General features: G+C 41.3%; 2 protein-coding genes, 1 long non-coding RNA gene and 2 pseudogenes across 7 annotated transcripts in view; 3 read left to right on the top strand and 2 right to left on the bottom strand.

Moving 5' to 3' along the window:
- KLHL3 (kelch like family member 3) overlaps positions 1-16,160 on the bottom strand; it is a 119,945-nt gene extending 103,785 nt beyond the window's left edge. For 4 of the 5 annotated variants that reach the window (XM_073887814.1, XM_073887815.1, XM_073887813.1 and 1 more), the window contains exon 1: positions 15,433-15,714. In XM_073887814.1, coding sequence (XP_073743915.1) covers positions 15,433-15,488 — 56 coding nt within the window. In that variant the 5' untranslated portion in view covers positions 15,489-15,714. Of the gene's footprint in view, positions 1-15,432; positions 15,715-16,022 lie in introns of those variants that run through there. The other variant, XM_073887812.1, reaches the window with a different exon arrangement.
- A 21,662-nt stretch (positions 16,161-37,822) lies between these two features.
- On the bottom strand, positions 37,823-39,097 carry HNRNPA0 (heterogeneous nuclear ribonucleoprotein A0). Its single transcript, XM_025852272.2, has one exon. The coding sequence runs from the start codon at positions 38,777-38,779 to the stop codon at positions 37,850-37,852; it is 930 nt and encodes a 309-aa protein (XP_025708057.1). The 5' UTR covers positions 38,780-39,097; the 3' UTR covers positions 37,823-37,849.
- Positions 39,098-39,681: 584 nt separating this feature from the next.
- On the top strand, positions 39,682-44,021 carry LOC141371648 (uncharacterized). Its single transcript, XR_012376743.1, has 3 exons — positions 39,682-40,223; positions 42,091-42,234; positions 42,601-44,021. It is a non-coding gene; the product is annotated as an uncharacterized lncRNA (long non-coding RNA).
- Positions 44,022-44,111: 90 nt separating this feature from the next.
- On the top strand, positions 44,112-45,724 carry LOC112808930 (serine/threonine/tyrosine-interacting protein-like; annotated as a pseudogene).
- A 20,428-nt stretch (positions 45,725-66,152) lies between these two features.
- Positions 66,153-68,412, top strand: LOC141371644 (folate receptor alpha pseudogene; annotated as a pseudogene).
- Positions 68,413-69,453: the final 1,041 nt, after the last annotated feature.

Here is a 69,453-nt window from a genome sequence, read left to right as displayed (position 1 = left end):
GAGCACTGTGAATTGTGTAAGACTGTTGAATCACAGACCTGTACCTCTGAAACAAATAATACATTATACGTTAAAAAAAAAGAAGAAGAAGAAGAAGATAGTAGGAAGGGAAAAAATGAAGCGGGGGAAATCGGAGGGGGAGATGAACCATGAGACACTATTATAGACTCTGAGAAACAAACTAAGGGTTCTAGAGGGGAGGGGGTGGGTTAGCCTGGTGATGGGTATCAAAGAGGGCACGTTCTGCATGGAGCACTGGGTGTTATATGCAAACAATGAATCATGGAACACTACATCAAAAAAAAAACTGCAAAACCATTATTACAAATAAAATGAACATTTCCTTAGGAAAAAAAAAAAGAAGAAGATAGTAGGAAGGGAAAAATGAAGGGGGGGAAATTGGAGGGGGAGACAACCATGAGAGACTTTGGACTGTTAGAAACAAGCTGAGGGTTTTGGGGGGGTGAGGGGATGGGTTAGACCGGTGATGGGTAGTAAGGAGGGCACGTACTGCATGGAGCACTGGGTGTCATACACAAACAATGAATCATAGAACACTACAGCAAAAAGTAATGATGTAATGTATGATGACTAACATAACATAATAAAATAAAATCAAAAAACAAAAAGCAAAGGCTAGAAGATGGAGCAGTCCTGTGAGTGTCATATTAGCAAAGCTAAGGAGTCTGGGTTTCTGAGCGGTTTCAGAGACAATGAGAAGCCATCAAAAGGAGAAAGAAGTGGGACAGGAAGCAGGTGAACACATTTGTGCTTGGGTATGGAGAACAAAGGCACAGAAGTGAAAGCTTCTGGGAAACCATAATCCCATAGAATGACAAGGGACTGTCACTGTTATGAAAAGAAGGGCTATCTGTGTGGGCTAAGTGAGCAGGTGGGGACTAGCAAGAGTCATTCATAACCTCAAAGTCTTCTGTATTGAAGACAAAACACTCAAATCCCTATGAGATGCCAATTAGATGCCCAACTACTTCTGAGCAATATGTCTCAGCTTTGGGGGGGGGTGGAAAAAATTAGCAAAAGAATGAACACCCAAAAAAGGACTTTTTTTTCCCAAACCGATGAAACTATTCAGCTCCAAGATCAAGTCCAGAACATTGGAGTTACCTCTGTTCTAAGAGGAAAACAGAACCTTCTCCACTTGTGTAGATTTGGGGACTCACAGTTCACTCAAACTCTAGCTTAAAGATAGTTTGCTTTGCCTTTGCCTGGTGTACCTCCTTCCAGGCGACCTCCTAGACTTGCAAACTGACTGGAGAAAGGGGCTTCTGTGGTTAAGAGAATGTTCCAGAGACCTGATAATCTCTACAGATTTTACAGTAAAATTTGGAACTACTGGAACATTCAAATACAACCAGCAGGGACACCTAGGTGGCTCAGTCGGTTAAGTGTCTGCCTTTGGCTCAGGTCATGATCCCAGGGTCCTGGGATCGAGTCCCACATCGGGCTCCCTGCTCTGTGGGGAGCCTACTTCTCCCTCTGCCTCTCTCTCTCTCTCTCTCTCTCTGACTCTCATGAATAAATAAAACATTTTTAAAAATTTTAAAAATAAAATAAAAACAAAAAAACAAATACAACCAGCATGCAAGACCTACAGTTTGTCTGACCATGACAGACTCCGTCGGCTTCCTTCCCCACCTTCAGTTCAGCATACAAATATAAGGTCACAGTCATCTGAACTTTGGGACTATTCGAATTCTGGGGGCAATGAGGTTACCTGAGCACAGGAAGATAAATATCAAGAGATGCACAAAAGCATATGATTAGAATGATATATTTAAGGAGGTAAAAAAAAATTCTCAAAAACAGAAGAAGATATGACCAAGGTGAAGGAATACCCAGTAAAGGTGAAAATTTTCCTATGAGAAATTCCACAAGTATTATTTCTTTTAAAGTCAGTGTATTTAAAAAAAATAAAATAAAATAAAAAATAAAAGTAAAGTCAGTGTCTTTCAAAGAGGAACATATGGGAAGGGAGGAAAGAAAAAAAGGAGAGAGGGAAACAAATCATAAGAGACTCTTAAAGACAGAGAACAAACTGAGGGTTGACAGAGGGAGGTGGGTGGGGGAATATGCTAGATGGGGGACGGGCATTAAGGAGGACACTTGGGATGATCACCGGTGTTGTATGTAAGTGATGAATCACTGATTTCTACTCCAGAAACCAGTATTGCACTATACGTCCACTACCTAAAATTTAAATTAAAAAGTGTCTTTCCCTACACCAAGGCTAGAAAGATATTAATTTCTATTTTCTACTAAAAGTTTAACAATTTTGCTTTTGACTAATGGCGGTTATTTTATCTGACGTTGATTTTTATGTCACAATGTGAAATATGGATCTAATTTTTTCCCATACATTCCCCTTACTGAATACTTATTTTTCCCACTTATCTGTCATGCCACCTTAGGTCACATGTCAAAGTTCCAAATACAGGGATCTATTTTCAGACTCTCTAAGCTATTCCACTGGTCAGTTTATCTGTCTCTATACCAGTACCACATTATTTCTGTAACTTCATTATAAGGCTTGATACTTGACAGGGCAAGTCTTCAATCCTACTATTATGCTTCAAATGTGTCTTCACTATTCCAGTTTCTTTACTCTTTCATGCAAATTTTAGTATCGGTTTGTTCAACTCCATGCAAGACTCATGGGATTTTGAAGGAAACCACATTGAATTTATAGATCAATTAGATTAGAAATGACATCTTTCTGATATTGTGTCTTCCGATCCATTAACATGGAATATCCCTCTCCATTTATTTCATCTTCTTCAATGTCAAACCTTTATATTTTTCTATATGATGACCTTACACATATTCGATTAAATTTATTAAGTACTTTAAGATTTTGTTGCTTTTTTACAATAGCAATGGTGTCTTCTTTGAATTGTACTTTCTGATTGCTACACAGTTTATAAAATGCCATTGATTTCTGCAGATTACTATCTAGCCACCTTACCAAATGTTCCTATTTCTTTGTCTGAAGAGTCAATAAGGTGTTCTATGTAAACAATCATATTAACCTGCATATACTGCCAGAGGGTTTTTTTCCTCTCCTTTCCAATGCTTAGGCCTCTAATTTTTTTTTTTTTAAGAAATTTTGCCCTGCTAGGATGGCCACACAATGTTGAACAGAAAGTGTGCTAACAAATATTCTTGTCATCTTCCTGATTTTAAAGATGATGTTTCTAATGTTTCCCCATTGTTCATGTTTATTGTAGGATTTTTACAGATGACCTTAATCAAATTAAGAAAATTCCCTTGTATTTTATTGTTTTTAATCATAAGGTTACACTGAATTTTATCAAATATTTTTGTGAATCTAATGAGCTGATCATATGGATTTTTCCCTTTAATCTTTTTTTTTAAGATTTTATTTATTTGTCAGAGAGAGAGAGAGAGAGCGCTCAAGCAGGGGGAGCAGCAGGCAAAGGGAGAAGCAGGCTCCCCACTGAGCAAGGAGCCTGATGTGGGACTCAATCCCAGGACCCTGGGATCATGACCTGAGCCGAAGGCAGACACTTAATCAACTGAGCCATCCAGGTATCCCTTCCCCTTTAATCTTTTAATGTGGTAAATGATACTAATATATTTTCTAAAACTAAACCATACTTGCATTCCTGGGATAAATCCAGAAACTATAAAAAGACTTCACAAATATTCATTATAAATGCTGTCTTCAAATTGTAAAGAGACTTAAAAGCCAAGGGGAAAAATACGTAATTTGGTATTGATCAGAGAACCACTGAAGGTTTTTGACAGGGAACTAATAAGATTAAAGCTTCTAAAAGCCCAGTGGACAGATATTATTAGTTCTGTTTCACATAGATGGAATAGGGCCATTTTGGAAGCACTGGCAACATTCTCCAGTGTGACTAGTGAACAGGAAGGCTTGCTCTTCCTTGTGTTGCTCTTTGCACTTTCTGGCCTGCCAAAATGGTCCAATAATGATGTAGCCCTGTTAATACAATGTTGTGTTTACCAAAAGGTTTCAAACACAGATTGTCTGTTCAAAGGATTAAAGTTCAGCAAAAAGCAATTCATACCAAAGCCAGCCTGACCATTGGGCTGGTTAGGGAATGGGCGTCTGATCTCCCCGCTCCATCCACAGCCCTTTCCACCCTTGATATAGGGGCAAGGGTTGACATCAGAAAGATCCTAAGGTCTCTTTCTTACCCTGCCGTGCGCCTCTGTGATAACATGGGAAGTCTGGAGTAGACTATGGATCCCCGGTTTCTGGAAGGTACAAGCTTCTTGGTAGCTCACTGACCTTCCAGGGAGCAGGAAAGTAAGGAAAGAGAGGGGTTGACTGCTCAGAGAAGTGAAGAATCTTGTACAAGATCACAGAGATAGAAAGTTGCAGGGATGGAAGCTGAGCTCAGGTGTCTGACTTGAATCAGTCCAAGCTATTCACCACAGCCTACACTCTCCAGCATGTGTATACACACACACACACACACACACACATATGCCTCAGTCTAGGGTCACATGCTCAGTAAGAGTTGTTAGATACCATCATTCCCTCCCCTAAATCTTTCTCCCTCCATCTGTACCAGATCTTCATTAGTTAGCCCCCATATAGATAGCCTACTCCCACTCTCTCAAGGCCCCAATATGCTCAGTTCATGATCCTAGACATGGCTGGTATAGATCTCCCTCCCCACCTGTGAAACACAGACCACACAGAGGCATATTCCCGCTCTCTTGTCCATGTTCAAGGTCTATAAGATCTTTCACTCCAGCCAGACCTAGCCAAAATTACACACACACACACACACACACACACGCACGCACGCACACGCGCGCATGCACACGTGCTTCTCTAGGCAGATTCAGCCACAAAATGTTTTCTACTGAAAAGCTTTTATTAGCAAATTCCCTTACTCTAAGCACAAACTGGTTGATTTCTTCAAGAGCAAAGATTGGCCTCAACTTTGACCAGCCCCCAAGTTTCAGTCCCTATTAAAACCATACCAGGCTTTAAGAACTCCCACCCAGTCCAACTGAGGTGAGTCGGCCTTCAATGTTTCATCATCTGGCAAGAGACATAAAGCCTACCAAATTCTCTCCATAGTTAATATTAATTTATATATGCCCCTCCCAGAAGATCTGAAGCTCTGGCTGCTTAACAAAGGAGCATTCATCTGTGCTGAGATGTCCAGAGTTTCAGTGACACTCAAGCTGAGCCATATCTAAGATTCAAATGCACCAGCAACAATAGATGAGGCAAGAAAGTATGGGCCAGGCAGAATCCTTGTTCTTTCCTATAGGATTATACAGAAATGGTCATCAAAGCCATTTTCCACTTAAGCTTCAGCAGAAACAGACTAGTCAACTTTGTTAGACCACCACAAATCTGGCTTAATAATTTAATTAATTTTATATAATGTCCTGTTATTATTAAACATATTTACATGAACCACCACTGGTGCCACAGTGAACACAGGACATGAATAATTCCTCTAGCCCAGCACGTAAAAAGGCCAACAACCCCTTCAAAAACCCACAGAGAGTATTACAAGGTGGCCGAGACTTAATTCACATTCTCACTGATGTCATTCAAGAAGTCATACATATGAGATAGTCAAGACTCATAGCCTTAAGAAGGATGAGCACAGAGGCACCTGGGTGGCTCAGTCGGTTAAGCATCCAACTCTTGATTTCACCTCAGGTCATGATCTCAGGGTCGTGAGATGGAGCCCTGCCTCTGGCTCTGTGCTCAACAGGGAGTCGGCTTGGGATTCTCCTTCTCCCTCTTGCCCCTCCCCCCCCGCCTGCTCACACACACTCTCTCTCTCAAACACATAAATAAACCTTTTAAGAATATATATTAAAAAGAGGGATGAACACAGCTGGCTTTTCCTTCCTGGTTCTCCAATTCTCTTTTCCCTTGGTCTAGCCTATGACAGTGTCTCTCCCCTCTGTCCTACTACAGTGGCTGTCCCCCAGTCTAGATGCCCTCCCTGCAAGTGCTTCCTATACACCATTGCAAAATCAATCCCTAAAAGGTCATTCTGATCACATCTTTCAGATTCCTCCTGCCCACAGGTCTCTTCAGGGGCCATGAAGATCATAAGCTAGAAGTTCACTTAGAGCCCCTGCTTCCATTTGTTCTACCTAGTGGGTGTCCATGTAGGATTTCCTTTCAAAGGACTATATAGCTAAAAAACTGAAACATTATCAGCCTACGGGATAAAGTCATAATATCTTGCTTAGCATTCAAGGTCCTCCTTGACCTGGACTGAATCTAAATCCCAGCCCTATCTCTTACTCAAATATTTACTGAGTACCCATTTTCTACTGCAGATGAATCATCCACTCTGGGCAGATTCTCTCTCCCTTCTCTTCTGTCATAGTCTAAATATCTGTTCTCCAGGACAGTTAAGCTTTGCCTCTCCTATGAAGTCTTCTGAATCCTTCAGTCCTAAGTGATCTCTGTCTTCCCTAAATTCCTCAAGTATTTCTGTCCTATAACTCAACTGGCATAAAGAATACTCCCCTGTATTTGATTATGTTTTCATGGTACCTATCTAACAACCCACTCCTCTCACACTAGACTCAACATACCTGGTGGGCAAGGAACATGGGGCTAAGGATTCTTTATATGGCTCAGCCTGCACAGCATAGGGCCATGCCCACAGCAGGCCCTCATTACATATTTGTCATCGATGAACTCTGACCTGAAAACCCTTCGCTTGTCCTTACAAGTGATAAACGGCAGAGCACAGTGGAAGAATCTGCCTCAACCAATGGCTCCAAGGCTAACGATTTAAAAAAGCAAAAGTGGGGTCGGTTTTCATAGTTAAACTAACAGTCAATACACATAAAATATTAATTACAGAAGTTATAAAAATATCTAAGTTCTAAATAATGGGCCCTCTCAGCACACCACCTCCCCCAGCCTTTTCTCCTGCCCTCCCTTGTCCTCTACCATCCAGATCCACATACCCAATGTCTGCCTTGACTCCCTCACATTTTGCACAGTAACTCATACTCAACCTATCCAAAATGGAGGCTCTCCACCATCCCTACTCTTCCTCAAGGCTACTCTTCTTTCTGCACTCAGAGCTAAAACCAACCACCCACTCACCTATCCAAGGCAGAAACTGGGATGTCATCCTTGATAACCTCTTCCCTCTCTCTCTCACACCCCTCACATACAGCCCCAAGTGCTCCTTTAATCTATCTCCACTCCATTGCCTTCTCACAGCAACTGCAACCACAACAATAGCCCAGGCCATCATGATCCCTTGCCTGCCTTACTAAGATAACCTGCTCCCTGACTCCAGAGTGACCTTTACAGAATGTCAGTGTGAGCAAGGGATGTTCTATGTGAAAGCTCTCACTGGTTCCTCACTGGGTTCAGAATAAATCTCAGAGACCTAGCCTGGCCCTTCAGAACTCTATCATTGCCCTGAAGACTTCTTGCTACCATTCTACTAAAATATTTGCACCTGCCTATGTATACCAGGCTCCTTTGCCCTACCCTACTAATTCTTAAATCATTCTTACCAGCCCTTCAAGCCTCTTGCTGGAAGTCTTCCCTATCACTCTCCACTACCCACTAGATTAATTTCCCTTCTGTGTTCCCACAGTACTCGGTGCTTCCCTCCATGTAATATTGTAATTACCTCTTACTTTTCTGTCTCTCCCACACAGCGCATTGCTGGGACATGTTTAACAGTTACTTGCGAGGAAGAGAGCCCTGATTTATAACATTTGCCAATTTCCATGGTGTCAATACTCCCACTGTGGCAGATTTCAAGCTAACAACATGATCTTACTGAACATGTGGAGTTACAAAAAGATGTGTAACCACACCATTATACTACTATACAGTATTTCCACCACAGAGACACAAGAGACATAATCTGAAAGGCATAGACCACAGTAAAATAACTAGGAAGAGATGAGTTTGGGGTATTCATTATACTCGTTTATAATTTATTCTTAAGTTATAGAATTTATCTTTTAATAAAGGCTATACTTCATAGAATGACTCACAAAATTCCTGACAATTTTAAAAGCGGCTCTTGCAAATGGGTGAGTGCTGGTTCCAGCACACCACTGCCAACCTTAGACTTTGAGGTCCATGAGAACCAGGATGGTATTTTATTTCCCTCTGTATTCTGAGTCTCTGGCACATGGCAGATGCTCAGTAAATAATCACTGAGTAAATGATTGGATAGGTAAGTGAATAAGGTATAATTACCAACTATTCCAATCTTTCCTCACTTTTCCTCATTAAGATAATTATGACTTTGTCCCTCTCAGCTTCCCCTCTTTGTACCCCACAGAAGGGGGTGGGGTTCTTTCTTAGCTAGTCTAGTCCCCTGCCTTGGTGATAGGGAATAAAGAGGATGCAGGGAGAGAGAAAGGCATCATCAACTAGAGAAGAGGGAAGAAAGCAAGAAGGGTAGTTACTTACTGTGTCAGTTCTTAGGCTCTTTTCATTCCTGAGGAAAATTCATACAAATAATAGAAAAGAGAGGACACTTCTATAGAAAGCATGTTATCAGGGCAGGCGATGGAAAAGCCTCTGAGCTGGCCGGATGTGCAGGGAGTTCGGGGGATCTGCCAAATGAGGAGCTCCAGAGGATCCAGGGTATGAGAGAGGGGGAAGGAGAGGAAAGGGGAGACCGAGAAATGCTGCTGAGCTGAGCATTAGGAACTGCATCCCCTCTGAAAGCCTTCAAGAGACGCAAAGGAAGGTCAGAGAGTGTGGGCTGGCGCTGGGCACAGAAAAAGAGTCCGAGCACATGATGTTCAAGCTACAGAGGAGAGAGAATAAAGAGAGGCCAAGTCACCTAAAGAAGACAAAACATTGCTCTGAGTCAGAGTAAGACTATGTCAAATCACTAAAATCCCCCAACAAAGAACGTGTCGTTTAGAAAGGGAAACTGAAAAACAAGAATCAGACAGAGAAAGCCCCTTGTCAAGCTCATCGCACACTATCTAGGAAAGAGATGATTTAATCATCATGGTCTGACCTGGTTCAGCCTCAGGTCGGATCCATGTTGTAAAGCTTGAAGACTGTAAACATTCGAATGCCATAACTCAGTCCCTAGCTCACTATGCAGCCTTTGATCAATTTGGTCCTCCTCCAGGAAGGAAGCGAGGAAGCGGTAGCAGGCCCTCAGGAACATCCTGACAGTCGTCTTCACTGCAAATTAATAAAGTGCCTTTCTGGCTGTTGTACTTTCAGTTCTCATGAAGAGTTCAGCATGACTCTGCTTCTCCAAGTCTGGGCAGCAGTGGGCCAGTGACAAAACAGCATTTCTGTATCTCCAGGGCTCAGGGCCAACTACAGATCTAGCAGGTATCCCAATCCTAAAGTTCAAGGCCAAAATGACCAAATTTAAATTTCTACCTCTGGGCTAATAAAGGACCTGTCACTTGAAGATGTCCAGGCAGCAGGATTCAGGACTAGACTATGCAGTCCTAGCATCAAGAACCACCACCTACACATGGGCCACTATAAAGCCCCATTATTCTTCATACCCTTTCAGTGGTGCCGCCTCTCTTCACAGCACCCTGCAACAGCCCACATGGACACATGGAAGATGCGCATTGTAAGCTATAGCTCCTGGCTAACAATTAATAACAGCATTTACTGAAAGCTGATAATATGGTAAAGCACTTTGCCTCCATGATCTCGTTTTATCTTCAGAAGAGCCCTCGGGGCTCCTGCGTGGCTGGGTCGGTTGAGCGTCTGCCTTCACCTCAGGTCATGACCCCAGGGTCCTGGGATCGAGCCCCACTTCAGGCTCTCTGCTCAGCGGGAAGCCTGCTTCTCCCTTTCCCTCTGCCTGTCTCTCCCCCTGCTTGTGCGCTCTCTCTCTGTCAAATAAATTAATAGAATCTATACAAAAATAAAACAGCCTTATTATCTCCTTAAGCACTGAGATAAAACGTCTCAAAGTCCCACGTAACTACTAAGTAGAGAATTAACACTCAAACCCAGATCTATCCAACTGCAGGGCCTATGCCCCTAACAGCAATGTTCATTGACCTGGGACAATGTCCACAGCCTATCTGGCCAAGAGAGCTCAATCCTTATGCCCCGCTCTCTGAGGTTCTTCACTGTGCAGCCCAACCAGGCCAAACAAAAAGGACTGGACCCTGCAGGACCTGTGACATAGCACTACTTCACTCCACTGACTGCAGGCAAACTGCAGTGTGTATTAGAGTTGATCTTATTAATCGTAGTGAACTTGGAGCATTCACCTAAGTCCATCGTGATTCGTCAAAGCTGGCGAGCAGCTGCTGCCTTTCCTACGATGTGCTCCTTGCTAAACCAGCTCAAGAATAGGTATGTTGCTAATCACATTCCTAAGAGCCCAATTCATAGGCAGTTTCCTTCAAAACCGAGGGCGGGGGTGGTGGTTCGGGGTGGGGGGGGCGTCTCTTACATGGGCCGTGTAAAACACAAGAGAAACACTTGTGTTCAGACAGAATGAGACAAAGAGAGAGGAAGACTAAGAGAAAAACACCCCTTGTTATGTGGCATTTGGGGAGCCAAGCTTCTACTCGGGTTGAACAGGAGAGCCGAGCTCTTCCAGGCGTGTGGTTTTGATAGAGGCTATGACAGATTTTCATATGTTAAAAAGAAAAGTCCAGGAGAGTTGTGCTGAGAGTTTGAAAATCCTCATAAATGATCAAAAGTTATAGATGTCTAGCTTAACAACAACTGAACCTGTTTAATGGGAAAAAGTCTAAGAATAAGGTATGTTCAAGTTATTTTTTATTATCGTTTATTAATGCTCTTTTCAGTCTAACCTAGTTTTAGGGTTCATCCAGCAACTGAAAAGAACTAGGTCACTTCTACAATGGCAAATTTCATCAAATAAAGTACTCACTTTAGAAAACTTACCCCAAAATGTTCTTGCCTGCCTCTGTCTGAACAATCTAAAACCTAGCAAACAAAATCCTGAAAATCCAAATCTGGATATGGGGAAATCAAGTGGCTTCAGTGACTTTGTTTTTTGCAGTTAAAAACCTTACTTTGCCAATAAATATTTTCAGAATGGAAAATTTGGTTTCAATTACCATGGTTGAAATGCACATCTGCTTCAGGCAGCAGTGATGCCCAAAAACGTCTACGAAAGTTTCTATCCATGACTACTCGGGATGGGAAAGGACTCAAGGACATGCCATGGGAAGAGAGAAAAGGTGAGAGTGCTCAGTGCTGGCTCTTCCCTGGGTCTTGCCAGCATTTTACCTGGCAATGCAAAACTCAGCATTTGGAGAATATCAGCTAAGTCATGTCTTCTCAAGAAATATGATCTTCCTCTTCATCGATCAAGGGTGGAAAAAAAGCTCTTCTGGCTCTGAAGCTCCCTGAAGTCCAGAACAAGTTCTCCTTAGTAAGGACGAACTATTCTCCTGGGAACTGCTCCCACCAAATCATGTCATAGTGCTGGGCGCACGGTGCCCCTCTCAAGCAGGTGCATCCCATTGCTTCTGATGAAGAAAACCTCAATTTTAAGAAAAATGGACAACTAACTCCCCCTTTTTATGATGCTTCTTCCCAAAGTTGTTGTTCTCTGCAAGTCTTGCAGATATGTGCCCGGAAAAAATATTTGTTAAGATTTCATTTTTAAGTAATCTCTACACCCAATGGAGGCCCAAACTCATAACCCCAAGATCAAGAGTCGCATGCTCTACCAACTGAGCCAGCCAGGCACCCCTGGAAAAAAATTTTTTTAATTGTGGCAATATACATAACATGACATTTTCCATTTTAACCACTTTTAAATGTATAGTTCAGTGGCATTAAGTACATTCATGCTGTTGTGCAACTATCACCACCATCCATCTCTGGAGTATAAATAAGGCTGCTTAGCCCACAAGGCTGATTTCAAGAACAGAAATAAAATCCTAATGGCAACAGCACTTGCCATTTTCACTATCTGCTCTACAAACACAGAGGCCCATATACACACACAATTTATCACTGGAGTAGCTGAGAGCCAAAGACCCTTCTTCACAGAACAGAAGGCAGGGTCATCTTCCTCTGACTGATGAAGAAACACTGATTCTTCACAAAGGGAGATGGCAATCCTAGCATCAGCAGGTTCTTTGAGAGCTGGACGGCTTGGGGGATATAGCAGAGGTGAGAGCAAATTCATAGGTTCTTCTTGAGATTTTGGCTGAACAAAAGTATATCTGGTTCATGATTCCAAACCACTAAGGCATCCAGATGCCTCAGGATGTCTATAAAAAGGAGGATTAAGGTAGGTGCCGGGGGGGGGGGGGGGGGGCCTAGCAGAGGAAATGCCAAGCCCCATGTGGTATCTCACTATGAGGAGATGGATGGTTCAGGTAGAAGCAAGAGAATGGGCCTGATAAGCTCTCCCCAATTTTCTCATGGGAAAAGTCCCATGTAGTCTGCTTCAGATGATAAATATAGAAAGTCCTTAAAATAAGCTTCAGTTAGAATCCCAGCACGAGTCATGGGGTACAAGAGGGCAAGAGATGAACACCAGAGATAACAAGTACCATTTACCTGGTAGTCTGTGCCACAAAAATTTTACTAGATGCTTTCTACATATTACCTCATTTGATCATGACAACAACTCCGTGAGAGATACTGTTATTACTCCCTTTATACCAAAAAGAAAAATTATTTGTGAAAACAATGTGACACACTCAAGGTCACACGGTTTATAAAGCAGATTCATGACAAGGTCTATGTTATTCTAAATCCCATGCTTTCGATTAAGAGCCTTTGAAGGGAGAAGTTATTTTCATACCCTCGTGGCAAAGAAAGAAAATTGTTCGTTAAAAATCTCTTGGCTGAAAAATGTTAATGCTTAAAAACAGCCCCAATTAAGCTGCAGCAGGTTAAGTGTGGAACAAGCACAGATTCAGGATTCCTCCAGTCGCTGGAGGTTTGACATGTGATCCTAGGCCAGTCCCTCAGCTTCTGGGGTGGGGAGGGGGGCAGTCTGGGTTTCCCAGGGAACTTGTAAAACAAGGCCGCTTCCCCTGTTCTCCGCCTACAAAGCATTCCACGGGGTCAATGACCCGTGCTGAGATAATAAGGCCGATAGCCAGAGATGAACCTATTGGCCAAAGGTTTCAATCTCATCTCTCACCAACTTTCTTCTTAGTTATCAGACTTTCCCCTCAAAAGTTATCAGCTAATTGCCAAATAATTATGCGGCACCTACTATGCATGCAGCCACACAGCAATGAGTAAGGAGTATTCGGAGGTACGGGCACGGTCCTTAACCTTGAGGACCTGTCTCTGAGTCTGGGGACTTGTAAGATACAAAACAAAAGCAGAAAAACATCGGGGGCAGGGAGGAGGGCTATGATTCAGCATCCAACTATGGCTACAAACTGGAGAGACTAGAATTCAGAAGAACATCACCTCAAACTAGAAAAGCTGAGGTTATCAGCACAAAGTAGGGTGTTAAATAACAGCCTTGTTAGATGGATAACTTTTGGAAAAGAAGAAGGGAAAGGCATTCCAGGTAAAAGGAATTCCAGGAACAAAGGATCTGGGACCAGATAGAGTAGTATACAGGATATGTGGTCACAAAAGAGACCAGAACATCACTGGGTGGGGGTATGGGTGAGCAGAGGGAATGCAGACGGGGCCAGATTTCAGAAGACGTGAATGCCTGACATGGCAAGCTGGGAACAAAAGGTAGCGAGATGGGTGACGGGGTAAACACTGGAAGCTGCTCAGTTTGGATTGCTTGCCTACTCTCTGCCTCCAGTAAGGGAAAAACAAAATCCAGGGGTCATAAAGGCCAGGACATCAGCCATCCCAGCAGAGAGGCACCAGAGTGTCGAAAAACAAGAGATCTCCTAGAGGGCAAAGGCTCATTACATTTCTGAAAAGAGAACAGGAACACAGTAGATGCCCCAAAATGCTCAGGAAGCAGTACTCTGATCCGCTGCTGCTCGACTCACAAGGACCTTTCAGGCCCAACATGCCACCGGTGTGGCAGAATCAGCCTGATCCAGAATCTCTAAAGCGCCATTCACATCACCCCTGCCCTTCTGCTAGCTTATCAGAACAACAGGAGGTGAAGACACTACGCATCTCTGTGCCCAGCCTAGGAGACAGGGCTCCAGATGCTCTGCTGCCCAGAAGGTCAAATTGAGTCCAACATCTAAGCTCCTGTTGCAGACAGCACTGAGGGAAAAGCTACATCTGCAGCACATTCAGACTAAAAGTCCCAGACTCTTCCTGTGGGAGTCACAGCAAGAAACGCAGTCTTTGGGGCCTCTTCAGACAGGAAGACACCCAACCACCGCGCCAATTCTAACAGGGTCTAGAGATGTTTAATGGCATCACCCTGCCCCGTGAGATGCAGACGTCGGGACAGTATGTGCAAAGGAAAGTATGCTGAGTTAGGTGAACAGACATCATTTCACCAGCCAGTTATCATCTGCATCAAAACTGGCCACTCAGAGCAGCGCCCCCCTCCTCCAGTGGTGCACTGCCTCACCTGACCCCTCCCTGCCTAATGCCTCCTGCCGTTGCCCCACCTCAAGGAAAATGGCAAGCCTTGTTCTCCACCAGCCACAGACGCACAGAACGTAGAGGCTGACACAACAGGAGGAGACGTTTTAGCACAGAGGAATGACCCGCCCCCACACTGCATCAAGCACCTCCAAAATAAAAGAATCAGGTCCCTCAGATAATAGTTTAAAATGTACATGCACGTGCCTGCCAGAAAATAAACTCTTGCTAGTTAGATCCAGCTCAGCAGAAGTACTTAAATTCCCTTCTCTGGATTTCCTATTTCATAAGGAATCCCTGACAGAAGGAGCAAGAGTTCCTCTAAAGCATATACATTCCAGGATCATTCATAAACTTTTCAATGAAAATGAAAGTCAGTTCAGAGCAAGTGTCATCTGAATGGGTTTCTCTCCTTCTTATTTGAACTTGTGCGTGTGTACAGGCACACACACACACATCCTTTTAGGATAGACATGAGCACAGCACGCTTAAGATTTAAGCACCCCAGTGTGAAAATGTAAGCAGTCCATGCCAGGCCAGCCCTGCTGTGACATCAGGAACCCCCCACCAAAGAAAAACCACCCCCAGAAAGTACCCAAGAAAGGGAAACGCCTCCTTGAAACAGCCTGAGAAAGGCAATCCTGATCCAGCCCATGCAAAACTATTCCCAAACACCAGCCAGGAAGTCCCTTCTTTCAGGGGGCTCCAATGCCCAGCAAACCCAGACTTGCCTTGGCAGAAGCCAGATCTCTGGAAAAGGGGGCTTCCCTGCTCTGACTCTGCCACCCACTGGGATACATCAGTGGCCAGGTCTTCCGACCCTGCCTCGCCAATGCAGATACAAAAGCTGGAAGCTGCACCACAAGCACACGTTCACACACACACACACACACACACACACCAACACACATTTAATATATACATACCTTTCACCCTCCATTGTGCGAGGCCCAGCCAGGGTGGCAGCCGCTGAACTGTGCATGCACCCGGAGATCTAGCTCTGTTCTCCGATCTCCTGGCCAACCAACAGGAGATCCTGATCAGCAACAGTGATTCAGCATGGCTGCAAACGAAGCCTCCTCCCTCTCGATCCTCCTTCCTCTGACTTACTCCCAGCAGCTTCTACCGCAGAAGCAGCAGCAGCAGAAAATGTCTTACCCAGAGCTCCCTGCAGCCCTTTCAGCAGCTAAAAGCAGCAACCCACTTGCTCCCCCTCCCCCGCAGGCTTGCTGCTCCTCGGTCTCCTAGGAACAGCGCAGCTCCAGCGACCCAAGTGCGGTGCCACCTTTCGAGCTGCCTCCACATCTGCCCAGGCATCCCCAGCTCAGGCGACTAGCCCACCCCGGGGCCTCCCGCCTCCTGCGCCCATTCTGCAAAGGTTCAGGCAGTTCCTCACCAGCCCAAGAAATACTGGCCCCCGCCCCCTCCCCAGCCCCCATAGGCTACAAGTCCGTCAGCCCGGCCAGATCGCTGGAATGAGGAGGCCCCTCTGTGGCTTGTAGTGGAGTTTATCCACCTGGGGAAATTGGCTTGTAGGTCACAGCTCACGTTCCAATTCCGCCTCACAAAATCTACGGTAGCTCTGAGAGTCTGACAGATGGAGAGAAGTTAGGGGAAAAAGAGCCGGATAGAACTGAGAATGCGGAGAGAAATTTTATAAAGAGAACAGGAGACAGAGGTGAAACTGAAACAAACGCTCTTTTGCCTCAAGGGGCCAAAGACTATTGCAGCAAAGGCATGACAATGAATACTGCACACATTGATTTCCCTACACCATACTGAAAGTCCACAAATTTCATAGCACAACCCTAAAATATCTTCCTAAAGCACTGAAATTTAACTTCAGCTGTGGCTCCAACTAGCAAGTCTCCCACCAAACCCCCATCTCCAGCCAAAGATCTCTCATACCCTGTAATCTCCAGCTGCTGAGCCTCAATTTAGACTTACTTAACTCTAAAGCATCATCTTGGGAAGGCACAAGGCTAGTCTGTGTCTCCTAGCCACAGCCAAGAGGCTCAGAGGAAACAGAAGCAATCAGCCACTGGTGATTGGTTAGCCACAGAAATGGGTTCAGAAGCTTCTTTAATGCCTCAAAAATCATACATTAGTATCTCTATTCTCAAACCATCCATGTCATACCTGGGCTTTTCAGGATCTATACTACCTACCACTGGCAAGCTGAGTGACCTTCAGCAAGTCTTCTCCCTACTCTGAACCTCAGCCCTTCATCCATAACACAGGATCAGTCCAGAGTCCTTTCAGCTCTAAAAATCGCATGATTCTGAAAATGTCTGAAATGCTCCATTTTTCTTGTTCATCTGTAAGAATGCTTAAGAAGAAGTTTTTACTGGCCTCTAATATTTTGTAGGGGGCTTCAGGGAGGATGAAAGTGGGAGAGATGATCATTAAATCGATGACTATTATCATTGGGACCTGTTAAATTTCTTCACTGCTACAAAGCCTTGAAACAGTGGAACAGGGTGTGGGGGGACACTGAGGTAACAGAAACTAGTAGGAGTCACTGAAACTTTATACAGCCTCCCTGAACTCAAACTGGCAGGGTGTTATTCTCAAAGATTACCTCCCACGGACCCTCAGGGTCCTCTGAGATGGGAGCACTACCCCAACTCTCTCAAATGAGAAGACGCCTGGGTTATTTTATTTACATCCTCCAGCCAGCCCCGGATCACCACTTCTTCTCCACAACAATACCCCTCGTATCTTTCTCCCTCTGTCCCTTCCTCCTCTAATCAGCCTTATTGCTCTGCTCCAGATATTTCCTCTTGAGGTGATTCACAGGGACCAGGAGGAGCCGAACACCACAAATAAGGAAACTGAATCCCAGAATCCGTGCCAGAGTGCAGGCATCCACCAGGAAGACAACTGGTTGATTCATAAAAGGGACATGAGACTAAGATAAGTCTCTCTTTTATGACTTTATACCCTCACTCACCACTTCACCATACAGGAAAGGGGGGAAAATGTCACATCTAACAAACCAGAGAGAAAAGGAAAAGGTCAGAAAAGGAACTACTTAAGGCTGAGGATATACAGATTTTATTTGACAGCCAGTATAAAAATTTTATAGCATTGCCTTCACAACCTACTTTAGCTGTGCTAACCTAACCAGTGTCACTACAGTGTCTGTGCTGAAACCATACTACCACCTACACACTTTATTAACCACTCGCTCTATCCATGGAGGTACCGGGAACAGAGAACACTCAGGGAAGTTCATCGAGCAAAACCAGGGACAGAGCTGAGTCGAGAATCGAGAATCGAAGTCTCGGGACTCCTCATACAAAGTTCCGCCCTAATCGTCTCTCATTTCAGAGCTACATTTTCCATTTTCTACTTTATTATCCAAATGTTCTCTGGGCCACAGCCCGAACTCATTTGCTTTAGGCTAATTTTCCTGACTGAACTTCAGATGAAGAAGAGATACTAACTGGATTCTTGTGGCAGAGGAAAATCAACGGAACCAGAGAGGTGTCTGCCTGGAGGAAGAGGTCCCATCCTTGGACTGACCAGCAGTAGTGTCTGACCCCCACTTCCCAGCCCTCCTTCCCACACCCAAGGCTTCTTCCACAGTTTACCAATAGTACCTTGTGGCCCCAACTCTCCATCCCAAAGCAATCAATCCAGCCATCCACACCAAGTCTGTGCAGAATTCTTCAGCTTTATGTGGCTCAGGAAGAAACTGTTAGTAAAAGAAACTGGTTTTTGTTTTTGTTTGTTTTTAACTGGGTTTGGTCTACAAAGTTCTTTTCTCCACACTCCATCTCTCCCCAAGGAGCCTGTACAGCATAGCTTATCTAGAGACAGTAAACCCAACTAGTTTTTTTGTTTAAATTCAATTAATTAACATAATTTATTATTGGTTCCAGAGGCAGAGGTCAGTGATTCATCAGTTGCCTATAACACCCAGTGCTCATTCCATCACGTGCCCTCCTTAATGTCCATAAGTCAGTTACCCCATCCCTACCCACCTCCCCTCCAGCAACCCTTGGTTTGTTTCCTGTGATTAAGAGTCTCCTAGGGTTTGTCTCCCTCGCTGATTTCATCCTGCTTTATTTTTTCCTCTCTTCCCCTATGATCCTCTGCCTTCTTTCTTAAATTCCACATACGAGTGAGATCATATGATAATTGTCTTTCTCTTATTTCGCTTACCATAATACCCTCTAGTTCCATCCACGTCGCTGCTAATGGCAAGATTCCATTCTTTTTGATAAGCCATCCATTCAAGTATCTTTTTTCTTTTGTCACTTTTACCCTCCTTCTACAGGCATTCAGTTTCTCACATTTGCATGCACCATAACCCAGTACAGCGGTCCCACACCTCCCCGCGCGTTAGAACCATCTGCCTAGATGGTTAAAACTGTACACATCATGGGGTCAAAAGGGACAGTGAAACTTCTCAGGGTTACAGAAATGTTCCACATCTTGAGCACAGTGATACTTAGGTGACTGTATACAACTACTGTTTCATCAAACCAGACACTTAAAATGGGTGAGTTTTATCTTATGTCAATTATACCTCAATAAATCAGGGGAAACAGACTACAGAAAACAAAAAAACCTCAAACTTCCAGGAAGTTCAATGAACTTCACAGGTGACTCTCATGCACTTAGAACAACGAAAAGAGCTCAAACCATCAGAAAGAAAGAAAGTCTGCCAAGGCACCTTGTGCCAGAAACATGGACCCAGGCCTCCCCTGGAGCCATGTCCACATCTCCAATGACCCCTACTACCAACAGGCCACCAAGAGCTAAGCAAAACCGGAGCTAAATTAAGGCCCAACCACACCTGTATCACCAGAACATCCCCCTGAGATTCTGTACCACTTGAGGAGTACATTCCCCCTTGAGCTGCTCTCACTGCCCCAGGAAGCCAGGCAGACACTGAAAAGGAACTTGAAGAATAAAAAGGTCAAAAGGTAAACAGAACAGCACCTTATCCCAAGGAATACCTGGCTTCCCTCAGAACTCCTCTGAAGGTAGAAGAACCCATGTCCTGAAGAGTTCCAAGAATATAATCACACATGGCACTTGCGTCTCACTTTAAAGCTTACAATGTGCTTCATGTCCCTCAACACCTCTGACTTAAGATTACATGCCCTGAAAAGTAATAGCAGCTTCCAACCCTGGACAATTTACTCTGAACCAGACTCTGTAGTCAAGGCTTTATAGGTACCCTTCTCGTTTAATTATCACAGCAAACCTATGAGAATGAACCATTATCCCTGTTTTAAATGTGAGGTGTACAGAAACACAACAGATTTTTGTAGATGGATTTCATACCTTGCAACTTTACTGAATGTATTCAGTTTTTTGATGGAGACTTTAGAGTTTTCTATATATAATACCATCTCATCTGCAAATAGGGACAGTTTTACTTCTTCCTTTCCAATTTCAATACCTTTTATTTCTTTTTCTTGTGTGAGTGCTGTGGCTAGGACTTCTAGAACTATGTTGAATAAAAGTGGTGACAGTGGACATCCTTGTCTTGTTCCTGATCTTAAAGGAAAAGTTTTCAGCTTTTCACCATGGAGTATGATGTTAGTTGTAGGCTTGGCATTTATGGCCTTTATCATGTTTAGGTACATTTCTTCTCTATATATAATTTGTGGAGTTTTTATCATAAATGGACGTTGAATTTTGGCAAATGTTTTTTCTGCATGTATTGAAATGATCGTATGATTTTTATCCTTCATTTTGATGATGTGGGGTATCACACTGACTGATTTGCAGATGTTGAACTATGCTTGTAACCGTGGAATAAATCCCACTTGATCACAATGTATGATCCTTTTAATGTATTGTTGACTTCGGTTTCCTAATATTTTGTTCAGTATTTTTGCATCTATGTTCATCAGGGATACTGGCCTCTAATTTTCTTGTGGCATCCTTGTCTGGTTTTAGTATCAGGGTAATTCTGCCCTCATAAAATAAGTTTGGAAGAGTTCCTCCCTCTGTTATAATAAACAATTTTAATAAAGTTGCAGGAAGAGAAAAATCAATATACAAAAATCTATTGCATTTCTATATACTAATAATGAACTATCAGAAAGAGAAATAAAAACAACTATCCCATTTACAACTGCATCCAAAAAGAAATACATAGGAAGAAATTTAACCAAGGAGGTGAAAGGCCTATATACTGAAAACCATAAGATATTAACAAAAGCAATTTTAAAAAATACAACCAAATGGAAAGATATTCCATGCTCACGGATTTGAAGAACGAGTATCATTAAAGTGTCCATACTACCTGAAGCAATCTACAGATTCAATGCAATACCTATGAAAATCCCAATCGCATTTTTCAAAGAAATAGAACAAACGATCCTAAATTGTGTGTGGAACTACAAAATACCCCAAATAAGAAAAGTAATCTTGAGACAGAACAAAGCTGGAAGCATCATGCTCCCTGATTTCTAACTATATTATAAAAGCTTTAGTAATTAAAACAATATAGTACTGGCATAAAAACAGACACATAAACCAAGAGAACAGAATAGAGGACCTAGAAATAAGCCCATGTATATATGATCAATTAACTTATAACAAAGAGTCAAGAATATAGAGTGGGAAAAGGACAGTCCCTTGATAAACGGTGTTGAGAAAACGGGACAACCACATGCAAAAGAATAAAACTAGACCAGTATCTGACACCATACACAAAACATCAAATCAAAAGGGATTAAAAATTTGAATGTAAGACCTGAAATCATAAAACTCCTGAAAGACAAAATGAGCAGTAAGCTCCTTGATACAAGTCTTGGCAATGATTTTTTTTTTAAATCTGACACCAAAGGGGCACCTGGATAGCTCAGCTGGTTGAACATCCAACTCTTGATTTTAGCTCAGGTCATGATCGAGGGATCGAGGGATCAAGGGATCATGGGATGGAGCCCTCCTCAGGCTCCATGCTTGGCGTGGAATCTGCTAGGGATACTCTCTCTCCCTCTCTGCCCCTGCCTGCACTCTCACACTCTCTCTCTCCCTCTAAAATTAATTAATTAATTCTTTAAAAAAAATCTGACACCTAAAGCAAAAATAAATGTGACTATACCATACTAAAATGCTTCTGCACAGCAAAGGAAATAGTCAACAAAATAAAAAGGTAACCTACTGAATGGGAGAAAATATTTTCAGATCATCTGATAAGGGGCTAATACCCAAAATAATGAAGAATTCATAGAACTCAATGGCAAATAAACTAACAATCCAATTTATTTTTTTTTTAAGATTTTACTTATTTATTTGACAGAGAGAGACAAAGCAAGAGAGGGAACACAAGCAGGGGGAGTGGGAGAGGGAGAAGCAGGCTCCTCAATGAGCAGGGAGCCCAATGAGGGGCTCGATCCCAAGACCCTGGGATCATGACCTGAGCTGAAGGCAGATGCTTAACGACTGAGCCACCCAGGTGCCCCTAACAATCCAATTTAAAAATGGGTAGAGGATGTGAAAAGGATTTTTCTAAGGAAGGCATACAAAAGGCTAAAAGGTACATGAAAATATGCTCAAAATCACTCATCATCAGGGACAAAACCACAATGAGATATCACTTCACACCTGTCAGGATGGCAAGTATCAAAAAGACAAGAAATAACAACGGTTGGTGAGAATGTGGAAAAAAGGAACCCTTATTCACTGTTGGTGGGAATGTAAATCGGTATAGACATCATGGCAAACAGTATGGATGCTCCTCAAAAAATCAAAAATGGAACTACCATATGTCCACCAATTATACTTCTGAACAAAATAAAAACAGTAACTCAAAAAGATATCTACGTATCTGTATCCCCATGCTCAATGCGCCATTATTTACAATAGCCAAGGTACAGAAACAACCTAAGTGTCCATCAGTGGATGAATGCATAAAGAAATTCTCGTGGGCGCCTGGGTGGCTCAGTCGTTAAGCGTCTGCCTTCGGCTCAGGTCATGATCCCAGGGTCCTGGGATCGAGTCCCACATCAGGCTCCCTGCTTAGCAGGAGACCTGCTTCTCCCTCTCCCACTCCCCCTGCTTATGTTCCTGCTCTCGCTGTCTCTCTCTCTGTCAAATAAATAAATAAAATCTTTAAAAAAAAAGAAATTCTCGTGTGTGTATATATACAATGAAATATTATTCAGCCATAAAAATTTGAGATCTTGCCATTTGTGACAACATGGGTGGACCTCAAGGGCACTGTGACAAGTGAAATAAATCAGATGGAGAAAGACAGATACCATATGATCTCCCTTACGTGTGGAATCTAAAAATAAAACAAAGCAAGCAAGCTCATAAATACAGAGAACAGATTGGTCGTTGCCAGAAGCAGGAGTTGGGGGAAAGAGAAATGGGTGAAGGGGGTCAACAGGTATAAAAAAAGTTATTTTTTAAAGTAATCAGATAAATATAAGCTCCACCAGAACAAACATACATACATACATACATACATACAAGTGAGGAAACAAAGGGTCTGAGAGTTAAATGACCCTTGACCATGGCCCCACAGGTTCGAACCCAGGTCTGCCTGACCTCAAATCCCACTACTAACTACTGGACACAGCAGGAACTACCTCCATTTTAGAGATAAGCCAACTGAGGCTGAGAAAAAGCAAGCAACTGGCTCAAGATCACCCAGGCAAGTAGGAAGCTCAGTGGGATGTGGAACCAGATTCTCAGATGCCCGGCCTAATGCCTGCCTTCCACCTCACCTGGAGATGGGGAACAACATCATTTGAACCCCCTAAAGATATTAATACAGGCTGGTATCCAATGCTTCCAAACACCTACTATTATAAAGTCCTTCACTCTAGACTCCTCTGGTCCCTTAGCTTACTAATCAGGCTTAACCAAACACTGGTCTTGGGGAAAGTTAGAGGCACACCACTGGACCCCAAAACCCTGGTTTTTCAAAGAAAAAACCAGACCAACTATAGCAGCAAGCAGCGTGCTTCACACAGCTAAGTACATTGCAAACACTCATCTTTGAGGATCTTCTAAAAATTCCTTCCTCTCTCCAGTCGTGAACCTGCAGCTGGTGCCCTCTGCTGGTAAATATGTACTTCTCTTCATAACAAAAGCAAGACCTAATTACTACCCCGAATAGCTTAAAAAGGGGCGGGGGTGAGGAATATGCTCCTTCAGAGAACATTCGGTCTTTTTCATAGGTGGTTGTAACTTTAAATTTACTGCACGGCCCTCTAACTGCTGCTCCTGTCTCACTTTTCTGGTTCTTTCCTTTCTGGGTACAAAGAAAACTGGGCTTTTGTACATGAAAAGGTAAAATACAGATAAGACATAGCACTAAAATCAAGAATACAGTGACATGTATGTGAATGAGGTCAGGTCTGTACACCTGGCGGATACAGAGAACGGAGGCAGGCACACGCTTAACATAATGTAAAACTCATGAGCAAGTATGTTCAAACATTCCGGTTACTCTCTACAACTGCATTCCTACAATTCAGTCACATTGACCATCTTACTTTGTCTATGCAATGGGTGTACCAGGGAGCTACAAAACAAATCCTACATGAACAGAATGCCAAAGAGCTTACAAGTTGGTTGGGGAAATTGCACACGGACACATATAAATAGTGGTAAAAACAACAACAACAACAAAAGAGAGGTGCAGAAAAGGAACTATGGGAACTCAGTGGAGGAGAACACAACTTTCAGTTTCGGGGAGGTAGGAGGGCAAAAGGAACAGAAATAAACTGGCACGCTGAGTAAGTAATTCTGTGGAGCTTTAAAAAAGGTATTCATAAATGTAAATAGTTGCAACTAGATAATTTCAGTTTCTCATGACTTCATTTAAAATTTAAAAAAATAAAAGGTTGGTTTAATCCTGCTACTTTAATATATAATTACATATTATACCACATTAAATAATACATGTTACAACATATTTTTGTTATAATTTTTTATTGTGGTGGAATACATATAAAACTTACCAATTTAACCAATTATAAGTGCACAGTTCAGTGGCATTAAGTACATTCACAAAGTTGTGCAACCATCACCACTATCCATCTCCAGAACTTTTTCATCATTTCCAAAGAAACTCCATTAAACAGTAACTCTCCATTCTCTCCTCACCCAAGCCCCTGGTAATCTCCATCTTACTTTCCGTCTCTATGAATTTGCCTATTCTAGAGACCTCATAGAAGTGCAATCATACAGTTGTCCTTCTGTGTCTGGCTTATTTCATTTAGCATAATGTTTTCAAAGTTCACCCATGTTGTAACATATATCAGAATTTCATTCCTTTTTATAGCTAAATAATATTCGATCATATGTATACACCACATTTTGTTTATCCATGCACCTGTTGATGGACACCAGGTTTTTAACATTTCACCTTTCACAGAGCACTATTTAGTAAACATTTCTCTAATATTTAACATTTTTAGTTTTTAATCTCTTGCTATAGACAATGTTATAATAACCATCTTCATGCAAAAACTGTTTTCATTTTTTCTTAGGTTAAATTCCTAGTATTAGAGTACTAGAGCCAAAGGATATGAATAATTTCATGGTTCTTACTAAATACATCCATATTTGCCTCCCTCATTCATCATCTTTCCCAGCCTATGGATAAGTTACTGTCTTGCAATTTCAACTGTGAAAGTCCAAAACTGTGGTTAAAATCAATTGGAAGGTGGCAAACAGTTCTGCCAATTGAAAATAAAAGCTTTCAAGCTCATAGCTATATGGATCCAGAGAATTAAGGGCAACCAGCTGTGACTCTGAAGTCAGAAAGAAAGTAGAGATTGAGAAGAGAGATGTCACATGGGCATTTTTGCCACAATCTCCCTTCTGTGACCCAAGTCTCATCTTCTCTGTATCAAAATCTTCTTATTACAAGATCAGGACAGAATAACTTCCTTCCCAAGGGAGTGATATGAAGTCGTTAAATCAGACCAGCTTGCTACACATTTCACTGCAGAGACTTTACAAGCAAACAAAATGTGATCCTTCTAACATACTGACATAACTACATCTGTCATGGTATGCTGTTGCTTCTAATAGTTATACTTCTTTTCTCCCTAAGGAATTATTTATGGCACCTATGTCAACAATTTCTTTCACTCAGATCATTTTAAAGACCAACATAAGGCAGTCCTTTTTATAAACTTGCTTACAAAGGATTTACATGATGGCAGGGAGTCTCCCCAGGCTCAATACTGCCAGAAGCTGCTCAAAACTGCTAGAAGATGCAATAATGAAAAGACCCAGAGCTTTTAGAGAAAAGAAATGAACAAAGTAGAAACTTGCCAGACGAGTTAACTTCCACTTAACATAGAGCTGGCTGACCAATGTGATAGGTTTTCCAAAACTGCACCTTCTACCCACAAACTGATGTTTTCCACTTAAATTGGTTACATTAAAAAAAAAAAAAGTTGGCTGTAACTGGTGTTGCCAAGACCAACCCAACATTGACAGACTAGCTAGAAGAAATCACAGAACTCAACTCAACACTAAGTGTTGTACTCACAACTAGAGTTTAAGAGCCATGCAGTTAAGGATATGCAGTCCAATCATACCGAAAAAAGACATAGGCAGAGTCTGGAGGAATCCATGTACAAGCTTCTTTATGCTTGCTCCCTACCATGCTCTCTCCTCTGTGATATCTCTGCCCAAGGACTCATTACTCAATGTTTTATAGGTACCCACTACCGACTACTTATCAAAATTCCAGACTCCCAGAAAGAAAAAAGGTGTTTAACATAAATCAGATTGCTTGCACAGTCTAGACAGAATGAACCACCCTTATCAGTTAAGAACACTTAAATCCAAGTGTCCCAAAAAGGGCCAATCTTGCAGGCAGCCCCTCTAAAGACAGCCCACCAGCAATTTTCATTTCAGCCAAAAAGAATCAATCTCTATGTATATATGTATGTAGGTGTACACATGCACACACATACAGAATTAAAGAGCTTGTGGGTCTTCTACACCTTCAGGCAAGTTGCTCTCATTGCTTTCCTCATTAACCCTCATTGAAAGCAACTACAACAAAGGAATAGGAATTCTGTTCTAAAAGATGGAAAGCAAAGACTTTTTTATAATTCAACGCAAATCATGACATTCCTCTCTTCAAAACTCTGAAATGGTTCACCATTCATGCAGTAAAAGGCGAAATCCTTACAACAGCTTATAAGTGCCTCCATGGTCTGGCCCGTCTGATCTCATCAGCCACTCCTTTGCTCCTCTTCCATCTCCAGCCACCATGACCAACTTACTTTTCCTCAAAAGTATCAGGCACAGTCCCAACCCAGAGCTTCTGCTTTCCTAATCTTCTACCTGGAATGCTCTTCCCCTATGTATCTACACTGCTCACTCACCAATTTCCTTCAAGTCTTTCCTCAAATGTCACTTTCTCGAGAGACCCACCTAAACCACCCTATTTTAAAATGCACTCTCTTCACAAATATCCTGACTTACAGCACTCCCTACTCCTTTTTTTTTTAAGATTTTTATCTATTTGTCAGAGAGAGAGAGAGAAAGAGCAAGTACAAGCAGAGGGAGTGGCCGGCAGAGAGAGAAGCAGGCTCCCTGCTGAGCAGGGAGCCCAACACGGGACTCGATCCCAGAACCCTGGGATCATGACCTGAGCCAAAGGCAGACACTTAACCGACCGAGCCACTCAGGCGTCCCAGCACTCCCTACTCCCTAACGTAATTTTTCCATACCACTCACTCATCATCTTCCAACACACCATATAATTGATTGTTTCATTGTTTCTCTCCACTAAAATGATAAGCTCTACTGAGGGCAGCGATTTTTGTCTCTTGTTCACTACTCCACTTTCAGCTGAATCATCAGGCTAAAGAGTCATAATTTTAACCTAACATAGTAAGAAATACGGAGACACTACATTTCAAATAATGTGAGAAAACTCATGACAGGAAAGTAACTTACTACAAATAGCTCCGTCTTCTCCAAGGGTGATGGTGCCTGGGATATCAAGTCATTAGAAAATGTGGAAGGGATTTAAAATTTTCCCTGAAGAGATAAAAGAAGGCACACTCAGAGTTACTGAAGTGTTAATAAAAGGAGTTATTTACAAGGGTTTAGGCACAGGAAAATCAATAGTGTCTGACAAACATCTTGGGGCCAGCAACAGCAAGTCTGAAGTAGCTATAGGAGGGCATGGTTACCAGAAACCAGAAAAGACCTAGAGCTGTAAGAGAGGGCCATTGGAACAGAGTTGTGGCCACTGAAAACCTGTTTGCTGAGTATGTGCATTTGGGGAACAGGAGGTACAAATACATGCACCTCGCCTTTCTCTCACCCTTAAGATCTCTTGCTGGTTTCTCCCACTGCCCAAACCCAAAAGAGAAGCCAAAGAAATATGTAGTTCTTTAAGAATCAAGCTCCCAGGGCACCTGGGTGGCTCAGTCGGTTAAGCGTCTGCCTTCGGCTCAGGTCATGATCCTGGGGTCCTAGGATCTAGCCCTGCATCAGGCTCCCTGCTTAGCAGGGAATCTGCTTCTCCCGCTACCCTTCACCTCGCTCTGGCTCTGGCTCTGGCTCTCTCAAATAAATAAATACAATCTTTAAAAAAAAAAAAAATCAAGCTCCCAAGAACACAAGAAAGAGAAAAGTGGAGTGGGCCAGGAGGGGCAAAAAGAGAATACCCAGCACAGTAATCACTTTGTAAAGCTAGCCTCAAAAGACACAATACATCACTGTGCTTACCAGCGTCTTCAACTCACTATGTTCCAAACCTAAATCTAAATCTCTTCTTTCCATTCCCAGGTGTATCACCATCCTCCTAGTCACACAGTAATTCTGATGCAACTATTCCTCCCACATACCCAGTCATTTGACAATTAGACTTTCTCAACTTCCCTCATATTCCCTATTTCCAGCGCTACCTCCTTGTTCATGCTCATTTTCCTACCTGGTTAACATGAGCGGTCTTAACAACCTTGTCACCCGAAATATCACTGTACTGTCATCTATTCTACTCTGCGCTACTGAGTTAATCTTCCTAAATTAAGTCTCACTACCACTACTGTTGCTCAATAACCTTTAGTGATTTCCACTGCCTGCCAGATAAGGCCCAAACTCCTTAGTATACTACTCAAAGACCTCAGTAATGTGGTTCCAACTTCTCCCAATTTATTTCCCACAAATCCCCTTTACCCTTAGTACAAATTAGCAACCTGTATTTGGAAGCAAATCAAGTTTAGTGGGAAGAGTATGACCACTGGAATCGGTCAGACTTGGATTCAACTCCCAGCTCAAGCAGCTGGGGACCTTGGAAAAGCTACTGAACCGTTCTGAGACGAGCTTCAGCCATCAATCTATGAAGCAGAGGGTTAGCGAATGGATCCAGTCAGAACATGTGTAAAAGTAACTTGGACAATGTTTAGCACATAGGCTCCATGTCTCTGCCAGTTTGTCCCTCTACCTGAAATTATTTTTTCCCCATTCTTCTCTATGTGGCCAATTTTTTTAGGTCAAATGCTGTATCCCCTACAATGCTTTTCTTGATCTTTCTTCCAACATGAAAGATATTTCTCAACACATTATTTATACCTTCCTCATAGCAACAAATACTTAAACCCTTACAGATAGCTAACATGGCTTATACCTCTCCTACTACAGTTGAAACAGCAGAAGTTTAGGAGGTTCCCACATCCAAGCTCACCCAACAAGTCAAGGGCAAAGCCTAGTTTAAAATCAATCTCAGGGGACACCTGGGTGGCTCAGTCAGTTAAGCCTCTGTCTTCGGCTCAGGTCATGATCCCAGGGTCCTGGGGCTCCCTGCTCAGTGAGGAGCCTGCTTCTCCTTCTCCCTCTGCTGTTCTTCCTACTTGTGCTCTCTCTGACAAATAAGTAAAATCTTAAAAAAAAAAAAAAAACTCAGTACTAAGATTGCTCTACAGACTATATACACATATGTCACTACCCTTTTCAAGACAGTTATTCATTCACCTCACTAACTGTGCAAATACCACGTGGTTGGGGGTTGGAGGTGAAATAAAGGTATACCTTTTACTAGGCAGTCACGCCTCTTTATCAGAGGTCATAATTTTAACATTACTATGTACCAGAGAATATAGTTTAAGTCCTTTAAATGCATTTTTCTCTCAATCTGTTCAACAACCCTGTGAGACAGGTATTACTAAGTCTCTCCTTTTTAAAGACAAGGAAACTGAGGTTCAGGTCAACTTGTTCAATGTCACAGAACTAGAAAGTGACAGGGTCAGGAATGAAATCTGGACTATTTTGACGCCAAAATGTATGTCCTTAAGGACTATGAAATATTAAATCAGATGCTTGCTCTGAGGCAAATTTCATTTGCAACATGAGCATCAAAAAAATGCACCTTTCATATGGTATCCAAACAAGAAACCAGTGAAGGAGTGAAGCCTTAATATAATCAGAGAATGTACACTAAATAACAATGAGCCGAACTCCAAATTGTTTGTATGGTGTTAACAATCTGAGATGGTGCTGTGATGCTGAAAAGGAAAGGATCCATCATTTCAAAAGAAAATGAATTTCAATCAGAATGCAAGTTATTTGAAGACAGGAACCATGTTTGTCTCACTGCTATCTATCTCTAGATTTTAGAGGTCTTTTGCACAAAGGTGATCAATACCTGATGAAAACGGTAAACACTGGGAAATAAGCATGTCATTTAAATGGTACACATCAAAGGAATAGCATGGAGGACATTAGGAGAAGGAAGAGAAAAATGAAGGGAAATCAGAGGGAGAGTTGAACCATGAGAGACTACGGACTCTGAGAAACAAACTGAGGGTGTTGGAGGGGAGGGAGGTGGGGGAATGGGTTAGCCCGGTGATGGGTATTAAGGAGGGCACGTACTGCATGGAGCACTGGGTGTTATACAAAAACAATGAAGTGTGGATCACTACATCAAAAACTAATGATGTATTGTATGGTGACTAGCATAATAAAATTTAAATAAATAAATAAATGAATGGTACACATCAAAGAATTTTAGTTCACATCAGAGAATTTTAAAGATGATGACACGAACCTATTTCAGGTAGGTTTTTTGGGGGGTTTATTTTTAGCAAACCAAATTGGTAAAATAATCAAAGGAGCCTAAGAGAATCTGCCTGGGAAGAGGAGGCGCACAGATAAGAAAAGAATGCCTACCTACGAAGGTTTTTTCACGAATCCTTTCCCTCTGTGAATATTCAACTCATCTAGCTCCAAATGCAAGCAAAAAAGTAGGTGGAAAAAGTAAGTACATGAGACTCAATTGCCCTCTTTCTACTCTGGGATTTTTTTTTTTTAAAGCAGCTTTCAAATATCTCCCTTTTATGAGAAATATTTTATCTTGTAGCATTTAAATTCTCATTTAGGGAGAATGTGAAGTTCACCCAAAAAGCAAGTTCCAATGTCAAAGACTAATGTTCTCAAACCAGTTGTGTGCCTCTATTTGAAATGAGTAATAAATTCTATTCCCCCACTAAAATCCACACATTATAATTAGCAAAAGACTAAATTTAAACATCAAGAACATTCATGAAGTGCTAAAGTCAAATTCAATTTGAGGCTAATAATGCCCACTTATTTTTCAAATACTGCCTCCCCCAAAATTATACAAATGTTAACTTTATTTTTAAAATGAAATGTAGAGAACCTATGACCTTTCAATTATGGCAAATTTTGTATCACAAACTGACTTAATCACTGTAGAAGTTATTTTCTAACAAAATTATATTTTAAAATCAGCTGTCAAAATATATTTATAAGATGAAAATGCAGTGAGCATACTGCTTACTGCAGCTTAATAAAAGGGATCTCCCAAAGGTGAATTACACTCTTTATGGACAGATTCATTAATACATAGGATTATCATTTCCCACTTAACACTTCAACTGTTTTGTATTTCTATCATTGAATAAGTTCTGATTTTGCTATCAATACTTGGCAAAAATCCTGAATCTTAAAATAATGCAAAAAATAAAAATGGATGATGTGCTTTTAAGGTCTACATTGCAGTCTAGTAATGCAAGAAAAAAATGTAAAGAGCCCAATACATCAGACTCTGCATTTTGGTATAAGCTGTGGAATAGGGGGCGCCTTGGTGGCTGTCAGTTAAGCATTTGCCTTCAGCTCAGGTCATGATCCCGGGGTCCTGGGATCGAGCCCCATGGCAGGCGCCCTGCTCAGCAAGGACCCTGCTTCTCCCTCTCCCTCTGCCCCGCTTGTGCTCTATCTCAAATAAATAAAAATCTTAAAAAAAAAAAAAAAAAGCTGTGGAATGGCCTTTGGCCACCTCATCCACCTATTCTAAATGTCAAGACTAGTGCCAATGTCTCTTCTCTAACGTTTCCCTTGACCCACACAGAAAGTCACACTGCTCATATATATTTCTGACTAAAATGCCCACACTCTATCATAAATGCTTAAATTCCCACCACCCAAACTAAACTGTGGGTATCTTGCGAGCAAGGGCTCATCCCTATGTATTATTTAGCTAAGTCATGCTCAATAAATTGCTTAATGAATTATAAACTAGTGCCAGGGCTCCTCTTGAAGGCCATTACTGAATTACCAAATAGGACTAAAAACTAACAGTATCAAATTGGAAAGGTTCTAAGCAATTAGTCTTCACATCACAGGAAAAAGTAGTCCAGGAAAAATAAGTTGACTTACCGAGATTAAATAGTAAGATCTGAATTCACGTTTCAATTGGAAATTTCCATTTGGGGTATTGCCCACCTCTGATCCAGAGTAAACCTCTCCCAGCATACCCTTTCCAGTCTGTTATTTTCTCTGCTTTCTCGAGAGCTTCTTGAGGAAGCACTTAGCAAATCGCTTAATTCAACTAAAAACAGTTTCTGCACTGAAAAACCTCTATTCACACACACCTGAAATACGATGGTACAAGTTTTAGGTAGAATAAACTAGAAAAGAACCAAAAATTGTCTATTGCTATAAATAAATTCCCCGACTTCACGGTATAGTCCCTTTAGAATATAAAGGCTTATTTTTAATGTAGATACATTACATATTTTTTAATCAGCTCTCATAAACTAAAACACAAAGCTGGGAGGAAAAATGACTAAATATCCAAAAAATCCTTCTAGGGCTCTAGCAGATTTCTCAGAGAACTATCTATACACTAGTATAACAAATAAGCTTCCAGCCAGGCTCCTGTACTTGATTTTTTTCCTCTTTTATATGTTGTAAATGGCAACACAAAGCCTGCAAAAAAGTTTTAAATTAGAAACAGAAGAAAAACTGGAAATATGCTAATCAATAAATTATGTGCGCCTATACTATAGTACACCATAAAGTCATATAAGATATATGTATCAATACAGAGGAATATCTTTGATGTTAAAATTCATATATATGCATATGTATCTATCTTGCCATGCAAAGAAAAGGATCTAGAAGTAGACAAACTGTTAACAAAGTTTATCTCTGGACACTGGGAGAAAACAAGAGGAGCAATTTTTTTTTTTTTTTACCTTTACAATGCTTTTTAAAAATAAGCAAAAAGATTCCTATTTCTTGTTCTCAATAGTTCCATGATCTTCAGCAAATTACTTAAATTAGGTAGCCTGTAGCTAATACACAACACACAGACAACAGGATCTCCTCATATTCTGAGGACTACAATAAATGATGCACAGAGTACCTAGCACAAGGTACACAGGAAACACCATCAGTGGTACCTTTATTTCAGACAGTAATGAAATGTCTTAAGGGATAGTATGTAGCCATCATATGGAAAAACTGTGAAATACTTCTGCAATAAAAACCACTAGAGAAAACAAAAGGGGAGGAGAGCAGTATGTTCCTGAAATGATAAGGCCATTAACTGTTCTATCATGTATAATCCAGCTTTGAAAATTTTCTCTAAAATGTTTTCACTGAATTTACCCTAAGGCTTTAAAAAACTGCAAGTACGTACCTTTCTCTGTATACTACAAAGAATTGAAAAATACTTACGAAATCACAAAACTGCTGCATTCTGTCTAGCACATTTAACTCTGAGTTAACCACCTAATCAACTAAATACACATGTGATCAGCAAGAACTTATCTGCAAGGATAATAATCACTGCATCATTCATCAGATCAAGAGAAAAAACCTCATTCCATCAAAAGGAGTATTTTAAGTCATAGGACAACTAAACTATGGAACATTTATGGTTGACCCTTGAACAACACAGCTTTGAACTATACAGGTCCACCTGGTGATCTTTTTCATTAAATGCAGTGCAGTACTGTAAATGTCATTTTCTCTTCCTTGTGAGTTTTTCTTCTCTCTAGCTTACATTATAATACAATATATGATACATATAAAATACAAAATATGTGCTAATTGACTAGGTTATAGCTAAGACAGCCAGCTGACAGGATATTAGTAGTTAGGTTTTGGGAGAGTCAAAACTTATACAGAGATTTTAAACTGCATGGGGGGGGCGTTCAGTGCCCCAGCCCCCATTTTGTTCAAGGGTCAACTGTATAGACAATAGAAAGAGGAAGGTCTATTTGTCTTTATATATGAGTATATTATTGATATACATAAAAAATGCAAAACTATATAATCCTATTTTAAAAAATTAATTTAAGTGCCTACAAAAAAGAGCTAGCTGAATATAAACTTATTAATGATTACCCTTGAGAAGAGGATTCGGTCATATTGGTAGAATATTTACTCACTTTTCATTTAGTTTGACTTATAACCAGTTATTTAACACTAGTAAATTTATTTTTAAAATACACCAGCCCCAAGATTCAGCAAGATTTCTGTATTTTATATTTCCTAGTAATAATGCTATTTTCTGTGACAATCCAAATGTTATGCAACATAACATTTTTTAAATAACATATTGCAGAAAGTATGTTTCTTAGGCTTTACCTATTCTTTCAAGGGATTCTTTATTGAAAAAAATCTTACAATGTATTTTCACTTTTAATAGAAAGCATGAAACAAAGGCACATCAAAGTAACCTGCAAAGAGACATTAAGAAAAAAGCACTGTCCTACTCTGGTTTAGAGGCAATTTCTGTTGCCCTGTTTCAGATGGAAACAAAATAGGGCCTTCTGAAACAGAATAGAAGGAATTTTTCCCAACAATCAAAATCTTACACTCATTATGGTGGTTAAAATAGAAGAGACTTACCAAATGTTATCTTTCTAGGTAAAATCCATATACTGTCTAGTTGCAGTTTTGCTCAAAGCAATCCAACATCCAAAAGTCCACTTTCAGTCAGCAAAGATACAGGCATACAAAATTTAACATAAAACACCAATTCTCAAATTTGAGAAAAGCAAGCACTTAAAAGTACAGCAGCCTACCAATTAAGACACTGTCACTTCTGGTCTTGAGGGGAGTAATCATAAACACCAAATTTTCAAGTATCCTCAAACCCTTTAAACCTTGCTTAAATGCAAAAATTTATCGTGAAGCAGATTTCATTAAGAAATTATGTTGAAAATCACTAAATTATAGGAACAATCAGTATATCATTCTATAGTTATCCCTATAAACATTAAGCATTTGCGAACTTAAGATTTATAAACCTACCATCAATCTTTAATACATAAATCTTTCAAAGCATGTTCAACTAATAATTACCACTGAATTTATCCTAAAAATCCTGTAAATGTAAAAGTTCTTCACAAGAGGAAGACAAAAAATAGGTTCATTTTTATTTTTATAATCTTTCAAATTAGATTCAAGCATGGCACAAAAATTGTATTCAGTACAGACTAGATTCTGTACCACCTCCTCTCATGAATTCTTAAATTTTAAGTAACAAGGTTCAGATAGTTCTCAAAGGTGAAAGGACTTAAAAAATACACCTGGTGGCCCCCCAAAGAAAAAAAAACTTGTATGCCAAAAATGCTTCTATAGAAATTGACAAGAATTCCAGAAAGACTAAATACCACTATGCTTTTGCCTTCACTAAACAGCAGTCCAGATTACAGGAATCTATAAAGGTAAATACACAACAATGAAGTGTTAATATACCATAAACAGCACCTTGAGTTGCTTTTCTAATAGTCCTTTTACATCATTCAATTTACTTTTTAGAAGTCACTATGTTGGGAACACAAAATAATAACCTTATCAGACTTTGGAAACCCTCCAAAAAGGGGACTAGTCCAACTGACCCAGAAGAATTAGATCTTCCCGCTAAGGCTGAATAAAAGGCAAGCAGAGTAATAATTATAATGAAAACTTTAAGCATATCATTTTCTGTATCTTAGAGGCACTCAAAATACGACTACCCAATGAAGAAGCCCACATGTAGTATCGTGTTTCACTAAAAACGAAAAATAAATTTAAGGAAACTGCAGAACCATTTTAAAACGAAACATTTGACTATATTTACTCGTGCAAAAGCACCTATCCCATTTGTCATAGAGGTATACTCAAGTTATCTGTACCAAACATCAGCTATTTTTTGTCAAAGTGACTACTGAGCAGCCATAATCTCGCCTCAAAATCTTGACCTTTTTTATCTCTCGAAATGAAAACCCTTAGCAATTAAGATAAAAAAATTTGGCAAGAACTAGATATTAAGAACTATACAGTAGAAAGAACTAAGAGAATCAATGTTAAAATGGTCTTTTACTTTAAAGCCCATTAACCTCCCCTTCAGAAAGCTTACTATACATACGGGCTTTTAAATGCAATATTCAAGTTAAAAATTTTACCATAACATTAAGTCAAGTTTACTATTTTATAGGTACTCTGAACCCACCCACCAGGTTATACATACTCTCACTCAATCATGTAAAGAATTGAATTCTTTATTTGTGATATCCATAAACGTTGCTATTCTATATTTCTATCCAGGAAGGCAATTTTCTCCTATATCATTGTTTTGTTTTGTTTTTTATAAACAACAACTTGAATTCTACTGCATGAAAGGGCTACAAATATACATTTGTTAACCAAGCAGAATACACAAATATTTTGCTTTACAACTTGCACCTAAGATACCAGTACACGTAGCTGGTTCATTAGTTGTCATAGCAATTTGGGGCCATTGCCCAAGCTATGCATAGCAGTTTACATTTTCAAATCTCCTGTAGAAAGGGCAATTGTGATATGGACTGTTAACTACATTCCCGTAAAGCCCATCTTAGTTACAAGTAAACGTGTAACCAAAGTCTGCACAGGGTTTTGATGGCAAAATTTCTAAATCTGATGCAATTATCCTAAACAAGTTTTTTAAACAAATTGCTTTGCAGATTTACTGCCATTCTGCCAGTAGATGGTGCTACAAACGTTGGGGGAAGGAATTCCAAGAGGACAACAGTTCAGCTCTAGGAAAAAACGTTTAAACCTGCTCTGAAAATACAAAAATGCAATTAGTTTAAGGGTAAAATATAACCCTTATTAGTAACCATTCATTACAGACAAACCAGTGAGAGGGATGAAACTAGGCCATCTGAAAATTTTTAAACAGTTTATATGAATGAAAACACATGCTTAACACAAACTATTTCTTTTCGGACTACACAGTACATACTTTGAAGTAAATTCTCATAGAAAGAAGGACCAACCATGTCAAGATGATAAGCAAATCGCTTAGTACAAGAGATGGATGCACACAAACTTTAAAGATTTTAAAAAGCCACATCCACCACTTCAGAAGTTTTGCCTGTAAGGGATAAAATTCAACACGTCACTAGAAGGGCAACAGAAAAAAAAAAAAAAAACCACCAAAGGACCTTTTAAGTTTCTCTAAGTACACATCAAGAATTAAGAATTAACACGAAAAATTTTTAACTAATATCCCTTAAAACGGTACGGAATGGATCCTAGAAAAAAAATGTTAGACATATACGGTCAAACACAATGATTTATTAAAAATAAAACGTAAAAATGATTTTTGTACATATGCTTTCAAATTTCAGGCATGGAATCCAAGTAGATTTCATAGAAAACGCTGTAGCCAGATATCAAGTCCTTACAACAAAGTAAACTACCCCCCCACCCCAACCCCCGCCCAGGTTTTGCTACAGAATCAGCAAGTTCACTCCCTCCCCCCCCAAAAAACACAAATTAAAACAAGACATTTTGCTAGTATAAAAACGACCAAGGTCCAAGTAATAATAAAAAAATAGAGTCCATCAATGACTGTAACACAAAAATGTGTATGTGGGGCCGAGTCCATCTTCAGAGGGAGAGACAAGAGAGGTGGCAGGCAAATAGGGCAACACCCCCAAGGATAAGCAGCCTTAGAAGCGGCTCCCCCAAGGGAAAAATGGGGAAGGCGGTGGGAGAGGAAGGAACTTAGGAGTTGACCCTAGCTGGGTTGTTGAAAAGAGCTACCCCTATAGCCACTCCCAGGCATTTTTAGATTTTTTTTTTTTTTTTTTTTTAGAAGGAGCTGCCTCCATAACCACCTCCACCGCCATAGCCGCCTCTGTAAGGTCCACTGTTACTACGACCGCCCCAGCTGCTGCCACCGCCACCGCCGCCGCCGCCGCCCTTCATGGGCCCATAGGAGGACTGGTGCTGGCTGTAGCTGCCGAAGCCGCCGAAGCCGTTACCGTAGTCGCTTCCACCGTAGGACGAACCGCCTCCGCCGCCTCCGTAGGCATTGTAGCCGCCGCCGCCGCCGCCGCCACCGCCGCCGCCGTAACCACCGTAGCTGTTATAACCGCCGCCGCCGCCCTTAGACAGGCCGTTCTGGTCTCGACCACCGCCGCGACCCCGGCCGCCTCGGCCGCCTCGGGAGGACCGGGAACCGCCTCCGCCCCCACCGGAGTGGATATCCTCCTTGGGGACGGCCTTCTTCACTTCCACGCGATGGCCCTGGATCGGATGGAACTTGACAACCGCGGCCTTGTCGGCCGCGTCGTGATTCTGAAAATACACGAAGCCGAAGCCACGCTTCTTGCCCGACTGCTTGTCGGCAATAATCTCGGCCTTTTCTACTGTGCCAAACTGCGAGAAATGCTCGATCAGGTCGCCCTCGGCCACGTCTCCCTTAAGGCCCCCGACAAAGAGCTTCTTAACCTTGGCGTGGGCACCGGGCCGCGCTGAATCCTCCCGGGACACCGCCCGCTTCAGCTCCACCGTGTTGCCGTCCACGGCATGGGGCGAAGCGGCCATGGCGGCATCGGCCTCCTCCACATTGGAGTAGGTCACGAAGCCGAAGCAACGGGAGCGTTTGGTCTGGGGGTTCACCACCACCACGCAGTCCGTCAGAGTCCCAAAGGCCTCAAAGTGGCCGCGCAGGCCCGACTCACTCGTCTGCACATTGAGGCCGCCGATGAACAGCTTACACAACTGGGAATTCTCCATCTCCACGGCCCGGGCCTTCCCCCCGCCCTGCGAGCTCCGAGGTTTCGCCGTCGCCGTTATCGTTGGCTAAGGCCTCTTCACAGCTTGGGCCCAGCCGTTGCTGGAGCCGCCACCGCCGGTCACCGACGGGGAAGGGAAGAAGGGAAGGGAAGGGAAGGAGGAAAAAAGGAAGGGGGAGGGAAGGGGAGAGGTGCCGGCTAGAGGGCGAGCCGAGAAGACTGGAAGTCAACCAAAGCCGCCGCTACCGCCACCGCCACCGCCACCTCCGCTCCCCTATCTGGGCACCACACAAAGAGGCCGCTGAACGCGCGCGCACCCTCCCCGAGGCGTGCGTCACCGCCGACGTACGGCAACCCAGAGCTGCCCGCCAATCCCTGCGTCGCTCTCTCTAGTCCCGCCTACCGCGCCGCAGCGCCGCTCTCGGTCACAGACTCCCCGCCCTCCGCGGTCGATTCAAGCCCTCGGCCTGCGCTGCTCCCGCCACCGCCTCTACAGCCCCGCTTTCACACCCTGGCTCCCCCGTGTTCCCTGACCAGGGACTCTCCCTGCTCTCCGCACACCTCCGCAATTCATTTCCTCCCAGCCCCGCGGCTGTTCCCAGTGTTTTGCCCCCTCCCCTTGCCGTATCCCCTCGCCCAACTCCGCAGTGGCGTTCGCGCCAGCCCCTTGAGAGACATGTGGGTTCAGCCAATCACTGCGATCCGCTCGTGCCCACTTCCGTTTTCGGCCGCCGCTGGACGGGCGCGCTCCCCGGTGCGCGCTGGCCCCGGCGCCCCCTGTGTGCAGAACCTGAGAACCTGCCTGCCACCCCGACGCCTTCCCCCTCGCCCTGGGCTTGGGGGTAGGGGGGGAGTGAGCGGGGGCGCGCAGGGGGCCGTTCCCAACGGATGCGGCCTGGGGCGCCACGCGCGGGCTTTTTGAAAACTTGACTGTTGGGGTTGGGGCCCTGGATTTACCCGCCGCAGTTCGGCCGGGCTGCCACACCTGGCATCCTCTCCGGCCCCCCCCCCCCCGTCCCCCGTCCGCACAAAGATGGAGGGTAGAGGCCTGGTCGGGAAAGGCAGTTACAACCGTTTACTGGGGGCCCGACGCGCGGTTAAACTAAAACACTGGCACGTGGCCCTGCGCAAAAGCGAGCCCGAGGCCAGGTGAAGGGCGGCGGTGTGCCACAAGCGCTTCCGATTTCCGACCGAGGCGTGGCGCGACACTCGCCGCCACCCTGCGGCCATCTGTGAAGCCCTTACCGACGCCCCTCTCAGCCTCCCCTCGCGCACTCCGACAGCTGGCATTTTCATTTTACTAAAGGGAACACATCGTTTTATAGGTTTACGTTAACTATGCGTTGCTTCCTTCCCAACACGTTAGCTTTTTTCAAGCATTTTATAACAAACCGGGGGCCAAAGGAGTTAAACACAAAGACATACATCAATATCACGCACCCCTGGTAAGTGCCTTACCGACCCTCACTCAGGTGCAAATGCAAGCAAGTTGTAACAGCTTCCACTTACTGAACCTTTGTGTGCCAAGCAAGATACAAGGAGCGGGACGTGGTAAATACTGAAGATGTGGTATTCCTCACTGCATCCTGGAGTATTCAGGATTGAGTGGTGAAAGAGATGGAACATGCGCTCAATCTCAGATTCAAAAGCTAGATAAAATTTCTAAAGCGACTTTACATGAGCAAAATAGAGAGGAAACAAAAAAACCACATAAGGTTCAAGGAACAGTAGTAAGTAGACTAGTTTGGAGCAAGAGGTTTTTGATAGAAAATAGTAATGGGTAAGATAGGTTTAGAGTCTTGGACATTATGGAACGCCTTGAAATTTAGACAGTAGTCAAAATTAGTTCAAAGGCATATAAATTAAGCTTCATGGCTTGAGGACAAACTAGAGTCTGGTACTACCACCTACTAACTGTGTGATCATCCAGTTGTGTGGGCAAGTCACTTAACCTTTTTTTAAAACTTAGCCAGTTTTATTATCTGAAAGTCAAAACAATTTAACACCTCCCCACTGTGGTAAAAATTAAATGAAATTCTGTATGTAAATGCACAGTGCCTGGTACATACTAAGTGCTCAATTCATCCAACAAATATACCAGGTGCTGGGAATATGGCAGTAAACAACAGACAAAACTCTCTGCCCTCAAAGAGCTTACATTCTAATGGGGAGAAGCAGGTAACAAGAATGATACACAGCATGATAGTGATCAGTGTGCTCCTGATTAAAAGAGAACAGTAGGAAGCTATTACCTTTTTGTTACAGAAAAACCCACACAATTCAGGTATGTCAGGATTTGCTAACCGACTGATGATAAAGAATGAAGAAAACAAAAGCATGCCAGTGTTTGAAATCTGGAACACTATAATTGTAGCCTGAAAGAACTACAAAATTAAGAAAGGAAACTATTTTGGAGGGAGTGGGGGAGATGATGAACATAGTTGATAATGCGATATTTATAGGGCACTGTTTTCCGGGATGCCCAAGATTACACGTCACGTGAAAGATTAGACCTTAAGAAATGTATTTTAGGGGCGCCTAGGTGGCGCAGTCAGTCAAGCATCAAACCCATTTAAGCCCAGGTCCTGATCTCAGGGTTGTGTGACTGAACCTTAGCTAGGGCTCCACCCTGGGCATGGAGCTTGCTTAAGATTTTCTCTCTCCCTCTCCCTTTGCCCTTCCCACCCCTCCTTCAAAAAAAGAAAAAGAAAAAAGAAAAAGGTTATAACAGTAAAAAAGATGAATTTCTGAAGGAAAGTGATTAAGACCATAACTTATCTTCTTATCCAAATTATAAATTCCAAAGTAACAGTTTTCTCCTATATTGTTTTTTAAAAATCCTCCATACCACCTAATTGGGAATCCATTATGGGTTTGATTTCTACAGACTAGGAAAGCTTCACAGAGGCATATGTCTGATTAAAAACTGTACATATAGGGGCTCTGGACTGTATAAAAATGCCAATAACCTGGGGCACCTGGGTGGCTCAGTATAGGGGAAAAAAGCACTCACGAGCCTGTGCTCACTCGCTCTATCTAGTAAATCAATAAATCTTTTTTTAAAAGCTCTTATATATAGAAAGAGTTTAGGAGATGATGGGAAGCAACACAAGCATGTTTAAGAGACATTTATGAAGCCAGGATAAATGCAAGATCATTGGGATGTTGGATTCTTTTTGGAGATTAGATTGGTAAAGGTGGACACAGTGAATATGGAGTATTATATAAACACTTAAATGAAGCAGTCAATTTCCTACCCCTCAGATCATTCAAGAAGAAAAACTTTTTTTTTTTTCCTATTTTACCTTTCAGATCATTGCCTGAGTTTGTTTCCTGGTTTTACCTTGCTTACCAGTGTGTCTCAGCCTTCCAAATCCATCCCTCTTGCAAGCTTGATTACAGAAACCTAATTGAATGTGGTGGTTACACAACTCCTACAACTCCACACTAAAAAAGGTATATTTTAGGTATATTTTACTGTACCTAAATCATACCTAGAAAAAGAAAGAGAATGGGAGAAAGGAGAAAAGGATGAACTGGGGGAGAAAGGGAAAACTATGATAACCTGTATTTCCAGAAAGCAGCAACTCCAATTATTTTAACCAACTTTTTATGACATCCAAGAGTCTCTTTTTGCAGTTAGGGTTCTGGTATGGACTTAATCGTGTCCCCACCCCAAAATTCGTATGTTGAAACCCTAGCCCCCAATACTTCTGAATGTAACTGTAATTGATGAGAAGGTTTTTTAAGAAGTGATAAGTTAAAATAAGGCTATTAGCGTGGGGCCCTAATCCAATATGACTGATGTCCTTATACAAACAGAAAGATACACCAGGGGTACATGTGCACAGAAGAATGACCACATGAAGAGGCAGCAAGAGGATGGCCATCTGTAAGCCAGAGAGACTTCTCAGAAGAGCACAACACTGCTGGCACTTTGATCTTGGACCTCCAGACCCCAGAACTGCAAGAAAATTAATTTCTGTTTTGTTTTTTAATTTCTGATGTTTAAGCCACCAGCATTCTGTGGTATTTTCTTATGGAAGCTCTAGAAAACTAAGATATGTTCCATTTTTATTTACTCAAGGTACCTTCCAAAAGGGTACTTTCTGTCATTTACTATGATGAGCTACAGTCCTTCTAGTGGACTCTATTGCAACTCAAATCAAAAGCCTTAAAATATGACCCATTTTTCCAACCAGTTATTATGCTTCTGGACATTTATGCTAAGGAAATAAGTGAGGATCTGTGTGAAGACTTAGCTACAAGGATTTCAATACTGTTCGTAGTAGAAAAAAAATTTACAAACTACCTAATTTCCCTCAAATGGGTTAATTAAAAAATAATCATTTTCTAGCTAAAAATATTATGAAGTACTTAAGTTGATATTATAGAGGAAAAATAATGACTTGTGTTTGGTAAGAATCTTACACCATCATGATGATGTGTGAGAGGTCACATTACTTATTTTACCAAATTTAGTCTGACTCTGAACCCCACAGTTGACAGAACGGCAAAAATGGCATTATTGGGGCTCCTCTCACATTTTTCACTCAAAGGCACTTGCCTTTCTCCACTTCCCCTCTTGGGCAATCTAAGACTAAAACTCTGAATAAAATGCTTTTTGTTTTAAAAATATAATGAAAAAAAAGAACCTGACATGTCGAAGAATCAAGGGGTCCATGCTAGTTCATATGATAATACATTATTATATTCAATAATAAAATAACAATTAAAATATATATATTAAAAAAGCCACCATGAGGACGGGCTTTAAAAGGGACTGTCCTGAGGCAAAATAATACACAGACCTATTTAATCTGTGGATATACTAATTGTATCTTATTTGACTGCTTGTGTATTCCTTTTCCTTGGGTACAAAATGTAGGCTTTCAGAAGGGAATTATATCAATTTCCTTCACATGAGAGGAGATATGAAAGGAGAAGGGCTTGGTATTAAAAAAATGACAGTTTCCCAAGTTTAGAAGAAGTGACCAAACAAAAGTTACAAGCTTCCAGTTAAAGATAAGTAAGTCCTGGGGATGTAATGAACCACATAGTGACTATAGTTAACAATTATGTTCTGCATATTTGAAAGTTGCTAAGAGAGTAGATCTTAAAAGTCCTCATCAAGAAAAAAACTATGTATGGTGAAGAATGCTAATTCAACTTGTGGTAAGCATTTTGCAATATATACATATATCAGGTCATTATGTTGTATGCCTAAAACTAATACAATGTTATAGGTCAGTAAAATCTCAATTTTTAAAATTAAAAATATTTTAAAAAGAAGTAACCAGAAGCTTCTGTATTTTTGTCCATTGGAGGAAACCATGGGCCAGCCAGTGTATAGCCCTACCATTCCACCCTACCCTACACACAAACACACACACACAGGTAACGGTGGAGGCTGAACACTAATTATCTTGAAAGCAAGGTAAGCTACCTTGGTTTTGGAACCAGATACATGTTCCTGACCCCAAATGAACCTGGAATTCTTACAAGTAAAACTCTAGGAATAACAGATATTGAATTTACAGCCAGATGCATGGGTGATTGGGGTAGATTATCAGAAGCAGAGAATGGTATGAACTTAAAGTTTTGTGTCCCCCAAAATTCATATGATGAAGCCTAATCCCCAATCTTCTGGTATTTTGAGGGGGTGGTACTTTGGAAGGTAATTAGGTCATGAAAATCAGTAGATGTCTTGTGAATAGGATTAGTACCCTTATAAAAAGAGACCCCAAAATGCTTTCTTGTCTTCCTTCCATCATGAGGACACAAGGAGAAGATGGCCAACTACAAACCAAGAACCAGGTAGTTATCAGACACCAAATCTGGAAAGGACCTTGATTTTAGACTTATCAGCCTCTAGAACTGTGAGAAAGAAATTTCTTTCCTTCTTTCTTTTTTTTTTTTTTACGAGAGAGAAAGAGAGGGAGATTGGAGAGGGAATCATAAGCAGGCTCCACACCCAGCGTGGAGCCCATGCAGGGCTCAATCTCACAACCCTGAGATCATGACCTGAGCCAGTATCAAGAGTCGGATGCTTAACTGACTGAGCCCTCAGACACCTTGAGAAATTCCTGTTGTTTATAAGCTAGCCAGTCTCTGTATTTTTCTTATAGCAGTCTGAATGAACTAGGACAGAAGACTTAACAATTTGACATTTCTCAGAATATCTCTGCCCTAAAATATACATACCCAAGTACAAACACATGCACAGACTCACACCAAAATATGAGCCTTCTAAAATAAAAGCATTAGCTTTTCTTCCCCAGGCTTGGCATCGAGGACTTACTTTGAGAATGGACCTACCCTATGAGACGAGAGATGCAGGAAATTTTACCTGGATTGTTTTTAGGTCCATATTCTTCTGCTATGAAAAGCAAGCTACCTATACTACAGAAATATGGAATAACCCATATAATATGCATAAGACAAAATATTGAAGAAAACTTTGTTAAACCAACTTTCAACAATTATTTAGATATTTAGTCTTGGATATTGCAGATAATCCAGTGGAAAACATAATACATTATTTTCCCATGACTAAAGAATTTATTGATGGAAGCTTACAAACTGGAAGAAAAGTTCTTGTCCATGGAAATACTGGGATCTCCAGGAGTGCTGCCTTTGTTATTGCATTCATTATGGAAACATTTGGAATGAAGTACAGAGACGCTTATGTTCAAGAAAGAAGGTTTTGTATTAATCCTAATGCTGGATCTGTCCTTCAACTTCAGGAATATGAAGCCATCTAGTTAGCAAAATTAACAATACAGATGATGTCACCACTCCAGATAGAAAGGTCATTATCTGTTCATTCTGGACCCACAGGCAGTTTGAAGAGAAAACATGAAGAAGATGATTTTGGAAACATGCAAGTGGTGACTGCACAGAATGGCTGACTTGAGCAACATTAGAGAGGATGTAAATTTCTATTTGGGAAGGAGAAAAATACTAGAGACAATAATAATGTAAAATGGTAAAAACACAAGTCGTTTTGTTTTTTTTAATTATATGTTGCTTCCAGGCATGTTTCTCTGCAACTTGTTGAGTAACATTTTAAGAAGATGTTGGACTTCTGCAATAGATGGCCCTGATGGTTTTACTCCTTTCTTCATTTTCTTTTCTTTTCTTTTTTTTTTACTCTTTACATTTTATTATAAACCAAGAATTTTGGACTTGCAAAGAGGTATTATTGCAATAATGCACTTTTCATACTTGAAATTTATTTGTATGATATAAAGTTATTACTTTAAACAAAATGCAAGTTAGGGGGGATGTGTTTATAAAATCTGGGTAATTTATAACAAGAATTTCCTAAAGTTTGCTAAAAATTCATTTTGTGTTCTATATATCACATTTTAAAAATAATTTTACAGTTCATTTTTATGATGGAACCTCTTATGGAGACATTAACAAATACAGGAATCTGCCACATTTCTGTTTTAGTGTACTTCAGTAGCTTCATTACCCTTTTATTTTTTTAAACTTAATACCTTATTAATAATCTTTGAATCATGACATTAGCTAACTCTTCTTACTTTAACATGATCCAAGTATTGCTTCCATTCCTATTATCTTCCTAATTTGTTTATTCTAAAGAAAAAAAACGCTTAATGAACAAAGGAAGATATTTTGCTTGGTAATACCAGATACTAAAAAACAAGGAGTTTTAGACTTTTGATTCACTTTCCTTTTTTCTTTAAGAGCCAAATGTTGTCTTTGTTCTTTTTAGAGTTGTTTAGCCCATTTCTTCTTTGTCCAAAACAGTTCTAAGTAGAATAACCAATGTAGCACTATTTTTTTCTAAATGAAGCCCAAAAAAGTGCCTTGCATCAATTAAAAAATAAAATAAAAGCATTTAGACCACTCCATTTTCATTTATTCATCATATTTAATTCATTCATGGGCTAGGTACTGTGGCTAGGTCCCTGGCCTCCAGAAGCTCAACAGTCTTGAAAGAAGTAGTAGTACAAGAGAGATTACAAATATAATGTGTGAGGACAGAAATGAGCAGAAATCCAATCAGTAAATTCTTCTGATAGAAATTAACTTCAGAAGTAGGTATAAAGGCCTACAAAAAGGTATTGGCATTCCAAGTACAGGAAATCGTATATATACCTACTGTGTTTGAAGTAAATTATCAAGGGTGTGATGGTGTATTAGCTTCCTATTGCTGCTGTTAACAACTTACCACAAATTTAGTGACTTAAAAACACAAATTCATTATCTTATAGTCTATAGGTCACAAATCAAATACACTCTCAGGAGGCCAAAATCAAGGTGTTGGTAGGGCTGTGTTCCTTTTTCAAAGTCATAGGGGAGAATCTGATTACTTGTCTTTTCCAGCTTCTTTAGGCAACCCCTATTTCTTAGCTTTTGGCACCCTTGCACCTTCAAAGCCATCAATAGCCAGTTGAGTTTCACATTAGATCATTATGACACTGACTCTTCCATCTCCCAGATAATCCAGAAAAATCATTTTACTTTAAAGTCAACTGATTAGCAACCTTAATGCCATCTGCAACCTTAACTCCCCCTTGTCATAAACACAACATATACATAGGTCCCAGGGATTAAGATGTGGTCATCTTCAAGGTAACCATTATTCTGCCCACCTCAGATGGGAATAGAAGAAAATGAGGCTAGGATGGTAAGCAGGGGCTGGATCAGAAGGATCACGGATGTCCTTAGAAAAATTCCCAGCTTTCAGTTCTATAAGTAACATGGTGCCACTGACGTTTTAAAGCGAAGGATAAGAGAGATTTGCATTTAGAAAGACTATCCCATAAACAATGTGTAGAAGAGAGATTAGAGCAGGGTATGATAGGGTATGACTTGAGAAAGAGGCCATGTAGAATGCCAGTGTGGTACAGGATACTGGTTAGCATCTCCAAGGCCAGAAGTAAGGCAGAGGCAGCAGGGGTGGGTGGGAAGGATAAATTATTAGAGAGGTAATTAAGAGTTGGAACTGACCCACTGTGGTGATCAACTCATCTTAGTGGGTTAAGTTTCTTATTTTATGATAAGATAGATCACAATTTCATTCACCAAACTAGTGAATTTTGAAGAGGAGACAGGTCAGAGGGATTTTCTGTTTACAGCCATTGTTGCTTCTGCTGCTGTATCAGCCATCAACTGCCTATCATTAGGCTTTGTGGGCCAGAGAGAAATCAACATCTACCTTTTTAAGCCTCTCTTATTTAAACTAATCCTAACTCATACAAGAGGATTCCATGATCTCTACTTTCGTCGAGATACAAATATCCACTGGACCACCAATGTTATTCAATGCCTGATGCTAAGTGTCATACATTATCTTAATGAGTCCTCACATGGATCTTCAGAGGTGTATTTTATTATTATACCAATCTTACCGCTGAAAAAACTGAGGCTTTAGGATATTACACTGTCCATGGTCTGCCAACTGTTTACTACGCAGCCTTCCGTCACACAAAAAGTTTGTGCCCAATATGTCAGGCGATATAAATGCGATGGACTAGAAACAGGAAAAATAAGGTATAAGAATAAGGAGGAAGAGAAGAAACACATTGATATCCTTCTGAATCCCTTTGCTTGTATTTCTCAAAAATTAAAAATTCTTTAAAAATTCAGGGACGATATTACCATTTTCACATCATTAATGTGTCTAGTTAACATTACCTGGGCACAGACTGTCATAGTTGCAAATGACAATTTGAGCAGAGAACAGTGTTTACTTGAAATCTGAATCTTTCAGTGTGAAGAACCACAAAGGAAAACCAAAAAATGGAAGGCCAAAAGGTAGAGTCAGAAGGAAGAGGATGACAGGGTGCCTGGGTGGCTCAGTCAGTTAAGCATTCAGCTCATGGTTTCAGCTCAGGTCTTATCCTCAGGGTTGTGAGTTCAAGCCCTGCACTGAAAGAAGGAAGAGGGATGAGATGCGGCCCCCCGCCCTGAATGATGAGGAAGGCCTTAGAACTTTTATTCTTTATCCTGTGATTCAGGAACTAGTCAGAAGGGTTTCATGAATATGCAAACTAAAATGTGGCAAACTAAACACATTTTCTATAGTTTCTTCCTAAAAATCCATTAAATGACAGTAAAAAAAAAAAATTTAAAGGATATAAACCCTTGTTAGGGACTGGGCACCCAAATTCATATGTTGAATCCCTAACCCCACAATGTGACTAGATTTAGAAAGAGCATCTTCAGGGAGGTATCTCAAGTTAAATGAAGTCATAAGAGTTGGGCCCTAATCTAGAGTATGAATGGTGTCCTCTTAAGAAGAGAAAAAGGGGCACCCGGGTGACTCAGTCGGTTAAGCATCGGACTCTTGATTTTGGCTCAGGTCATGATCTCAGGGTGGTGAGATCAAACCTCTTGTTGGCTCCACGCTGGGTGTGGAGCCTGCTTGGGATTCTCTCCCTCCCTCTGCCCCTCCCCCACCAACCCTCCCAAAGCCCACTCATGCTCTCCCTTTCTCTCTCTCAAAAAAAAAAAGAAAAAAAACAAGAAGAGAAAGAGACACCAGAGACCTCTTTCTCTCCATGTGTACACAGCAAAGAGATTATGTTTGAACAGAGGATTAAAGTGCTGTCTGAAAGCCAGAGAGGTCTCACCAGAAACCAACCCCTATGGCACCTTGATCTCTGACTTCCAGCCTCCAGAGTTATGAGAAAATAAAACTTTGTTATTTAAGTCACCCAGTGTATGGCAGTGTGTTATACAGCCACCCCAGAAGTACCCATGTGTATAAGACCTCACTCATTTGTATCAACAAAGCTCCCTGTACATATCTTGCCTGAATTTCTCTAGGTAAAATTACATCAGATTTAGTGATTTACTAATGAATTCCATACGGGGGTCAGAGAATTACATTCCTTAAAATTACATAAATTATATAACTTTTGGTTTTGAATTTTTTGAGTTATATTTATATTATCCCAAAAACTTACATTTTTAATATACTGTTTTTACTAAGTCCAGTAAGAACTTCAATTTTTTTTCAATATTTATTTCCTTCAGCAAATTTTATACTGAATATTTTACTCTCCAGGAGGCATGTGTCAGATCAATGTGAAAAGCGAGTTTTTAGTTTTACCTGTTAAGTCCATCTTTGGCTTCTGGTTTCAGCCTGTAGTATAGTTGGGAATGTGGACAACTTATAAAGCTTCTTTTCCTCACTTATACAGAAAACTCGTGCACTGAGATCAAATTTCCATCAACCTAAAGAGTGACAATACAGAGTGAGATTTAATTGGTAAAGTGTTCTATACTCAGATCTGTGAATGAAGTAACACTGACACACCATACACATTTTGAGTTCTCAGGAATCTGGTCCCACCTCATTTCTAAAACATACTGAACAGAGCAGAGAAGAGGTTAGTCTACTCAGTAAACTGCAAGAGGAGTATTTAATTGCAATTGCTCAGTGAATTCAGATTATATGTAAAGTCTTTCTGGATCATTCAGGATCTGAACATTTTTAGTTAAATGATATTTATTATCATAATTTCAGCAGATTAATATTAGAGAAAATATTTTTTCAACTAAAACCAGGAGAAGAACAGTGGGAAAAGAAAAATAGGCAAGATTTATATGAGCAACAGTGTAATGATGATTAGCAGCTATGAAATTAAGAATTGTGTGCTCCTTGAGGAAGTTATTTCATATGAGACTCACTGGCTGAGCTCTCTCAGCATATACAGCAGTGATTTGTTTGTTTGGGATTGGCCATGTGCACAGCCTAATTTACATGGAATTTACTTTGCTGCCCAGGATTCTGAATTTGGTCTATTTTCCAGCTTCTGAAGTGAATATATAAAGCACTTTTCATTCATCAGTATTCTTTAAGGAGTTTCTTTCAAGGATCAAAACTGCACATAATTCTGTTCAAATTCTAGTAATGTGCTAATTCCCATCTAATTTCCATTGGCTTTGGGGGATTTATTTTTAACCTGGGTCTGACATGCTTATTGACAGCATCCAACTAAAACAGACAGCAATACATCTTCTAAGTTTCGTCACAAGTTTGAGCATGGTTTTGTAAAAACAATGCATTGATCTTATTGGCACATTCAAAAATTCTACTAGAAATAGTTAAATTCCATTATATCCAAGCATTTACTGTTGACAGGGTTCTTTATTACCCTGAATTTCAATTTTCAAAGAATCTTTTTTTTTTAAGATTTTATTTATTTATTTGAGAGAGAGAATGAGATAGAGAGAGAGCATGAGAGGGGAGAGGGTCAGAGGGAGAAGCAGACTCCCCACTGAGCAGGGAGCCCGATGTGGGACTCGATTCCGGGACTCCAGGATCATGACCTGAGCCGAAGGCAGTCGCTTAACCAACTGAGCCACCCAGGCGCCCTCAAAGAATCTTCTTATTCTACATTTAGAATCTTAGTGAGATAGAGCATGGACACACCCATTAATGGTCATCCAGTTCCAAAACTTTCGTGTGACACATGTGGCCCAGAGAGTTGAAATGATATGTCCAGGGCCACATAAACAGCTGGTGGCAGAGTTCTAACTCCTCACCTGCAGTCAACAACTTTGTCACACATGGCTAAGCCCACAACACTCTTGCTGGTAGAGCTTCTGGGTAGGCTTCCTTATTTAGAAAATAAAAACACTGCTAAAGCAGGGGTTGGGTCATCATTCTATAGTTGCAGTTATTATTTGTCTGAAGTCTACAGACCGCCTGTCACAAAGGAAGTCTCGAGGCTCAATTTCTCCTGACTCAAAATAAGATGAAAAGAAATATGAGGTTTGGGTACTTGAATGAGATTTTGCATCTAGAAGATAAGGTTGCAAGAAAACTGGAATTAAACCAGTATTCACCCCAGACCTGCTCCCAGCCCTCACTCAGCTCAGGGAGCCCTGGGGAAGGGGAGAGAGCAGAAAGGCACCTTCATCTACCAAATGTCAGAATGGCCTGTTCCTTCCTTTCCACTACACTTTAGCTTTTGGGTTAGAAAGAGTAAAAGAAAACCAAAACTGTTGAGGCATCCTGAGTTCATCTGGCATTAATTTCTGGAGGCATGTATCAAACCAGAATATCCCATTCTCTTACAGAAAGGGTACAATTAAAGACTTATGCTGAATTTTTTCGGCAAAAAAAAAAAAAAAACCAACCTGTTTTTTCATGTGCAAGTAATTTCTCCTACATCTTGGGAGCTATAAATATGTATGGTAAGTATGAAATTTACTCCATACTTGTAGGTGTAAGAAAAGCCATGTTCTTGGGCGCCTGGCTGGCTCAGTTGGTTAAGCGACTGCCTTCAGCTCAGGTCATGATCCTGGAGTCCCGGGATCGAGTCCCACATCAGGCTCCCTGCTCAGCGGGGAGTCTGCTTCTCCCTCCCGTCCCTCCCCCGTCTCATGTGCTCCCTTTCTCTCTCATTCTCTCTCTCTCTCAAATAGATAAATAAAATCTTTAAAAAAAGAAAAGAAAAGAAAAGCCATGTTCTTTATTAACAAATTAAATCTCATCCTAAGCCAGCACTCCTTAAGCTGATGGAAATTTAACCTCAGTCAACAGTGGGGCCACGTCCTTGTCCCCAAAACAACAATTTCAGGTTTTACACAGTCCAGAATACTCACGGACAACTCTCTGATCTTTGGTCACTGCTGACAGATTCTTTGTCTAAGATGACAGGGTCACTTGCAGGAAGGTGGTTCTGCTGCTTCCTGAAACTTACCTCCCAGGGGCAGCTGGGGCTCCTTACCAAGGCTAGGACCCCCAACACAAAGTTTCAGGTACCCACTATACCACAAAGCCATTCCACACTAAAGACAAGCCACATCCCTAGGAGGTTACAATGGAGCAGCACAGAGGAACTGGATCCTGGTCCCGACTACTCCATGGAGCTCTCCTCCCCAAATAATCTCTCTTTGAGGTTTCCATGGTAGACTCTCCCTCCTGGGTTCTTGCCTCTCTCCCCTCTTGAGACCACCTGGCATGAGCCCTTCCAAGAATTTACCTTTGAAAAACAGAATGCAGTTGTACTACTTTGATCCTACTGAGCAAAAACTCAAAGAAAGAAAACAGAAAAGCGTTCTTGGAATAGGGCAGGAAAACAGAAAAAAAGGCAAATTAATATCTCAGTAAATTATCCTACCACATGTGTCTTTTTGCTAAATTATTTGAAAGCAGATACAGAAGAGGCCACTTTCTCCATCCCTCTTCACGCTTCTGAGGTGTGCCTCCTCCAGGCACAAGTTTAAAGCAATTTGTGACTAAACTCTGAGGTCAAGAAGCATCCTGGGACAGTTTCTAGACAAATGGTTTCAGGCAGGTTCTAGACATTTGGGGGGCATCCTTGCTAATATTGTGCTCTTATCAGTTTTAGGGACCTAGAAGTGAATTATCATATGTCTCCTAAGTCAGTGAATGAGACTACCATCTAGCTAAGGTTGCTACACGTCTTTTCTTTCTTTTTAATTTAAATTCAATTTAAATTGAATTTAAATTCAATCATCTTTAGTTTCAGATGTAGAGTTCAGTAATTCATCAGTTGCATATAACACCCAGTGCTCATCACATCACATGCCCTCCTTAATGCCCATCACACAACCACCCCATTCCCCCCACCCACGTCCCCTCCAGCAACCCTCAGTTTGTTTCCTATAGTTAAGAGTTGACACATCTTTTCTCTTGACAGCTAGCCCACCGCCAATTCCACACTTTCCAGACACGCTGAACTGCTTACAATTCTCCTAAAAGACATACTCTCTGAGCTCCAGGCTTTTGCATATGTGGTTCCCTCTGCCTAAAATAATGTGACACCAGCTTTTTCATACTATAGTACACACACAAAAAAAGGATAGTAGTTGTACAACATGCAGTGATAAACTGGAAATGATTTGGTTAATCTATAGGCCTTGTAGAAAAAATTTCAGTAGAGAAGATATAGAATAAGATATCAAAACATTTTCATGAGAAACTTTAGCTTGTTCATTTATACATAACTGTTCTTTTTATTTTAAAATAATTCCAAATTTACTTAATAGTTGCAACAATAATAGTATAGTATAAATAACTTTTTTCCTGGAACAGCTGACAGTAAACTTCCAACATGATGGATGCCCCAGTGCCCATGCTAACACTTCAGTGTATAATTGCTATAAATAAGAACATTCTCCTACATAACCACAAGACAACCATCACAGTCAGGACTAATGGTGATCCATTATTATCAACTAACCCACAAGCCCAGTTCAAGTTTTAACAATCATCCCAATGATGTGAAAGGTTCAAGGCCAGGAACACACGTTGTGTTTAGTTTTCATGTCTGCTAAAGTCTCTTTCAGTCTATAACAGTATACCAATCTTTCCTTGACTTTGATGCACTTGACTTTTCTGTAGATCATAAGGCCAGTTATTTTGTATCATGTCCCTCAATTTGGATTTGTCAGATATTCCCTCATCATTAGATTATTTATTTTGGGCAGGAATGTCACTGAGGTGACATGTGTACCTATCAGGTGGCACATGATTTCTATTTGTCTCATTACAGGTAATATTAACTTTGATCACTCAGTTAAGATGGTATCTGTCAGATTTATCCACCATAAAGTTCCTTTTTACCCCTTTGTAACTACTAATTATTTTATAGGGAGGTATTTTGAGACTACAAAATATTCCCTTCTTTACCAAACTTTCATCCACTACTTTTTAATATTCACTGATGCTTCTTGGCTGAATTAATTATTACTATGATGTTATCAAGACAGAGAGAGCACGCAGCAGAAGGGAGGGGCAGTGGGAGAGGGAGAAGCCGACTCTCTGCTGAGCAGAGAGCCCAACACATGGGGTTTGATCCCAGAAGCCTGGGATTGTGACCTTAGCCAAAGGCAGACACTAAACCAACTGAGCTACCCATGTGCCCCATATTCAATTGTTTATATCAGCATGGACTCATGGGTTCCTACTTTATCCAATGGGTATTATTATATCCCATTTATTCAATGGGATAATCTGATATTATCATTATTTATTTTGATGCTCAAAAGTATCCAGATTTGGCCACCGGAAACTCATTCAAACTAACATCTGCATTCTTTTAATATGTTCCCATAACTCCTTAAGCACTTTTTACTTTCTTGCCTAACAAGATATTTCTGGCTCATCTTGGACTTTCTCTGCCCTGTCCTGAAATGAGCTACATCTCCAAGGAGTCTTGGTTCCTTTTAGTGGAGAATGGTACTTTGAAATCAAAATAGGGCACTAGATGTGTCCTATTTTGGGGTACTGCTGTTCTCAGAGATGGGGAATATATGTATGTATACATACACATAGTATATTATTTATACACATATATTACATGTATATTATCCATGCATTTACACCAACATTTCTTCATTTAGCTATCAAACCCTGAGTTCATGTCACTACTTCCAATTCCAATCCAATATCACAGTTATTACAGTTCTTTTTCCTATTCCATATTTAGAATTCTCTCCTCTAACAGTGAAAAACTTGGCTGCCATTATCCTCAATATATTTACTTATTGACTCAATCCTGCCTGTGAGTAATCAACTTCCTGCCCTGCCACCACCCTCTCACAAAGAAGTCCTCCTTACCCTATTCAGACTCTGACACATTGCTGGCCCATCACTGCTGTCACATGCCCCTCTCATGTAGATGCCCTCCTCATCCTACCGGGCTTCAATACCCCATGCCAGGTGACCACCACCTTTCTGCACAGATTCCCTCCCCACCCCAATCAAGCTCTAACACATGGTGCCAGGCCGGCAAGCACCCTTTTCACCCCACTTAGGTAGTAGCCAACATTTATCAATGAGCTACCAACTCCACCTCCCAACCTAATTGCCTTCTTTTTCTCCCTCAAGGTCCAGATTCTTGTGCCAGATCCCTACTGTTATCATCATCCTGTGCAGAAAACCTCCTCACCTCTCTCGAGCTCACAACAACCATACAAGCTGCTACCATCCTCCCCCTCATAGACTCCCTCCTCTCTCCATTCAGACTCTGATATGACAGATAGCTGCTCCCCCACCAACTTTGATGCAAATGCCTACTTTGCTCAGCCCTAATTTTTTTTATTGAATTATTTAAAAAGGAAGAAAGGAAAGAGGGATGGAAACAGGCTACATGCAATTTCTGCTAGAGAATTTTTAATGATAATCTCTTGAAGTTTTGACATTCACCATCCACAAGAAACTTTATTCATAGATAGGTGGATGAAAATTTTAAAGTTTTTTATAAACATTCCAAAAATGAACCTCAATTGAAATTATAGCTAAAGACTCTTTTCTTTTATTGGCAAACAAAAGCATCCCAGGCAGAGGGAAGATCTAGTGCAAAGGTCCCAAGAAAGAAAGAAATCAAGCAGGCAGGAAATTACTGACAGAAGAGGTCAGTGCTAGGAAAGATTTCTTGTACTAATGCAAAAGGATTTCAAATGCAATTAAACTTTTCATATCAAAAATTTTAGGGGTGCTTGGGTGGCTCAGTCATTAAGCGTCTGCCTTCGGCTCAGGTCAGGATCCCAGGGTCCTGGGATCAAGCCCCATGGCGGGCGCCCTGCCCAGCGGGAAGCCTACTTCTCCCTCTCCCACTCCCCCTGCTGGTGTTCCCTCTCTCGCTGTGTCTCTGTCAAATAAATAAATAAAACGTTTAAAAAAAAATTTTTTGTAGGGGCTCCTGGGTGGCTCAGTCATTAAGTGTCTGCCTTCAGCTCAGGTCATGATTCCAGGGTCCTAGGATTGAGCCCCACATCGGGCTCCCTGCTCCGCAGGAAGCCTGCTTCTCCCTCTCCCACTCCCCCTCTCGTATTCCCTCTCTCGCTGTGTCTCTCTCTGTCAAATAAATAAATAAAATCTTTTAAAAAATGGGAAAAGAATCTAAATAAACATTTTCCAAAGATGACATACAAATAGCCAACAGGTGTTTGTTGAGCACATGAACAGCATATGAAAAGGTGTTCAACATTACTAATGATGAGAAAAATGCAAATCAAAGCCACAGGGAGCTATCATCTCATTCCTGTTAGAATGGCTAATATCAAAAAGACAAGAAATAACAAGTGTTAAAGATGTACAGAAAAAGGAACTCTTGTGCCCTGTTGTTGAGAATGTAAATTGGTGCAGCCACTACAGAAAACAATGTGGAGGTACCTTTAAAAATTTAAAATAGAACTACCATACAATCTAGCCATTCCATTTCTGGGTATTTATCTGAACTCTCCAAAAGCTATCTGCACCCCAGTGTTCCTTACAGCATTATTTATAATACCCAAGACATGGAAACAACTTAAACATCCACTGATGGATGAATGGATTTTTTTTTAAGATTTTATTTATTTATTTGACAGAGAGAAAGAGAGCACAAGCAGGGGGAGCGACAAGCAGAGGGAGAGGGAGAAGCAGACTCCCCACTGAGCAGACAGCCCAATGTGGGGCTCAATCCCAGGACCTGGGATCATGATTTGAGCCAAAGGCAGACCCTTAACCAACTGAGCCACCCAGGTGCCCCAATTTAAAATGTGGTGTATATATGCACAGTGGAATATTTTTCAGCCATAAAAAAGAAGGATATTATGTTGAGATAACATGAATGGACCTTGAGGCAATATGCTAAGTGAATTAAGCCACACATACACATACACACACACACACACACACACACACACACACAAAGAACACTGTATTATCTTGTATGTGGAATCTTAGGAATCTTAGGAAAAGGCACCTCATGGATACAGAGAAGAGACTGGTGGCTGGCTGCTAGACACAAGATGTGGGAGGGGGAGGGGTGAAACAGATGAAGATGGCCAAAAGGTACAAATTTCTAGTTACAGGATAAATTAAGTCCTAAGGATTTAAAGTATAACATAGTGACTATAGTTAACAATACTGTACTGTATATTTTAAAGTTGCTAAGAGAGTAGATCTTAAAAGTTCTCACAGAAAAAAAAAATTGTAACTATGTATAGTGATAGATGTTAACTAAACTTATTGTGGTAATCATTTCACAATATATACATAAGTCAAATTATTATGTTGTACACCTAAAACAAATGTCAACTATAACTCAATATAATAATAAATTTTTAAACAAATATTTAAGTAAAGTCTACCAGACACCGTGTTAAGTTCAAGAAATACATCCCTGACAAGACAGACAAAGCCCCAATCTCAAGGATTTTATAGCTGGTGGGGGGGGTGTTGGAAGAGCAGAAAATAAACAAACACACAAAAAAAATTAGGAATGACAGGTACTGAAAGATAAATGACAAGTAGTAGGCCATGTGACGATCTTAGGGGAACAATCTTCCAGGCAGAGGAAAGAGCTAGTATAAAAGCCCCAAGGAAGAAAGAAGACCACCGGGTTGGATAATACTGACAGAGAATGGTAGGTAATGGGGGTAGAGATCCGGCAAGGGCCAAATCATGCACGGCCTCATAGGCCAGGCAAACAAATGTAGATTTTAAGAGCAATAGAAACCACTGAAGGATTTTAAACAAGGAAGTAACATGATGTAACATCTTAAAATTTAAAAGATGACTGGCTGCTCTACGAATCGTGGACTGCAGGACAGAGGCAAGGAAACGAACAGCGGTCTACCATAGTAGTCCAGGGAACAGATAATGATGTCTAGAACTAAGCTCGTAGCAATGAGAGAAAGTAGATAAACTCAAATACACTAGGGTGGCAAGGTTAAAACTTGCTGAGGAACTTGATACAGAGTATAGGAGAACAGGAGGAATCAAGAACGGCTCCCAGGCTTCCGAACTGAGCAACGAGGTGGACAGCAATTCCATTTCCTGAAATTTTAAGACTGGGAGAGGAGGCAGGTCTCCATGGGTGAAAACCACAAGTTTTGTTTTGGACATGTTAAGTCTAAAATCCCTATTAGAGGGCGCCTGGGTGGCTCAGTTGGTTAAGCGACTGCCTTCGGCTCAGGTCATGACCCTGGAGTCCTGGGATCGAGTCCCACATCGGGCTCCCTGCTCGGCGGGGGGTCTGCTTCTCCCTCTGACCCTCTTCCCTCTCATGCTCTCTCTCTAATAAATAAATAAAATCTTTAAAAAAAAATAAAATAAAATAAAATCCCTATTAGACATCTAGGAAGAGTGATTAAGTAAACAGTTGGATAGAGGGGTATGGACATAAGTGAAGTGTCAGAGCTAAAGACAGAAATTTGGAAGCAATTTTCACATAGTATTTAAAGACAGAAGACACGATGACATGGTAAGAGTGTATAGAGAAAATATCTCAAGAGCCCTGGGGCTTTCCAACATTTAATACCTTGATGAAAGAAAAGGAGAATGAAGGGGAAGATGAGGTAAACACACACAAGAGACTGAGAAAGAGCAACAAGTGAGATAGAAAAAAAAGTAGGAAAGTATAATGTCTTAGAAGCCAAAACAGGAAAGTGTTTCAAAAATGAGGGCTGCTGTGGGGCGCCTGGTTGGCTCAGTCGTTAAGTGTCTGCCTTCGGCTCAGGTCATGTTCCCGGGGTCCTGGGATCGAGCCCCGCATCGGGCTCTCTGCTGGGCGAGAGGTCTGCTTCTCCCTCTCCCACTCCCCCTGCTTGTGTTCCCTCTCTAGCTGTGTCTCTCTCTGTCAAATAAATAAAATCTTTAAAAAAAAAAAATGAGGGCTGCTGTAACAGAATACCATAGACTGGGTAGCTTAACCAACAGAAATTTATTTCTCAGCGTTCTGGAGACTAGAATTCTGAGATCACATGGCTGAGAGAGAGAGAGCCCTGATCTCTTCATCCTCTTATAAGAGAACCAAGCCCATCATGCGGGCTCTACCCTCATGACCTATACAAATCCTAATTACCTCCAAAGGCCCCACCTCCAAATGCCATCACACTGGGAATTAGGGTTTCCATATATGAATTTGAGGGATGATATAAACATTCAGTCTATAGGAGATTGCTACAGTATAAAAGATAATCAAATGTTAGCAAGGATGTGGAAAAATTGGAGCCTTCGTACATTGCCGGTGGAAGTGTGAAATGATGCACCACTTTGGAAAACAGTCTGGGGTTTCTTTAAAAAGCTAAACATAGAGTTACCATATGACCCAGCAATCCCACTCCTAGGGATTTTTTCAAGAGAAATGAAAACATATGTCCATGTAAAGTTAAACACAAAATGTTCAGAACAGCATTATTATCATAAGAACCCCAAAGTGAAAACAACCTAAATGTCTGTTAACTGATGGATGGATGGATAAATAAAATGTGGCATATAATGAGATATTATTTGGCAATAAAAAGGAATAAAATACTGGCACATGGTACAACATGGATGAATTTTGAAAACATTTTCCTAAGTGAAAGAAGTCAGATACAAAAGACTAGATATTGTCGGACTCCATGTATAGGACATGTCCAGGAGAGGCCAGTCTACAGAGACAGAAAGCAGACTAGTGGTAGCATAGGGCTGGGACACACAAGGAGGGGGAAATAAGGAGTGACTGCCAACAAGTACATGGTTTCTTTTAGGGGGGACAAAAATGTGCTAACATTAGATGGTGGTCATGGCTGCACAACAGCGAAGATTAGAAAGAGACCACTGGGTTGGGTAGGAGGAAGGTGATTTGTGATGCAGACCAACAAATATTTAGCAGAATGATGGAGACAGAAGACAAAAGGGGTGGACTGAAAGGGAATGACAAATGAAGTAGCATCAAAGAAATTTTCTTATGGGGCGCCTGGTTGGCTCAGTCTTTTAAGCGTCTGCCTTCAGCTCGGGTCATGATCCCATGGGATCGAGCCCCTCATCGGGCTCCCTGCTCCGCGGGTGGCCTGCTTCTCCCTCTCCCATTCCCCCTGCTTGTGTTCCTGCTCTTGCTGTGTCTCTCTCTGTCAAATACATAAATAAAATCTTTAAAAAAAAAAAAAGTTTTCTTGTAAAGGGCTGCAGAGATGGGGTGATGGCGAGAGAGGGATATAGAATAAAAAGAGGGTTTGTTTTCATAAGATGACAGATAATAGCCCATGTTTGTTGATGCGAAGGAATCAGTACAGTGGGAGAAACTGACAATGAGAGAGAAGGTCTGCTGTTGAATTAAAGTCCTCGAAATGCGGACGGATGAAAAAGCACTAATGGACAGGCTGGTACATATTCATTTCACCACAAAGGAGGCAGAGCGCCCAGGCACCGATGCCGGCTCACCGCATACAGCGTTAGGAAGATGAGAAAGGGCTGCTATTTTCTCCACGGAGTCTCAAGCAAGGTGATCAGCTTCAAGTAAGGATGATGGAGTCTATCAATCACATTGCTATAAAACAAAATCATCCCCCAAACCTTAGCAGCTCATGAGACCCTGTTTCCTCACAGTTTCTTGGATTTTCATCTTTGCCCAGAAGCCAGTTCTTAAACTTAGCCTTGTTTGCTTTCTGAAGATGCCGGGAAATTTTTAGACTAATAATTCCTGGTTCTTTTGTGTTTAACCATCTTTTCTTTAACAGGTCTCTCTCTTCTCTCAACATTTTACCATAAGCAGAAACTATAAGCAGCAGCCAGGCAGCATCTTTACCATTCCGCCTGGCAATTTCCTTAGCTACACCACCCAGTTCTTTATGGACATTTGCTACTCTCCACATGAACACAGCTGACAGACAGTGTTGCTAAACTTTCCACTTCTACACAAAAAGGATCCCTTCTCCTTCCGTTTCCAGGAATATGTTTGTTACTTTCCTTTAAGCCTTCACCTACAGTCTCCTGAAAAGCCAGGAAGCTTCTTCTCACAGACTCTTCAGGATGCTTCAATTTTTCTCTAACATTTTCCTCAAAGTCCTTTCAGCTTCTGCCTACTGCTTCATTCCAAAATTTTTGGAATTTTTTAGGTTTGTTATAGACGAATTCCACTTTCAAGTACCAAGATCTATAGTAGTTACCTATGACAAATCACCCCGAAACTCGGCAGTTTGAAACAACAAACAGTTATTATCTCATAGTTTCTGTGAATCAGGTATTCGCAGAAGGCTTACCTGGGTGACTGGGGTTCGGGGTTTGCCAGAGGTTGTCATCAAGATGTCAGCCAGGGCTGGAGGATCTGCTTCCAAGACTGCTCACCCACAAGGCTTTTGGCGTTTGACCTCGTCCTTCCCACAAGACCCTCTCCATAGAAATACTTTTTACATGGCAGTTGGGTTCCTTCAGGGTGAGTGATCCAAGAGGGACAGAGAGCAAGGGAAGCCACAATGTTTTTTATGACCTAGTCTCAGAAGTCCTACGTAGTCACTTCTTTTTTTTCCAGTTTTGTTAAGGTATAACTGACAAATAAAATTACAATACATTTAAAGCATACAACGTGATGATTTCATATATATGTGGTCACTTCTGCCATATTAGTTTGTTTGAAATGAATCACCAGGTCCAGCCCATATTCAAGGGAGAGGGGACTTAAGCTCCACCTCTTGAAAGGAAGATTGTTAAAGAATTTGTGGACATATTTTAAACCACCATAAAGACGAATGAAGAAGGCCTGTGGAGAGAGATGAGAAACAGCTGTTTCTGAGAGTGGTGGAATGAATTTAAGATTGCTAGAAAATTTAGGAGTATTTAAAGGAAATTTGGAGTTCCCAGTTACGATCTGTGATAATGAATTAAAAGGATCAGTCAAGCCCCCTGAATTTCTTGGCCAGATTAGATGCCTCTATCCCATGCTCACTCCTATTGCTTTTATCAGACAGATTTGCAGTATTTGTTTACTTGTCAGTTTCCCCCCAGAAATTATGAGACTTTCAGTGTCAAGGACTGTGAACTCACCCTCATAAGACAGACATTTAATGAATATTTGTAAAATCATTAAATCTGTTTCAAACTCCTGCCTTTAGTCAAGAAAAGAGGAGGGACATGATGGAAAAGGAAGCTGCAACACAGCCCAGAAACAGAGGAGGGTGGAAACAGTAAAGTAGATGGGAACTTGCCGGGTCACAACATAACTTGAAAAGAGAAGAGCATCATTAAACTTGCCAAAGAACTAGTTTATTACCAACCAGTTCTCTAGGTTTGCCACTAAATAGAATTCAAGCTAGCTCTGCACTCCTCCCAATCCAGGCTTCCAGACCCAATTCTAACAAAACATGGAGGGTTTTCTATCATAGTCATAACAAATTACCTCAAACCCCGTGGCTTAAAACAACAAATGAATTATCTTCCAGTTTTATACGTAAGAAGTCTGGTGCCAGTTTCACTGGGCTAAAATTAAGCTATTGACAAGGCTGCATTCTTGTCTGGAGGCTATAGTGCAAAGATGGTTTCCTTCTAGAGGCCACTCACATTCCCTGGCTCATGGCCTCCTCCCTCCATCTACAAAGCCAGTCTAGTTTCTTTTACACTTCAAATTTCTGTTCCTTTTTGCACTCCCACCTATCAATCTCTCTCCCCACTCCCCTTTCTCTGACTCTGACTGCAACCAGAAGAGGGGCCCTTATGACTAGAATGTACCCACCCAGATAGTCCGAAATAGTCTCCCTCTCTCAAGGTCCTTGGCCTTAATCCTATCTAAAAGCACTTTATGCCACATAAGGTACCACATTCACAGGTCTGGGGATTAAGACATGGACATCTTTGTGGAGGTTGTTATTCTGCCTAGCACAAGGCTACAGAGATAGGAGATGATGCCCAGATGGGAACTAAAGGAGACCATACACTCATACAGGTCATGAAACCAACAAGGATTTAATTAAGTGCAGAAGGAAATTTTTAACTTTGATTACTCAGTTTACTTAGCACTACACAGGAGGTCAAAAATTCTAGATGGTGAAGCAAGGCACAGGAGGTAAAGAGAAGAGTAGGTACCGAATCCAGAAAATACCAGAGACAAATTTCTGTGCCCCAAAACTATCACTGCGATTTGGTGGTTTCAAAGTTAAACACACACAACCATATATTGCTTCTCTTCAGTAAGTTACATATCTCAAAATAGCTCAAATTCTTTGATTTCCTTCCAAATGCAATGTACCATTCACAAGCCACCAGATGGCAGAGAAGAGTAGAAAATAAATTCTTAAATCCAATAATTTTTAAAAAACCAAAAAAATAAAAACCAAAAAACTTTTCTTATACTTGGAAAAATTCAGCCCTCTGGAGGTGGCGGGGGGAGGCAAACTCAAACATTTTAAGTTAGAAAAGCACCTTACTTTTTTTAAAGTTTTCCAGAGACATCAATTTCACAATTTTCCTCCAGGTAATACTGGAAAAATCGGTTAAAAATGTGTATCAAGACAGCGTAGCCAAGATTAGCTCAAAGTAGTTAAGCAAATTTGTAAGTTCAGAAAAAAACTAAGAATCACTTTAAACTTAAGAAGAAGCTCCCAAAACCAAACAAATAAAAAGGTCAAAAAAAATTAAAATTAAAGTTAAAAAATAAAACCCACTGCCTTGGCCCTGCGTCTCCCTGAGGAAACTCAACAGCTGACCCCTGGTCGTCCCCACTCAGTTATCCTTCAGACACCTCACATTCAACTTGTCCCACACAGGGAACTCACCATCCTCCTTCCACACTTCCTCTTCCTCCTGTTGCCTACTTCAGTGAAGAGCATTATCATCCACCTGGTTGCCAAATTCAGAAACCTGTAGGTCATCCTTCTTGCTTCGATAAACTTCCACCTGCAAACAGTGAGTATTTTAGCATTCCTTTTTCTTCACTACTGGTTTGGAAATAATCCAGTGGTTTTACTCTTTTCAGTAGTTATCCCAGAATGACTGTGTGCATACTTATTTCATGAAAGCCAGTATCTTTACCTTATCTCCAGGTGATATGAGGATCTTTTAAAATGCATTATCCCCCTCCTGGATTAAATTATGGCTGTTGTTACTGTTGTGTATTTTACTTATTTAACCATACTGGGACATTATTATTGCTGTCTTATAAAATCAGTGTTTACCCATACATTTGCCACCTTCTTTGCTCTTCTTTCCTTCTTGTACCTCAGCTCCTCCCTCAAGGATTACTTTTGTTCTGTCTCAAGTACATCCTTTAGAATTTCCTATAGGTAGCATCTGCTAGAGATCAATTCTGCTTTTCATATTTTCTGCTCCTTTTTATAATTTTCTATTTCCTGAAGATAATTTTAGGCTTGTATTTTATCTTTTTAAATATTGTAAGCATGGCTGTATTAGCCATGGAAGACTACGTTATGTGGCAACAATAAATGACTCAAATATCCCAATGGCTTAAAACTACAAACATTTGGGTGCCTGGGTGGCTCAGTTGGTTAAGCGACTGCCTTCGGCTCAGGTCATGATCCCGGAGTCCCGGGATCGAGTCCTGCATCGGGCTCCCTGCTCGGCAGGGAGTCTGCTTCTCCCTCTGACCCTCTTCCCTCTCATGCTCTCTATCTCTCATTCTCTCTCTCTCAAATAAATAAATAAAATCTTTAAAAAAAAAAAAACTACAGACATTTGTTTTGTGCTTTCTATGTTCACTTTGGGTCAGCTGCAGTGTTGACCCACATCTTCTTTGCTATGGGACCAAGAATGACAGATAAGCCATTACCTGAAACATTAATGCCTGTCATGGGAGAAAGCAAAGAGACTTATGACCAAGCACAAGGTAACCCTTAAATCTTCTAAAAGAAGCAATATACATCACCTCTGCTTATTTTGAGTACAATCCTCTTGTAAAGGTGGGCACCAAATTCCATGAATAGTAATAAAAAAAAAAATCACAGCCCAGGCTTCTTACTATTAAATATTAAATATTCAGTTCCCACCCCATCACATACAAAATACTTACCTCCTCCCCAAGGGAGAAGACAAGTCCCACACAGTCACTGCTTTGAGCTCAAAGTCCAAGATCTCTGATATGTGTTCATTTCAACATCAGATCTAGAAGAGGTTCATTTTAACCTAGATACCTGTTAACTAGTAATCCAAGTTATCTGTTCCACCCCACTCCAAAATATATACATGATAGTAGAACAGCGTCAGGCTAATGACAATAAACTCTCTCATTTGGAAAGGAGAAAGATGGAAGACACAATTCTAAATGCCACTGGGCAGACAATTATAAGCATTCCTACTCTAGGAAAGTGGACTATTTCTTGAATGGGTCTTGTTTTCTCTACCTAGAGTGACTCCCTAAAACACTGCTCACTGTGGCCCTTGGTTCTGCCCTCTGGCAAGGTGTTCCTTTTCAATTATTATTAGTCACTCTGAAGAGGGCCCTGGAAAATATGCCCTGCTTGGGGACTTAGCAGCTTTCTCCACATGTTTCCTTCTGATAGAATTATGGGGCCAACAACTGCAGAAGACTCTTTGAATGCAGGCTGGTGGTACTTTTGATGAGAAATTCTTTCTCAAAAACATACTTGATTTTTTAATTTATTTTATTTTAATCAGCTCCCTATATTAATAGCCATGCCCATAATTCCTTTTTTTTTTTAAGATTTTATTTATGGGGGCACCTGGATGGCTCAGTTGATTAAGTGACTCCCTTTGGCTCAGGTCATGATCCCAGGGTCCTGGGATCAAGCCCCACATCAGGCTCCCTGCTCCACAGGAAGCCTGCTTCTCCCTCTCCCACTCCCCCTGTTTGTGTTCCCTCTCTCGCTGTGTCTCTCTCTGTCAAATAAATAAATAAAATCTTAAAAAAAAAAAAGAGGCAGGGGAGTAAAAAATAAATAAATAAATAAATAAATAAATAAATAGAACTATACATATGTAAGCCCTTGATAAATGACAGAGATGCCACTGCAAAGGACTGGGAGAAAGATGGTCTTTTCAATAAAAGGTTCTGGGATAATCAAGTATCTATGAGAACAAAATGAAATTATACTTCTAACTTACACCATAAAAATATCGATTTCAAATAGATTATAAACCTAAATGTGAAAGTCAAAACTGAAAACCTTTTGGGGATCCTGGGTGACTCAAGTCACTTAAGCGTCCGACTCTTGATTTCAGCTCAGGTCATGATCTCAGTGTCGTGAGATCAAGCCCCATGTCAGGCTCCATGCTCAGTGCAGAATCTGCTTGGGAGTCTCTCTCCCTTTGCCCTTCCCTCCACCATGCATGCGTACGTTCTCTCTCTCTATCAACTAAATAAATCTTAAAAAAAAAAAAAAGCTAAAAAGCTTTTAAAAGACTGTAGAGCAGAATATCTTTATGAATTCAGGACAGGGAAGAATTTCTTAAGCAAGATGCAAAAAGTACTAAAGATCAATCAGTTCAACTGCATTAATGTTTGTTGAACTTAGAGGTGAGAAAGAATATAATGAACTGAATCAGAAAATTACAGCAAAATAAATGGTTAAAGGGGTACACCTAATTGGACTGAAATTCCACAAAGTTGGAAAAGAAGTGATCTGAAATGGCAATGGGGAACTTGAGATAGATAGATAGACAGACAGACAGCTATGGCTAGATAAAGCGAATTCTCATTAAGTGCAATAGTTATGTTCTATAAATTTGCCATGAACAGTGAATTATTGAACACTAGGAAAAACAGAGTTAGATTCTTGTGAGCCTCTAGTCACGTTTTTAACATCAATCAATACATAACCTTGTTTTGAATTTTTGCTTAAAGATACTTCTGTTTAGCTTATAAAGCCAGAAGAGAGCTCTGAAGGGTCCAGTGGTCCTTTACCTGCTGAGGTCTTCGGAGGGCTTAACCCTCCCTGGTTGTCACAGGATTCAGAGACTGACATGGCCCAGCTAGTGATAACACAGCTTCTACTCCTTCGGGTGGGGGCAGCCGCAGTATGGGCAACCCAGCCCAGGACTGAGCTTCTCAATGTCTGTATGGATGCCAAGCCCAGCAAGGAAAAGCCAAGCCCGGAGGACGAGCTGCACAAGCAGTGCAGCCCCTGGAAGAAGAATTCCTGCTGCTTTGCCAACACCAGCTGGGAAATCCATAAGGATATTTCCCACCTGTACAGATTCAACTGGAACCACTGCAGACAGACGGCACCTCATCCAGGACACCTGCTGGTATGAGTGCTCCCGCAACCTGGGGTCCCTGGGGCCAGCAGGTGAGCCACAGCTGGCACAAAGAGTGTGACATGAACGTGCCCCTGTGCAAAGAGGACTGTCAGCACTGGTGGGAAGGCTGCCACACTTCCTACACCTACAAGAACAACTGGCACAAAGGCTGGGACAGACATCAGGGTATAACCGGTACCTAGTGGGAGCTGCCTGCTACCCCTTCCATCTCTACTTCCCCACGCCTGCCGCTCTGTGCAGTGAGATCTGGAGCCACTCCTACAAACTCAGCAACTACACTGAGGGAGCAGTTGCTGCATCCAGATGTGGCTTGACCCAGCCCAGCGCGACCCCAACAAGGACGTGGCGAGGTTCTATGCTGAGGCCATGAGTGGGGCTGGGCTCTGTGGGCTTTGGCCTCTCCTGCTCAGTCTGGCCCTCATGCCGCTCTGGCTGCTCAGCAGAGTTCCTTTTACCTTCTGATACCCGCCCAGCCCTGCCCTGTTCAGCCCCATAGCTCCCAGCTCACTTCCTGTTCCTTGGGGGCGGGGCTCTGACTGACAGTTTGAATAAACCGGATACCCAACATGTAAAAAACAAAAATAAAACAAAACAAAAAAATAAAGAGACTTCTGTTTAAAGATATTTATTTAATACACTCATGCAACAGCCATATAACTCACGCCCGAATGAAGCTTATCTAACACAGATAGTTAATCTGTAAGGCACATTACAGCCTTCCTGCACTTGGGAATACTGGACAGCACTCCAGCACTATAGATGGGGGACTATTTTAAACAGTGAAATCACCAACAAAAAGCATAAAAATGTGAAAAATATGGCACTAAATAGACCACAAAAAGGACACTTGAATACAGTATGAAAGCTGAAACAGCGAGTCAGAATAGTTACCTTGTTCAACGTGGTGCTCATTGGGTGATCTGAAGTTTTCACCACTCCGCATACGTCCACGAACAGCCACTAAAATTTATTTGTAACCCCCAAATCCAATACCCACCAGTGAACAAGTGAATTCACAATATGGAATCTTTGAGAATCAACTGAATGTACACCATCTGTAAGAAGGACCATGTGAAGTTCTGAATGAAATGGGCAAGAGGGTCTAAGAGGGGAACAGTACCTGCAAGGCCTTGCATTGTGAGGAATACCCAAGGACGAAAGAGATGAAAGGAATATTTGGAATTAACTGACCTCAACATTTCAAATAAAACTCTAGTGAAAGTTCTTTTGGAGGTTTTCATGCTTTGACACATTTATCCACCATACCATCATAGTACACTGTTTAGGCCTGGATATGAGGGTGTACCCAACATGTCCAAACATCACTGTGTCCCAGACTGTCACTTCCCTAGGATAATTCCTAGAAATGAATGTGGGCTAATACTGACTCACAGATGAGGTTGTTGTTGATAATGTGATACTGTTTGTAATGGGGGTAGAGCATCGAGAGGAAATTTGTTAAATTGTTTTATCCATAAGTTATTATTATCAAAGGAGTGATGTCTTTGAAATATCTCCTGGCTAATATTACCAATTCCCACCTCTACCTCTACCCTCCCTCACCAAACCTGATCAGCCATCATGAAAGAGACGTAAGAGAAGGTGAGGTCCGATCCTAAGACAGGTATAAAAGTGAGCCACCAGCTCAGAGTTCCTGTAAAGAGGATCCCACTGCTCCCTACTAAAACTTCTCTCTAAAACTGGAGTTGGCGGGGGCGGGGGGGGGGGGGGGGCCTGGG

This window comes from Callorhinus ursinus, unplaced genomic scaffold (genome assembly GCF_003265705.2).
Source record: "Callorhinus ursinus isolate GAN/ISIS: 27379988/994484 unplaced genomic scaffold, GSC_fseal_2.0 scaffold83, whole genome shotgun sequence".
Taxonomy (NCBI): domain Eukaryota; kingdom Metazoa; phylum Chordata; class Mammalia; order Carnivora; family Otariidae; genus Callorhinus; species Callorhinus ursinus.
Note: the sequence above shows the minus strand (reverse complement) of the source record. Positions and strands in the feature narration are given on the sequence as shown.

Bases quoted from the DNA above. Each gene is read 5' to 3' on its own strand.
- HNRNPA0 (XM_025852272.2), bottom strand. From the start codon at position 38,779: ATGGAGAATTCCCAGTTGTGTAAGCTGTTCATCGGCGGCCTCAATGTG.